Genomic DNA, 72,089 nt, shown 5'->3' with positions numbered 1-72,089 from the left:
TGCAACGACAAAAGGCAGAGCTAAGCACTATCTGTCGGCGAATTAAGGGAGCTATAAAGTTTCATTTAGTTGTACATTTGTTCGCCATTTCAGCCAATAAAGTTTTTGGTCCCTTTTTCTTCGAAGGTGCTACTGTAACTGGACTACAGTATCTGGAGATGTTAGAGAATTGGCTGTTCCCTCAGCTCGAACAACAAGCACAACAATTCATATTTCAGCAGGATGGAGCGCCACCACATTGGCACTTATCTGTCCGTAACTACCTGAACGTCAACTACCCGAGGCGATGGATCGGCCGCCAGGCAGCCCGTGACAGAGCACGTCATCACTGGCCTCCAAGAAGCCCTGATCTTACCCCCTGCGATTTTTTCTTATGGGGATATGTTAAGGATATGGTGTTTCGGCCACCTCTCCCAGCCACCATTGATGATTTGAAACGAGAAATAACAGCAGCTATCCAAACTGTTACGCCTGATATGCTACAGAGAGTGTGGAACGAGTTGGAGTTTCGGGTTGATATTGCTCGTGTGTCTGGATGGGGCCATATTGAACATCTCTGAACTTGTTTTTGAGTGAAAAAAAAAAACCTTTTTAAATACTCTTTGTAATGATGTATAACAGAAGGTTATATTATGTTTCTTTCATTAAATACACATTTTTAAAGTTGTGGTATTCTTTTTGAATCACCCTGTACATTACACAAGAGCCTGTAGTTGGAGAAATGTTATGTGAAGTAGTAAAGTGCATTAAGCCTCTCCAAGAAGCTCCAATCACGACAGCAACATCAGAACGGTCATTTAGCGCCATTAGATGTCTGAATTCTTATCTCCTATCAACAAAATGAGAGAAGAGATTGAACAACTTGGTTGTTCTTCAAACCCACCGAGATTTTTTGGATGAATTTGATATCCGACCAGTCATCGACGACTTCATATTCAGTAATCCAGTCAGACGGTCAACATTTCCACCTTTCTGAAGACACTCTAGCCCTAATAATGGCATTTAGAGCACTATTAAAAATCCTTATAAAATAGAGAATTAAATACATACACAATGTTAAATTTTCAGTTTCGAAATATTAGTGCTAGTTTAGGACTGTATTATTAATAGTAATGTATTAGTTATTTTCAAATAATTAAATATTATTTGGGTGTAAGACCCAATTAATACCCGCTATTTACATAATTTTTGACTGAAAGTATTAGGCACACTGTATTAACTTTATTAACTGTATTAACCTCTCTGGGGGACACCACCTTGACGAAGCACTGTGCGTGCAGGTGGAGAGGCTTGCGTATCCGTGTAAAGCTAAGGGCTATGCCGAAGGTACAGGACCTACTGCCGGAAAGGCCTCAGCCGATGGATCAGCCTAAGAGTGTCCCACAACGTCCCTTCTTCCCAATCCACTCCTAGTCCTACAGAATTCTGTTACCCAACCCTAGGTGTGATGCGATCCGTGCCACAAACGGAGCCTCAGGTATACCGGGCGACCTCCCTGAATAAGTAGTCTTACACTGCGCGAGGTATTCGTGTTGTGGACCTTGTAGATCCCCAAATCTCGTGGGACCAATATGGACACAACTAAAGAAAACATAGAAAAACAAACTGAGGGGCAAATTGAGACTTCAAATATCCAATCGGGGTCAGTAACGATGGAAGGCACTCACACTACTGAATCAGGGTCTAGACCTGAGTCAGAAGTGAGAACTGTAGCCGAGAAGCTAGACCATATTAAGATCAAAGGCCTGTCTGGGGCCCACAAGGGAAAAATACTCAGGGAACAGAGGAAAAAGGAAGGGAATTAATTGCTTCCTAAAGACAAGTGGAGGGAATTAAAGGGACCTAAACCTAAGACCCCCAGGGAGAAACTGTCTCAGATTGAAGGGGATAAGCAGACTGCCAGTTCGTCAAAGACAGGTAGCAAGCGGATTAGGGTGGAATCAAAGACTACCTCCTCTCTGGATAAGCGAGTCCAGAAAAAACCAAGGCAACAAGTAGGGAAACAGACCTATAGTATTTCAGTCTCCGTTTTTAGGATGGCAGTTATCCAGGAAGGCAATCCACTGGTGGCCATCACCTCACAGCAGGAGCAATTGGTACAGATGGCCCTCTTTGAAAAGATTGGAGGGGACGCTGGCCAGGACACCTTCAGGAGGGTCTATCTAGATCGTGGTGCCCTCATTTTTGTCTGTGAGGGGAAGCACATTGTGGAATGGCTCAAGGTCAAGGTGCCCATGGTATCCCCGTGGCAAGATGCGAAGCTGCTGGTTAAGACGGCAGCAGACCTTCTTCAGATCGCAAAGGTATTAATATGGGTATTAAAGATACTTAAGGAAGTCCCTCCTGAGACATTGTTCGGAAAAATAGGGGCCCAGAACTCAAAAGTGTTGACAGAAGATTGGAGAGTGATCACCCAGAAGGTAGCACCAAAAGGACGAACGCTGGTAGTGGAGGGCAGAGAGAAGTCTCTGAAGGGGATGCAGGAGCAAGACCTGAAATTGTTTTCAGGATTCTCGCAGGTCACCGTGAGGGTTCTCAAAGACCTCAAACATGGAAGCAAGACGGGGACAGGAGGTGCTGCAGATTAATCTGCAGCACAGTAAAGGGGCCTCTGCTGCCCGGAGTCGCTGCCAGGGGAGGCAGGAAGTTGACATGGCCACGACACAAGAACTCTACTTAAGCAAAGGGGTGTATCAGGCCTCGGTGGCACTGGGAATAAGCTGATTTATGCTATAAATCTAAGATACTCCAGAACATGCATCTATGTAAGAAATGGAATGTCTTTCATGCCAATGATGGATTTCTGCTCTAGCGACTTGGTGACCATTAAAATGCAGCAATGTGAGGAAGGTATCATGAAGAAAATTTTTTTGGCCTCAGCATACCTTCATTATGAAGACAGCTCTCTTCCTCCCTTGGAGGTGAGGAGACTGATAGAGATTGGCCGTCAGCAAGGTGACCAACTGCTAGTGGGATGCGTCACCAATACCCACAACCTTGTATGGGCAGCAAGGACACCAACAGTAGAGGTGAGTACCTTCTTAAATTCCTTTTAGCTAGCAACTTAGGGGTCCTGAATAGTAGCAATGAACTACATTCAGGAATAGCAGATGGGAAGAAGTAATTGACATAAGCTTTAGTTTCATGATGATGGGCAGCTATGTCAAACATTGGTATGTAGTGTTGGAGTCATCCTCATCAGACCACATGTACATTAAATTCAAGGTTGCAATGGGAATCAGAGAGGCGATGAACTGTATGAATCCCAGGAAAACAGACTGGGAGACATGTAAAACGGACCTTCATTTAGGCTTATCGGAAATTAAAACCTTGATAAGCAATCCAGTAGAATTTGAGGAAGTTGCCATAGTGACCTCATATTAGGACATCTGCACAATCACCAAGACGTGCCCAAATAAGTGTGTGCCTTGGTGGAATAACAACTTATAAATGCGAAGAAAACAGGTACAGGGACTGTTTAATATTACGAGACTGTAAAAGACAATGGGATGAATATCGTGAGGCCCTTCTCAACTACAAACTTACAATCAGACAAGTAAAGAAGGTATCCTGGAAGGCATTCTGGAGGTAGTGGAGGTACGTTGAGGTACGTTGAAGAAGAAGGATGGGCGATGTACAAAGATAGTGCATGAGACGCTGGAACTCTCCTCAAAACTCACTTTCCTCAGTATGCTCTGGCAGACAACAGAGTCCAGAATGGGATGCCAGAGAGACAATGGTTCTCAGGCACTCGAAGAGAGGACTGGGAATCGGCCAAGGAGTGTGTGAACTTTAATAAAATCCAATGGGCGATGGGAACATTCCAACTGTTTAAGTCACTTATCGCAGATGGAATTTTTCCAGATCTCCTGCAACAGGCAGGAGAGAAGCTCGTAAGAGTCCTGTGCAGGCTATTCAGGGTTAGCCTAGCAGTAGGAATCATTCCCAATACTTGGAGAGCAGTGAAGGTTGTCTTCACTCTAAAGCCAGGAAGAATAGGTCATACCAAGGCTAAAGATATGAGACCAATGAGTCTCTAATCCTTCATTCTCAAAACATTCGAAAACTGGTTAATTCACATATCGGGGAGAGGAGGCTAAGGTGGGCCCCTCTACATTCAAACCAACACGTATATCAACCACGTAAATCACGCGAGCCAGCTCGCCACCAACTCGTAGGGATGGTGGAGAAAGCACTTTACTTCCGAGAAATAGCACTCTGCTTCCCTGTTAAAATCAAATAAAATCAAATCAATTTTATTAAGGCATTAACTTTGAGATACTGTTTTTATTTAATCAACCCTGAGCCCTATTCAGAGTAAGCTTCAAATGGCTATTTCACTTATTAATCAAAGTGCTATTACTGTGCAACAGAAATAATTTATCTTTTATTCTTTTAATGATAGATTAGGATTTATTTAAATACATGTTCACTGCTCTGTAATAGTCTATAATCACGATTATTACTGTAAGTTAAATTAGCTTTTTACGAAAATACCACACCTATTTATGTTTTGTTTCTTTTTTGAAAGCTAAAACACGAAAACACGTGTCAGGCTTGCGAGTTTCCCGGAGTGTCGAGATATCGAGAGTCCAGTTTTCGGGATTCTAATGTTTATCATATTACTCTCAAATGCTTGAAAAACCTTTAAAACTCACTATTCTTCATCTAAAATTTAGAAAGAACTCCAGTATGCCCCCCCCTCCCCCTCCCAATATTTTATATAAGTCGGCGCCCCTGTTCAGAAACAATACTAGGACAGGAAATATAAATAACGTTGCACTACGTTACTTCATGTTTAAATGAAATGTACAGTAAGACCTCGCTAATCCGTCTGCTACAGAATCGGGAGCATGGTCGGAACACAAGGAAGTCAGATTATCAGAAGAACACTTTTATTGACCAATAAACATCACAATAGAGTACAGCATAGCATTAACGTTCAGCTGGAAGAACAGTCTGAAACGTTATTCATTCTTAAGACAGTAACAAAGTGAAAAGAAAACATTCACGGACTAAAAAATCTTACACGAAGCTGTAATGTACAGTAGCGCAGTGACTGTGAAATCAGTGTGTATCGTACCGTAATATATTAGTACTTTTAGCGAAGTTTAACCTCAGTGTACAACTTATTACACTAATGCTTTGGTACACAACTAATTTGCACTGAACTGCTTAAAACATGAGAAATCACACAGTTAAAAAAAAAAAAAAAATATTCTGGTCCTAAACAAAGTGAAAAATGTCTAATGTCCTTTTGCTTAGCAGATGACAACTCTGATGTTACCACTATCTCCCGCCATCTACTAATCTGAAATATATCTTTCGGTGTAGACCTAGAGCTTTATTCGATGTATTAAAGGGCTATGTCAAATGCACTTGTAGCAATTCTATGCAATACTCGAGCCGTAGGTTCATTATCTTCGTTGTCATCATCCTTCTCATTCTCATCGATTGTTCAAGTTACAGCATCAGTCGTCAGTTACTTCTACGTCCGTTGTGCAGTCAATATCAGCTGTGCATATCCCCTCACCCAAGTCTCAGGGCTCAACGTTCGTTGGTAAAGCCAGCTTCACATGTTTACGTTCAGTTGGTGCCATAATTTAATTTTACACGCTTTAATACGTACCAGAACATAACACTTCTTAAACAAATTAGGAACAAGTTATTTCACACTGAAAGTGATCGAACTATTGCACCTAGCAACGAACTACTGTCAGTTGATTCGTATCGCAGACAATGAGCCGTCAACCATTCAACACCTGACGGTAGGAGGTATATGTAAACAAACACCCGAAACGGGATGGTCGGCCTAAAAGGGGAATATTGTAATTAAAACTTTAGAAAGCCTTCAATGATTGGAGCACAGGGATTGGTATAAAATGCTGAAAATCAAATAAAAACACTCTCGATCACGTTTTCTGATTTTTTTTTATGTCTTAGAAACCGGTTTCGGCCCTTTCCTCAGATCATATTTAGGATTTTCACCGCCATTGTGGCTCTTTTATTTAATCGTATGACTAGGGCCTCCCGCCAGGAAGATCGTTCGCCAGGTGCCGGTCTTTCAATTTGACGCCACTTCGGCGACCTGCAGTCGATCAGGATGAATGGATGAAGATGAGGAGAGCACAACACCCAGTCCCTGGGCGGAGAAAATTCCCCGACCAAGCCGGGAATCGAACCCGGGCCCAGAGGACGGACAGGGGCAGACATTATGGCTCTGGTGACGGTAGACGGAGCGAGATCCGTAGAACCACGGTTGTCACCGCCATACTTCCACGGATGAATTTCGCACCGTCTGCCGCCACCAACAGCCATAATGACCGCCATCCTAAAGATGATCTGCGGAAAAGGCCCAAACTAGTTTCTAAGAAATAAATAATCCAAAAACGCGATCGAGACTATTTTTATTTGATATTTAGCATATTGTAATTAGTCTAAATTGTACAACAACATCACCTTCAGTATGTCAACACGTTTATTTTACTCACAGCCGTTTAATAGGTCTTTAGGGTCTCGTCTTTTACACTGGCCAGCCCTAGGACGATGTGGGCTGCAAATGGGGAAATTCATTGAGATAAGCGACTCCGACAGAAGGCAGATTACTAATAGGCAGAGCCCGTGAACGGGTATCTCGAGAACGGCGAATGTGGTAGACTAATCACGTGCTACTGTTGCTACTGTCGTGAGCATCTGCGGAAAGATGTAGGACAGTGGAACTACCACTACACGCTAAATGGTTGGACCTCAACGACGCAGCAGAAGTTGGGGTTCGGAGGCTTGTCTGCTCTGTAAAGTAGGATAGATGGTGATCTGTCTCAGTCGAAAGACAATGCAGATGCACGCATAAGTATTTCTCAGCTCATCCTGTTCATCACACATTGTTAAATATGGAGCTCCGCAGCAGACCATCCGTACGTGTTCACACATTGACCCAAAGACATCGTGAAGTACGACAGCAGTGGGCACGAGACCATTGGAATTCGACCGTAGATGGAAACGTGTCAGCTCTTCGGGTGAATTACATTTCTGCTATACTAGGTCGAGGAACGTCTCCACAAACGCCGTCATCGAGGTGAACGGCGACTCGAAACGTGCAGCGCGCCACGGACCGAGGTTGGCAGAAGCCACATCAAGCTGCGGGATCCAACAACCCTACCACAACAAAGGTCAGCATTTAATCACGATTGTGGTGTTGCTCACACTGCTAAATACTGCATTTTCGGGCAACAACAGTCATATTATGTGGCAGGTGTCATTAGAGCACAGTTAATAAAGTAATTTCATGTAATAATCAAAAACTACGCACTCATCTTTTTCTGTTTCCCACGCCGATCTCCTCGTAAAATCATGGCTCAATCGTTGAAAATCTAGGTGGTTATGATTCCAAGCTCGGATGCAAAGAGGCCTAGGTTTTAATCTGCTATATTCAAAAGTTTTGTAGATGCGCTTCTCAAACCATTTTTGGAGATTACACTTTTGCTGGACAATGGTGATGTAAAAAAATAATCAGCACTCGGAAATTAAGTTACACTTCCTTTTAATTACTTTTATTACAATATCACGCGACACACTAAACATCACTTCACAATATAAAACATACTTGAAAACATCTTCCTCACAGTCACTGTTAATGTTCACATTTTATAAGCGGACTAGCAATGATGGAAATAAAAGAAAGGTTCAGGAGTGGAATTAAAATACAAGGTGAAAGGATATCAATGATACGATTCGCTGATGACATTGCTATCCTGAGTGAAAGTGAAGAAGAATTAAATGATCTGCTGAACGGAATGAACAGTCTAATGAGTACACAGTATGGTTTGACAGTAAATCGGAGAAAGACGAAGGTAATGAGAAGCAGTAGAAATGAGAACAGCGAGAAACTTAACATCAGTATTGATGGTCACGAAGTCAATGAAGTTAAGGAATTCTGCTACCTAGGCAGTAAAATAACCAATGACGGACGGAGCAAGGAGGACATCAAAAGCAGACTCGCTATGGCAAAAAAGACATTTCTGGCCAAGAGAAGTCTACTAATATCAAATACCGGCCTTATTTTGAGGAAGAAATTTCTGAGGATGTACGTCTGGAGTACAGCATTGTATGGTAGTGAAACATGGACTGTGGGAAAACCGGAACAGAAGAGAATCGAAGAATTTGAGATGTGGTGCTATAGACAAATGTGGAAAATTAGGTGGACTGATAAGGTAAGGAATGAGGAGGTTCTACGCAGAATCGGAGAGGAAAGGAATATGTGGAGAACACTGATAAGGAGGGGGAACAGGATGATAGGACATCCGCTAAGACATGAGGGAATGACTTCCATGGTACTAGAGGGAGCTGTAGAGGGCAAAAACTGTAGAGGAAGACAGAGATTGGAATACTTCAAGCAAATAATTGAGGACGTAGGTTGCAAGTGCTACTCTGAGATGAAGAGGTTGGCACAGGAAAGAAATTTGTGGCGGGCTGCATCAAACCAGTCAGTAGACTGATGACCAAAAAAAAAAAAAAAAAAAAAAAAAAAAAAGGTTATGCGTCTTTCCAACATGACATCCAACACTTGACCTTCTCAAGGTCCGTCTCTCTAAGAAGTTAACAACTAAATGTAATAATCGCTTACGCGCCCAAATATCAGGGTTACAATTACGTCAATGATCGTAGTGACAAAAGAAAGAATACACATAAGAATAATATCATTGCAATATAAACATATCGATGTATCACAAATGAAATCAAATCTGACTGTTGTTTCAGAAATATGTTCAGTAGTTAACAGAAATACAGTAGAATGTTACTGGTATCGAGAGGTTCAGGTGAGGTACCATAATGGTTACGTAATTCAAGTACCATTACAGGGAGACATTCTCCTGCATCTGCTTAGTAATCGAAAACACGCTGACAGCTGCGAACCACCAGTATCCATCCACGCTTGACGTCTTCCACGACGGCGATGTCATTTTTCAGCAGTATAATCACCCGTGTTTCGGAACCAAAATCGTGCTGCGGGGCTTTGTGGAGCATTATAGTGAATCCACATGGATGTCTCTGCGATCAAATTCACCAGATATAAATCCTATGGAATCCTTCTGTGTCGCTTTCTGACGCCATAATCGCGAATGCAAACTGCGGTCCATTATTTACGCTTATTACGTGACCTGTGCACAGACACCTAATGACACGTATCTCCACAAACCTACCAGAAAACTGTAGGATCCTTGATACGCAGAATCAATGAGGTATTTCGACGGACAAAGAAGCTATAATGCAGGTGGTCGTAATGATTTGGCTCGTCTGTGTATAACAGACAAATATATTTCAAATTAGTTCCATGGATCGTGTTAGTCTTCTTGTAATTAAAAATCTTTTCACTGTATTTAAATCAGGGATGGTTAATGTTGGTTGTGGATGACTCTGTAGTTACCATCCGATTATGTCCCCTATGTGCAACATCTCGACAATCTGTAGTGCATGTTGGATTATATCAGTGGTGTACGGGAGAGCGTTACCCTGTTTGATAACACCATCGGCAGTGCTGTTCATGACGTACAAATTTGTAGTCAGGGTACTTGGGATAACCACAAGTGCTCCTGCTGTCATTTGAAATCGCACCTCAGTTCATAACTGCAGAAGTAGGTTCAGGGTGCCTAGAACGCAGACAGGTTGTTTGCAGGCTTTCAACTGGCCTCTTTCTAACCGACATGCGGACATCACTGGCACGGAGGCAGAACCAGGTTAAGTCAGAAAACACAACAGACCTCCAACCTGCCCTGCAATGATCCGTCGCTTGACACCAACGAATCGCAAATGTCGGTGGTTTTGGATCGGTGGATTGCACGCTACAGGGCGTCTGGCTCGGAGCTGTCCTTCAAGTGATCGATGTTTTCAATTCTTTGTGTGACTGTGGTGTCAACTGTTGTTCAAACTGCTGCTGCAGATGCAGTACGGTGCGAGAAAGCCATACACAGAACACGATAACCGTACACCTCGGAATGGCCGTCCAGACCTCGGTCTTCTCGCCATCGTACATTCCTGTGATCACCACTGCAAGAAATGTCGTAATATGACTCACTCCTCACTCAGTACAACTGGAAATTAAATGTCAATTAATTACGCAGTTTCATGCAGTCAATACCGGATCGTATGTTGTACGCTTTTCTACTTACATCAAGTTCTGGTATTTAAGTCGAATTTTTTGTGTATACATACTCACCAGGGGGATATATTCCATACTTTAAGCATTTTTTGCGCGTTACAGTGCGCTGTTGGTTTGAAATATACTGGAACTTAAAATGTCCGCGTAGTGGCGAATCAAATGGAGGTAAGTGATAAAGCCTTTCGCCTCCGCAGGAGCTGCGCTAAATTGCTGGAAAATCTCAAATAAGTGGCAAATGGTGGGTATTTCCTATTAAATGAATACATGTACGCTCAATGTCGCTTTACAATGTGTTATGAAACATGGCCGTGATAAATTTACCACAATAACAACCAATAACTCCAGATATGAACAATCGCTCTAATATCAATATAAACAAAAGTAGCTCGATATAACATACGAGCAACGAGATCAAAACTAAACGAACAATAAAGATCAATAGAGCAAGATTCTAATTGTGAGTAGCCGTTTATACACTATTTACAATGGTAGCGATTCTTATATGTGTGCTTGCATTTGAATCTCTTTGATTGTCTTTTATATTATTAATATCTGACATAATTACACAAAAAATATCCCCGGATCACAGTTTGTTTATTTTTATACATTTAAGAAAATTGTTTGTTAATTTTGAATGTCGCTTATTCTCTACGTTATGCACGTTTCATTGAATTCACTACCCAAGGGACGCAACATCGCCCTCTCGGATGTTATGTGCGGACATATCATTATTTATCACAATTCGTTAATGTGACACGTTCACTACACGGTTTAGATTGCCATAGCTGTCACACATTGAGATTCCTCAAATCATTTACAGTTAATAGGTTCACTGTAACTGTTTTTGATGCATAAATTTTGATTACAGTTTTTGCAGCTTTAGTTACTCCTTCAGTTCATAGAGAGGGGGTCCAATAACTTCAGTCATTAATCGATAGGTCCATCTATTCGGGGGCGGTACACGGGAAAAAACGGCTCTACAAAAAAGAAAAACTGCGTGGACCGACCCCATCTCCCCTTCGCACTCCATATTGGTAATGCTATAGATAAACACCAAACTCTTAATTTTCGTCCTACTCGGTTTAAAGGAGTATGCATCAGTTCATGTACAACTTGCACTCTAGTAAGACGTCTTTGCATACGACGAAAATGATACAGACTTATTTTTCTAAAATTTCCTATCATTATACGATGCGGAATCAACTAAATGCTTGTAAGGTTTCCGACGCCCAAGTCGAGGCCGAAGTCCGGAACATGGTGCGTTGATTCTCGGCGTGTGTGGTAGAGAGTACGCCCTGCAGGAGCGGTAGTCGAAACCGCGGCTGCGGATGGCTGTTCTCCATACGCCACCGATGGAATTGCCTGGGCTGCACATCTACAGCATGTAAAATCATGAAAACCGCCAATTATTTATGAGGCTTTGTCTAAAGTTGTTGTTTGCTAGGGAAAGAACGCCTAGTACTTAGTCACGAATTTGATCCATGAAGGCTAGTTATGGCTCCGTGGCAATGTGTTTTCCATATCACGTTTAGTTTCTATCAGTTCAGTGTGGCAGGTGTTACTAAGGTCATTAATGTCACATGCACGCACCTTACTCGCAGCCGAAAATCTTCATGTCTGGCAGCTGCCCGCTGGAAGGCGTTCCACAAAATACATTGATATCGCGTCCGTACACTGTTTTTGATAATCTTGCCGACCATTAACGAATATGCTGGATGTTGTCTGCAGACAACTGCCACCATAACTACACACATTCGGTCTACATTCGTTGTACATCAACACTACTTACTCAGATCTGTTCTTAAGCAAAAGGCTTGTACACAAGCAAAACATAAAACAGCGGGGATTTGCTAGTCTTCAGACTGACTGATCTGACATTTTAATAAGCAATCAACACTGTCTTATCTCCATCACAGACTGTTTCAGTTTCAAGCAATATGCTCTCAGTTACAAGTTAGTTCCATAAACGTGGTCTATGATGTAAGTCTTCGATACATGACACACTGTTCTATAACATGACAGCTGGTCACTATGCATTATTAATGCTTTATCAATGTGAACTATTTACATTCGAAAAACATGTAGTACATTGGTCACAGGCCTTTACGTGATCTAATACATACATGTATAGCATCTGCTTCTCATTTGCCAATCCATTAAGTATAGGGTTTCAAGATCCTGACAGCAGATACAGCCTTGACTTTACAATTCGGAATACAGAAATACATTTTTACATTTAAGGATTCTCATTGAACTTATGAACGTCAGTATATGTTCTCTTAACACATAGTTGTCGATCCCGAAACTAAGTTTCAATAACACACCAAATATGAAAAGAAATTTAATACCAAAGTAAGTTTGTTTATGCTGAGGGCATACACCAAACCTACACAATTCCTCGTAGTGGAATGCACACGAAGCTAATCTTAAATTCATTTGCATGAGTCTCAGATATTCGTATCTCTTTGAAAGATGGAAAGTGCAATAAAATTTTTACAGAAACTTTGCATTAGAGCAACAGCCCTTTCCTGTCCATCTCACTGCTAATCTCACTCACTTTAAACTTTACTTCATTCGAGAAATACGACTTTAAAGTCTGTGAATCTTTTGCAAACTTACATACTAAATGCACAAAAGGTTAACATGTGTTTATTTCACAACTTTCATACTAAGTAACAAATTAAGGCAATGTTGGCCTTACAAAAATATAAATCTTACACGCTAAGTAGAAAAATGTAATGATCCTTGACTTTTACACAATGATCTAACTACTATGTAAAAATTTCTTTAAATTTTCGTATGGGTGCAACCGTTTGACTTTGATGGTATTTTCGTCAGCCAGTAAGAAGCTACGACCTTGTATGGACCCTCATACAACAATTGCCATTTCTTGCGGTAATCGTGAAGGAGCATCTGCAATGACATTGTCACTGCCTTCCACGTACGTAATTTTAAACTGATACGATTACATTGTAAATACCCATTGCGATAACCTCTCGTGAAGCAACTTGCAAGTTGGAAGAGACAACAGCAAAAGCCGTATGACGAAGCGTCTGTAGCTATACAAAGACCCTTGTTCATGTCTGGATGGTACAGAATGTTCGCATTTAGCAATGCTTCTTTGATATCATTAAAAGCACTGTTACATTCCTCTATTCATACCAATAGCACGTTCTTCTTGAGTAAGCTTAGCATTGTTTCACAATTCAGTACTTGGCCTGATAGGAACCTATGGAAGATTGACACAAGCCTACATACGCTTTTAACTGTCGTACTGTACAAGGTTGTGGGAGCTCCACAACTGCAGTAGGCTCTTTTGGGTGAGGTACAATACTTGACAGCGAAATGATATGACCTAGAAACTTTGTTTCTCATCTATCAAATCTCGAATTTTCTAAATTTACTGTCACCTTGCTGTGGCAAATCTTTGCAGAACTCTTTAAAGTATTTCTAAGTGTTATTCCCACGTGAATGCAGCAATTAGAAAGTCACCCACATAGACAGTACGTTTGTCGAGTAAATCTGGGCCTAGAACGGTGTAGAGGTGAAATGGGCACTCCGGCAGTTATGTTCAATCCGAAAGGTAATACACGGAACTGATAACTAGATCTGCAAAATATAAAAGCTGCATATTTTCTACATTCCTCTGCTGAGAGTATATGCCAACATGAGGCTTTTAAATACACTCCTGGAAATTGAAATAAGAACACCGTGAATTCATTGTCCCAGGAAGGGGAAACTTTATTGACACAATCCTGGGGTCAGATACATCACATGATCACACTGACAGAACCACAGGCACATAGACACAGGCAACAGAGCATGCACAATGTCGGCACTAGTACAGTGTATATCCACCTTTCGCAGCAATGCAGGCTGCTATTCTCCCATGGAGACGATCGTAGAGATGCTGGATGTAGTCCTGTGGAACGGCTTGCCATGCCATTTCCACCTGGCGCCTCAGTTGGACCAGCGTTCGTGCTGGACGTGCAGACCGCGTGAGACGACGCTTCATCCAATCCCAAACATGCTCAATGGGGGACAGATCCGGAGATCTTGCTGGCCAGGGTAGTTGACTTACACCTTCTAGAGCACGTTGGGTGGCACGGGATACATGCGGACGTGCATTGTCCTGTTGGAACAGCAAGTTCCCTTGCCGGTCTAGGAATGGTAGAACGATGGGTTCGATGACGGTTTGGATGTACCGTGCACTATTCAGTGTCCCCTCGACGATCACCAGTGGTGTACGGCCAGTGTAGGAGATCGCTCCCCACACCATGATGCCGGGTGTTGGCCCTGTGTGCCTCGGTCGTATGCAGTCCTGATTGTGGCGCTCACCTGCACGGCGCCAAACACGCATACGACCATCATTGGCACCAAGGCAGAAGCGACTCTCATCGCTGAAGACGACACGTCTCCATTTGTCCCTCCATTCACGCCTGTCGCGACACCACTGGAGGCGGGCTGCACGATGTTGGGGCGTGAGCGGAAGACGGCCTAACGGTGTGCGGGACCGTAGCCCAGCTTCATGGAGACGGTTGCGAATGGTCCTCGCCGATACCCCAAGAGCAACAGTGTCCCTAATTTGCTGGGAAGTGGCGGTGCGGTCCCCTACGGCACTGCGTAGGATCCTACGGTCTTGGCGTGCATCCGTGCGTCGCTGCGGTCCGGTCCCAGGTCGACGGGCACGTGCACCTTCCGCCGACCACTGGCGACAACATAGATGTACTGTGGAGACCTCACGCCCCACGTGTTGAGCAATTCGGCGGTACGTCCACCCGGCCTCCCGCATGCCCACTATACGCCCTCGCTCAAAGTCCGTCAACTGCACATACGGTTCACGTGCACGCTGTCGCGGCATGCTACCAGTGTTAAAGACTGCGATGGAGCTCCGTATGCCACGGCAAACTGGCTGACACTGACGGCGGCGGTGCACAAATGCTGCGCAGCTAGCGCCATTCGACGGCCAACACCGCGGTTCCTGGTGTGTCCGCTGTGCCGTGCGTGTGATCATTGCTTGTACAGCCCTCTCGCAGTGTCCGGAGCAAGTATGGTGGGTCTGACACACCGGTGTCAATGTGTTCTTTTTTCCATTTCCAGGAGTGTAGATGGTTGTTACAAATTTTACTCCAAAAGACTTTCGGATTAGCTCTTCCAAATTCTCAGGTTTAGTTCATAAACGTATCATTATTTTATTTCTTTTCGAGCATCTAAGACTAGGCGTAATTTGCCAGTCTTAGCTGGTGAAACCAAAGAACTGTTATAAATTGAAAGTGAAGGCTGTATTATACTCCACTCAAGTATTTTCCGTATTTCCTTGCTTACTTCGTCTTTCTTATACCAACGTACAGAAAAATTGGTCTCAGTGTTGTACTCATAGCCTTTGACAATTCCAGGCTTGTCTGAAAGCACCTCAACATAGTCACACATTAAGTGTTTCATCTCATCGTGCTGCTTTGTGGATAAGTACTCCAACTTCCATGTCTTCAATTCTATTCATTCCTCAATACGAGATGCAATGCCCTCCGCATCGTCAGAGTAATAAAGTTCCTTTTCAATGGTATCACAACTGTGCAATGCCTGAGGTCCCTACGCAAAAGTTTTACATTCTGGCAATATGTACCATGTGTTCCCTTTCTCCTCACTAATGTCAAAGCTGCTCGTTTACTTTTATTGATCAAGATGACTTCTCCAGGAGAGAGTTCACTTTGTCCCTCTCTCTGTCTGAGAACCCCACAGCTCCCAATACAAGCAATCGAGAGTCCTCGGGCGACAAGAAAGTCACTTAATATACATAGATTCCATTCAGTCGTCGAACAAGGCCTATATTTGATATTTAACCAATTGGCTGCATTTCTCCGACAATTTTTCACTTTCAAAGTGGGTATTCGTTTCACATGGGTTAGACTCTTGAAAAAATCCACACTAGTCACGTTCGTGGAAGTTCCAGTATCGATTATTACATTCACGAGTATACCGTAGACACTACCTCTCACCCTAGCCTGTACTGTATCTTTCTCTTTACTTCGACAAGACCTAAGTACTACCAATTCCTTTTGCAAGTCACATCTGTCACTCTATCTCCATAATTGTAGTTAACGACTAAGATTGTAGGTTAGCTCTCCTTTCTTTCCACAGCCAACAACGGAGAGCGGATTGCGGCCACGTTTAGTTTTTCGATGCAGAGCTACCTGGTTAATGTAAATCTGCTGCCACTTCGACTATTCTCGTTGTTTGATTGTTATTGCCACTGCACTGTGGAGCCTGAGCATTCAATGCCATGACATTACTTGGGTTATTAAAATTACTAGTCTGAGTATTATTCTGTCCTGGGGCTCAATTGTTATTCCATGGTGCAGAATTTTGTTCAGAATTTTTATTTAGGATTTTTGCAAGCCCTAGAGCTACCTCTGCCGTCATGCCCCTTCTTTCGAACACCTTTTCTTTTACGAGATACGGCAATATTCTTCAATAATCTGATAACATCACGGCTAGAAATTGGTTCGTCCCAATCTTGTTGATGTACTTTTTAAAACACTTTCTTAACGTACCCTGTTTTGGTTTATAAAATTCAGGTTAATAAACCTGTTTTGTAAATCTTTCTTGACTGCGAGTGAAACAAAACTTCGCCAGGAATGCTCCTGCGTTTCGCAAGAGTCAGGGACTTGCGTAGCCCACAAGGCTGGCTCACCTTGGGTATGAGGTAATACAAAGTGAATCTTTCGTCTCTCACTCCACATTCTAGGTAATAAGTTCCTAAAACTACGTATGAAAACAACTGGTTGAACTGACACATCTTCGTAAGTAAAAAGTTGAAACTCTGTGTTTCCTTTATCAAACTCTCGTCCGTGGCCAATCCTGACCTTGTAGATACTGCTCCCATAACTGAGTCGTGTTGCAAAGGACAATGATTACATCCAAGTAAGTTACTCACAGTTTGTGACATAATCTCTTGCGGAGTGTTACATGGGATCTGTTGTCGCAAACCGCGTGGATGATTGTCAACATGTGTGGTTCTATGCTCACAGTGAAACATATTAGCATTTTCCTACCGATCAGCATTGTCTATGTGAACATTGTTACCCTGTCTGTTGCTGTTAACAGAACAGGTATCTGGTTCTACACGATCTGTTACGTGGCTTTGCCACAGTATAGTATTAAATTTGGTTTTTAACACTGTGTCATCGAACACAGCATTTCCTAAATTGCTATATCCAGTAGGTGTTTCGGGATTACGCCCTACTAGATTCTGTATTTCGTTCTTCACCTTCTCCTCTACGTGATAAATGATTTGGCCTTCCTTGGCTTGCAGCCATTGTGTGAAATTTTCACCACGCTTCTTATTTTCTTCCTCATATTTGTACTCTATCTTTTCGTTGGCTTCGACTGCTAAAGTGTCGAATATTTGTGTCAATTCTGACACCTCCCGTTTTATTCGTAGTTTCTCTGTCTGCATGGCAGTTATTTACATGGACAAGTTCTGTACGAGTGGTGGTAGATCCTTTCAACAGAGTAAACTCATCTTTTTTTTTTTTTTTTTTTTTTAATCTTGGCATCATGCTCTGCTTGTACACTTCCGTGTTCTTTAATTTATTTGAGAGCGACCAACACTCGACTATCTTCGCTCTCGATCACGCTCTTGTAATTTGTTGTCTCTCTCTTGGTTACGATCTTGTAACTCGCATAAAAACTCTGCAAATGGGTCAGCAATTGGTGACTCCGTTGCTGTGTTCCGTAAACTATCACCTAAGGTTGTTCAGACAGCCTTTTAGGCGTAATTCGATTATTAGTGCCTTACGTTGTACTGCTAGTGGCAAAAGACGGAGCACCTAGTTCACATATAGTTTCAGTTAGTAATTTACTATTAGTATCAGTCGTTTCCAACAGACTATCGGGTTGGTGCACTGTAGGTGGCACGGTCTCTACTTCCGACAAGCCTTGGGTAGCTTTGTGTACTGCACTTTTCCTTTGCCTATCAATGTTCGTCACACGAGGAACAGCTTTCAGTACACAAACATAAATGAAAACACAATAAAACTCTACGCAAGGACTGACACAGAGAAAAACATACACAAATATAAATTATTTAGTGCTAGATACACACTTCCCTATGCTTACCCTCGTTCTGATGTGTACTGACTGTTCCTTCACGACAGTAAACATCAGTTACTGTCGTTCTTACCTGAATTGTATAAAGTTTATTTAGATTTCTAAAACAAATATGCACTCTTGCATTCCGAACCTACCCCCATGAACCATGGATCTTGCCGTTGGTGGGTAGGCTTGCATGCCTAAACGATACAGATGGCCGTCCCGTAGGTGGAAACACAACGGAGGGGTATCTGTTGAGAGGCCAGACAAACGTGTGGTTCCTGAAGAGGGGCAGCAGCCTTTTCAGTAGTTGCAGGAGCAACAGTCTGGATGATTGACTGATGTGGCCTTGTAACACTAACCAAAACGGCCTTGCTGTGCTGATACTGCGAACGGATGAAAGCAAGGGGAAACTACAGTCGTAATTTTTCCCGAGGGCATGCAGCTTTACTGTATGATTAAATAATGAGGGCGTCCTCTTGGGTAAAATATTCCGGAGGTAAAATAGTCCCCCATTCGGATCTCTGGGCGGGGACTACTCAAGAGGACGGCGTTATCAGGAGAAAGAAAACCGGCGTTCTACGGATCGGAGCGTGGAATGTCAGATCCCTTAATCGGGCATGTAGGTTAGAAAATTTAAAAAGGGAAATGGATTGGTTAAAGTTAGATATAGATGGAATTAGTGAAGTTCGGTGGCAGGAGGAACAAGACTTTTGGTCAGGTGAATACATGGTTATAAATACAAAATCAAATAGGGGTAACACAGCAGTAGGTTTAATAATGAATAAAAATATAGGAGTGCGGATAAGCTACTACAAACAGCATAGTGAACGCATTATTCTGGCCAAGATAGACTTGAAGCCCATGCCTACTACGGTAGTTCAAGTTTGTATGCCAACTGGCTCTGCAGATAATGAAGAAATTGATGAAATGTATGATGAGATAAAAGAAATAATTCAGGTGCTGAAGGGAGACGAAAATTTAATAGTCATGGGTGGCTGGAATTCGAGAGTAGGAAAAGGGAGAGAAAGAAACATAGTGGGTGAATGTGGATTGGGGGAGAGAAATGAAGGAGGAAACCGTCTGGTAGAATTTTGCACAGAGCATATCTTAATCATAGCTAACACTTGGTTCCAGAATCATAAAAGAAGGTTGTATACATGAAAGAATCCTGGAGATACTGGAAGGTATGAGATAGATCATATAATGGTAAGACAGTGATTTAGGAAGCAGGTTTTAAATTGTAAGACATTTCCAGGGGCAGATGTGGACTCTGACCACAATCTATTGGTTATGAACTGTCGATTAAAAGTGAAGAAACAGCAAAAAGGTGGGAATTTAAGGAGGTGGGACCTGGATAAACTGAAAGAACCAGAGGTTGTATAGTGTTTCAGGGAGAGCATAAGGGAACAATTGACAGGAATGGGGGAAAGAAGTACAGTAGAAGAAGAATGGGTAGCTCTGAGGGATGAAGTAGTAAAGGCAGCAGAAGATCAAGTAGGTAAAAAGACAAGGGCTAGTAGAAATCCTTGGGTAACAGAAGAAACATTGAATTTAATTGATGAAAGGATAAAGTATAAAAACGCAGTAAATGAAGCAGGCAAAAAGGAATACAAACGTCTCAAAAATGAGATCGGTAGGAAGCGCAAAACTGCTAAGCAGGGATGGCTAGAGGACAAATGTAAGGATGTAGAGGTTTATCTCACTAGGGGTAAGATAGATACCGCCTACAGGAAAATTAAAGAGGCCTTTGGAGAAAACAGAACCACTTCTACGAATATCAAGAGCTCAGATGGAAACCCAGTTCTAAGCAAAGAAGGGAAAGCAGAAAGGTGGATGTAGTATATAGAGGGTCTATACAAGGGCGATGTACTTGAGGACAATATTATGGAAATGGAAGAGGATGTAGATGAAGATGAAATGGGAGATATGATACTGCGTGAAGAGTTTGACAGAGCACTGAAAATTCTGTGGAAACAAGGCCCCCGGAGTAGACAACATTCCATTAGAACTACTGACGGCCTTGGAAGAGCCAGTCCTGACAAAACTCTACCATCTGGTGTGCAAGTTGTATGAGACAGGCGAAATACCCTCAGACTTCAAGAAGAATATAATAATTCCAATCCCAAAGAAAGCACGTGTTGACAGATATGAAGTATAAGACACAGCTGCAAAATACTAACACGAATTCTTTACAGACGAATGGAAAAACTGATAGAAGCCGACCTCGTGGAAGATCAGTTTGGATTGCGCAGAAGTATTGGAACACGTGAGGAAATACTGACCCTACAGCTTATCTTAGAAGCTAGATTAAGAAAAGGGAAATCTACGTTTCTAGCATTTGTAGACTTAGAGAAAGATTTGACAATGTTGAATGGAATACTCTCTTTCAAATTCTAAATATGGCAGGGGCAAAATACAGGGAGTGAAAGGCTATTTACAATTTGTACAGAAACCTGAAGGCAGTTATAAGAGTCGAGGGACATGAAAGCGAAGCACCGGTTGTGAAGGGAGTGAGACCGGGTTGTAGCCTGTCCCCGATGTTATTCAATCTGTATATTGAGCACACAGTAAAGGAACGAAAGAAAAATTCGGTGTAGGTATTAAAATCCAAGGAGAAGAAATAAAAACGTTGAGTTTCGCCGATGACATTGTAATTCTGTTAGAGACAGAAAAGAACTTGGAAGAGCAGTTGAACGGAATAGACAGTGTCTTGAAAGGAGGATGTAAGATGAACATCAACAAAAGCAAAACGAGAATAATGGAATGTAGTCGAATTAAGTCGGGTGATGCTGAGGGAATTAGATTAGGAAATCAGACACTTAAAGTGGTAAATGAGTTTTGTTATTTGGGGAGTAAAATAACTAATGATGGTCGAAGGATATAAAATGTAGACTGGCAATGGAAAGGAAAGCGTTTCTGAAGAAGAGAAATTTGTTGACATCGAGTATAGATTTAAGTGTCAGGAAGTCGTTTCTGAAAGTATTTGTATGGAGTGTAGCCATAATTTGAAGTGAAATATGGACGATAAATAGTTTGGACAAGAAGAGAACAGAAGCTTTTGAAATGTGGTGCTGCAGAAGAATGCTGAAGATTAGATGGGTAGGTCACATAATTAATGAGGAGGTATCGAATAGGATTGGGGAGAAGAGGAGCATGTGGCACAACTTGACTAGAAGAATGGATCGGTTGGTAGGACATGTTCTGAGGCGTGAAGGGATCACAAATTTAGCATTGGAGGACAGCGTGGATGGTAAAAATCGTAGAGGGAGACCAAGAGATGAATACACTAAGCAGATTCAGAAAGATGTAGGTTGCAGTAAGTACTGGGAGATGAAGAAGCTTGCACAGGATAGAGTAGCATGGAGAGCTGCATCAAACCAGTCTCAGGACTGAAGACAACAACAACAACAACAACAACAATAACATTGCAAGAATGGTCATGTCCACTTCAGCCTTGTTATATATTAGAGGCATTTCAAACACACAAACTCCACGCCTGGGTACAAAATGATAGAAAAGTGAACGTAAGCCAATGAAATCTTTTAGCAATCACATAGTTTTAGGTGCTGTGAAATTCTTTATTGCACTTACTTGGCTACGATCAGGTGTTTCCTGAGGGTGGGGTACTATGACCTAAAAATTTAATTTCTTGTCTACCACACCTTTACATTTGGAGATTGCCTGTCGCTGCAGCCCGTGAAAATTTACACAATGTCCTATCCTGCTGATCGAGATGTTCCTCCTGCGTAGCAATAGCAATTAAGAATTCCTCCAAGTTCGGTGTCAACTTGTCTAGTAGGCTGGGTCCTAGAACTATATGTAGAGCAGAAACGAAGACTCTAGAACTTACATTGATTCCAAGGGCACTGCACGAAAATTGTAGCTTGTACCAGCATGAACAAAGGCATATATTTTATAGATTCTTTGGACAGTAGCACCCAGCAGCATGAAGATCGGGATCAGTGCCAATTAAAATTTGTGCACTATGGAATTTTTGCAAGAATTCATCTAAACTGTCAGGCTATGCATGAACTGTTAGTTGCGAATCAGTCTAGACTGCCATTAGGGTTATCTACAGCTAACAATAGACAGTAGAACAGGGATTGAGATGGTTCAGTGACACACCAACAAAGGATTCATTTTATTTCTCCGGCAACAGCCTCTTATTTTGACCATGTGATGGACTAGGATTCTAGACAAAACATTTATGTTGCAACACATCCATATGGTACACATGCATATTTGTTACATCTTATTTTTCATGATACACATGCAAATACTTAACAAGTATGTTTCTTGACATAAGCTATGTTATATTCATTCTTATTATAGAGTGTAGAAGAATTAGAAAGATTTGTACTCTTTGTTTTCAAGAATTTTGCCTTTGTACCTTTGCAGTATTCGCCCTGTGCTACTGGTGTTAGCATTAAGTGAACTACGTTATCTTTACCTTCACTGAACAAGACACGTCTAATTTTACGTTCTATTTGGGGAAAAACTGCTTGCGATGCAAGCATTCAGCTACGAGATCCTTCAAAATTAGGAGTGTGCGTAATATAACCAGATTTCCTATTACAACATCTACTTCTGTACACCACTAGCCATGTTGTGACTTTGTACCTAAAGCTCCAGTTATGTGGCTGTTTTCAATCGGGGAAGTAAGAACTTTGTTTATCTCCTTAATCTCACTAAATAGATTGATGATATTCCATTCACAGAAGCACGTACGTCACAAGCAAGGAAAGTAGGAATTTTGCCATCTATGGCTTCAACTGAAGATTGGACTAATAAGTGTGGATTATGACATAAGTCTTGATCCATAGTTATTTCATATCTTACATTGGCACCTAAAGGTTGATGTGACTGTATTGTTTTCCCCACCCTGTGAAACGACCACCATTGAAGGACTCAGCGATGTCAGAATTAATTGGCAGAAGTTTCAGTATTGTTTATCAGCTACGGCTCATTGTTCACTTGAGTCATGTTTATCAATGGGCCCTTATTCTGCAGCTATAAATAGGCGGTCTATTGAACACTGGATTATTTGGTGGGTGAGTATTACTTACAATTCCTTGATTTTGATTCGTATTACGTAATTCCTAGTATTTGTTGCCAATATTCCCTTAAAACTGTCCATCCCCATTACATTGGTATCAGCAGTCGTTATGCTAAGTGGCATACCTGGGTGACGTCAGAGGTGATGTCATTTGTGCAGCGTGACTTCATTCAGCTAAGCCGAGCTGTAGCCTTTAGCACACAGATGATTAGACACTGGCGCAGTATGGTGACTGTTGCTGCTATCAGTACTGACCTTTATGTCCTCTAACACCAGGTCCGTTAAGTCTAGTATCGATATAAAATCCTCTAGATGCCCATCAAATGCATATACTAATTTCTCACGAATATCGAATGGCAATTTCACCTTCAGAATCCTACTTTATGTGAAACAGACACGTCCCAATAACGAGTTTTGTTCAAATATGTCTCAAAACATCCATGGAGGCTACCGTGTTTAATACAGAAGGGTTCCAGAAAGGGCTCTGGATTGAATACCTATTTCCTAATGTTTGATGCCATCTTGACCAGTATTTAGATAGAAATACACTTCGAAACTGTTCGTAATTTTGACAAAGTTCTGCTATGTCCATGGCCCAAAAGGTTCAATCACCTTGTATGTATCCAGTTGTGAAACAAATCTTTCGTTCCTCAGTCCAAGATTGGGACAGCGCACCCTTAAAAGCCTTAATGAGCACAGAAGGATATGGGCTAAGCTTATCTGACAGAAAGCTTTGTACTCGCCTGTGCCTAATGACATTTTATTCTAGCGGTACTGAACATAGTTTAAGCGGTACTCCTACTTTGTATACTGTACGGTCTGGCAATAAACCACCGGAATTGTTCCATTACCTTATGTCACGGAATATGCAGCAGTATTGCTCTGACTTCATATTTAGTCATTAGATAATCAGGTTCCCTGAACTATACCTCTAACCGCAGACAATTCCAGTTGCACTGTCGCAGTTTGTGCAGTTACTTGGTTACGCCACTCCAGTAAACCTTTGTTTAAAGTGGTTGTTATTTTCGCCAACTTAGACTATGCCGATTCGCCAGAACTGTCTCGCTCAGACACAGCGGCTGTGACCGTTTCACTTACAACTCGTTCTATCACTGAATTTAACTTCTCATTAATTTCTACGTGTTTCTGCGAAAGCTCTTCTTAAACGTCATCGACAATATGCTTGCACAGTCCATTAAATTACTTTTGTTCTTTAGCACCCTGTTCTTCTAGAAAAGTATCGACTATATTTTCTAACTCCACTACAGTTCCTTTTAATTGTTTTGTTCTTTAGACCAAGTCTATATAGCTTGTGGGAGACTAAGATAAGCCTTCATGAACTATGGAACACCATCTGCTAAAGTGTCGTACTGCACTAACAAATTGTTATAATCGGTATTCACTTTTCCAAAATCCCTTGCTTGTCTCTTTCAGATTATTGGACAGTTGTAGAGTTATTGTATCATCCTGTTCTGTAGGTACATTATTAAAGTTCAGTTGTTTATTTCTAAGACTTTTTATGTTTCCTTACGTTGCTTTAAAACGTAGCGTAGTCAGATTAGTTGGGTGATCACTTATTTGCACGTTCGTTTCACAGGAAGCGTCATCAATTGGAACATTTAATCCCACATCATGCGTCAACATGCTGAGTAGTTACATTAAATAAAAAGCTGTTTAGGTCAGCATCACCTTCACAGAAAACATTATCAGTTAAAACATTTGCATCGCGTTGGGAGCAAGTTAACAGTCGTCTTCTGAACCGTGTAAATTTTCTACTTACGTGTCAGCGAATTCTTTTTGTTCGGTGTTAAGGTCCATGCTACTACTTTCTTCCAGAGCCATTTTGTGTTGTTTGCCATTATGATTCTTTGCTATTGTGACCATAACACAAAATTAAAGCGGTTTGAGTGCTAATGCATAAATTACTATTTGAAAAAGTATCTAATTGCTTAATGAGACTCGATCGGTAAACCGTTTCCAAGACAAGTCAAACTCTGACAGCGTTTGTGAAGAAAATATGGCAGAGTTGCAATGGAATAGTGCCGCTAAGGCATATTCTATGTTTCGGGCCTGGAACGGTGTGTTCTATCTCCTCCATATTAACAAAGTAACACAATAAGGAGTGGTGCATCTGATTCACAATACTAGAGAAACAGCATAACGCATGGAGGGGACGATGCGAAGCGTTGTGTCTCCACTGTTAAGAAACGCTGGTTACTGACAAGTAAACAGCTCTAAACCTCGTATACAAACAGGGACGAGCGCTGTCTGACAGCTCAGGACTGACTCCAACTTTTCTATTGACGCGCCTTGCCTCCCTAACAATTCTAACTACCGATACTATAGAATTGTTCATAATCATTACAAAAGTTTTAAATGAACAGATACACCAACAGTGGCTACACAGACATAAGTAAAATACTATTTATGAACCACTGAATGCCATAATGTATGTTACAATGTGAATGCTTACCAATGTAGTACACGCTGGAGACTGCATATATTTGAAATAAGTATTATTATAAAAATAATAAGTGCAACACAACATCCAGAAGGTGATAAACTGAGAACTAATCTACAACAACATCTACATCTATACTGTCCAAACCACTGTGAAGTGCATGTCAGAAGACATGTTCCATTATGCCAGTTATTAGGATTTCTTCCCTTTCCATTTACGTATGGGGAGAATATCTGAATGCTGTAATTATTCTAACCTTGTCTTCACGATGCCTATGGGAGCAAGATATAGGGTTGTAGTCTACTCCAAGAGCTGTTACTTAAAACCGGTTCTTGAAACTACGTTAGTAGAATTTCTCGGGATACTTTACATCTATTTTCCGGAGCCTGCTAATTCAGTTTCTTCAGCATTTCTGTAAGACTCACCCACGGCTAAGAGAAACCAATGGCCACTCGTGTCACCCTTCTCTGTATGCATTTAGTATCCCGTCAGTCCTATTTCGCACGGCTCTTACACACTTGAGCAATACTCTAGGATGGATTGCAGGAGTGATTTATAAGCCATCTGCTTTGTAGACAGATCACTTTTCCCCCATGTACTACCAATAATCCGAAGTCCTTCATCTGGTTTTCCCATGACGGGATCTACGTGTTCATAGCATTTCATGCCCCTAAAAAGCGCTACAAGGAGGTATTTGTATCAGTTTGCCAATTCCATCCGTGACTTATTGTTATTAGTGTCACAGGATACTACGATTTTTTCGTTTTGTGGAGTATACATTTCACATTTCTGAACGTATAAAGCAAGTCGCCAGTAACTGCACCACTTTGAATTCTTATCGACATCTGACTGAATGCTTATACAGATTTGAGAGAGTATTTCAGTACAGATAACTGCATCATTTGCATGACGTCTGAGGTTACTGTAATATTATCGCCAATGTCGTTAATTAATACATAACAAGAACAGCAGCACAATCAAAGTTACTTCTACATCGATCGAAGACTCTCCGTCAAAGACTACTTACTGCGTCTGACTTGAAAAAAAAAAGCCTCAATATAGTAAAAATTTTCGCTTAGATACATCACAGGATGTTGATTGTAAGCGTGGATGTGATACTGAGTCAAATTGTTTCCCTAAATCAAGAAATACTACGTCTAGCTGACTGTCTTCATCCAGAGCTGTCAGTAGGTCGTTCGAGAAAAGTAGCAGGGTTTCACATAATCGATATTTACGGAATCCATGTTGGGTGGCACGAAGGGGGTCATTATGTTTGAGGTATCGTATTATGTTTGACCCTAAATTATGTTCTAAGATTGTACAACAAATAGACGTCAAAGATATTGGACGATGGTTTTATCAATCGCTTTTACTACCCTTCTTGTAAACTGGTGTGACCCTTTCTCTCTTCCAACAATTGGGCACTGACTTTCGTGTGAGGGGTGTACTATAGATCAGGGCTTCCCAACGTGTGGTCCGCGGACCCATTAGGGGTCCGCCGGCTCTTTCTAGGGGGTCCGCGGTCACCCTTCACCAAATCATGTAAAATAATGAGTAAAATTATTGAGTAAAAATGTGAAAATCAAGTTCATCACTATTTTTTCGTGTGAAAAACATGTGTAATTTTACTTCAAGTCGTATTCCCAAGCAGCCTTTGTGGTTCCTAAGTGAGAACTCATACACAGTTTAGTTCCGGAGAATGCGACTTCTCTGATCGACTGTTTCGCAACGACGCGGGGGTCGTTTGTGCTCCGGCTCACGGCGCTAGATGCGCTGAAACCTTTTATGCGTGCGTGGAGCGAGCTTTGTCGACCAATCACAGCGCTCGATGGCACGTATGCGGCCCCAAGCACCTTTAAATTGGGTTGGGGTTGGGTTGTTTGGGGGAAGAGACCAAACAGCGAGGTCATCGGTCTCATCGGATTAGGGAAGGACGGGGAAGGAAGTCCGCCGTGCCCTTTCAAAGGAACCATCCCGGCATTTGCCTGGAGCGATTTAAGGAAATCACGGAAAACCTAAATCAGGATGGCCGGACGCGGGATTGAACCTTCGTCCTCGCGAATGCTAATCCAGTGTGCTAACCACTGCGCCACCTCGCTCGGTAGCATCATTAAATGTTAAACTTACTTTGTCAGAACACTACCTGTCGCATAAGTCGAGTTTTGACTTGTTTATTACATCTAACATGGATCGGTGGCTAAAGTGAGGATCATTGAAGAAGGGTGCAGTTTCTCTATCGCCTTCACAGGAAGGGAAGTTTCCAGTTGAAATGAATGAGGAGGGAGCACGACCAAAGGAAGAACAATCAGAAGAAGCTCCAAAGCCGGATTTATTATGTGAAAACGCTGCAAGTACTCCATTGGTTGCAATATCCTGTGGAAGTGGAATAACCAAGAAGTACAACGAAAGCTATTTAGAAATTAGCTTTATGGAGACAAAGGAGGGTAAAGCTCATTGTTTAATCTGTACGCGAGTCCTTCCGAACAGTTCAATGGTTCCAGTTAAATTGCGCCGTCATTTTGAAGGTACTTACCCGGATTTCCAAGCTAAAGACACCGATTTTTTCGAAAGGAAGAGTGCTGAACTAGCTGTTTCTCAGCATTGCATAAAAACTCATGCAAAAAGAATTAATGAAATTTCATTAAAAGCTTCTTTCTTGGTTAGTTATCGAGTGGTAAAAACTGGCAAAGCTCATACCATTGCAGAAAATCTCATAAAGCCGTGTGTTAATGATATTGTTTCTTGCATGCTGGACGAAAAGGCAATAAAGCTTGTATCTTCGGTGACATTATCAAAAAATACTGTCAAGAGACGCATTGTTGACAAGTCAAATGATGTGAAAGACCCTCTTGTTTCTCTCATTAACACAATTCACTTTCTCTGCAGATAGATGAATCCACTGATGTTGCAGGATTAGCGATTTTATTGGCTTTTGTCCGTTATGAATATTCGGAGGAGGACCTCTTATTCTGCAGACCACTACCTGCCAACACAACAGGTGCTAAAATATTCCGTCTATTAGATGACTTTTTAATGACTAACGAAGTTTCATGGTCTAATTGCATAGATGTGTGCACAGAAGGTGCAAAAGCTACGACGGTTACTACAGTCGGAGCAATAACGAAAATAAAAGCAAACGCCAAGAATTGCAGCAGTAGTCATTGTGCTCTCCACAGATACCCATTATCTGCGAAGGAAATGCCTGTTTCGTTCAAGAAAGTTTTGGGCGAATCCATTCAAATCATTAACTACATAAAATCAAGGCCGTTGAAGTCAAGACTTTTCACAGTGCTGTGTGAAGATATGGGAAGCCTTCATCGTTCCCTGCTTCTCCACACAGAAGTGAGGTGGCTCTCATGTGGGAATGCACTCTCTCGGCTGTACGAATTAAGATTGCAAGTCTTCGCTTTGCTTTTGGAACATAACACCAAATTACCAGACCTTGTTAATGACGAAAATTGGCAGTGTATACTTGCCTATTTGTCAGATATTTTCTCCAAAATGAACGAAATGAATATTTCACTTCAAGTGCAAAGTGAAACAAAGGTCACTGCTATCGACAAAGTTACAGCATTCAAGAGGAAAATCAAGTTTTGGGCAGAGAGTGTCGAGGAGGGGGAGGTCGAGTGTTGATATTGTTGGAGCATTATTTCCCAACAGCTGAAGATGAGAAACTGCAGAAATACGATTGGGTGGTCAACCCATTCACTGTATCCAAAAAGCCGAACATTCTGTCATCAAATGAATATGAGTTGCTGATAGAAATTGCCATAGACCCTACCTTGAAATCTAGTTTTCACATTGACAGTTACTCACACTTTTGGTTCCGTTTGGATAACAAGAAATACACCCCGTGGTTGAAAAGGCAAAACGTGTACTTCTTCCGCTTGCCACAACATACACGTGTGAATCTGGATTCTCAATCTATGCTGCCCACAACACTAGGTACCAAAGCTGTCTAGATGCGGAACCAGGCATCCGTCTGGTCAAGAACTGGACCTACCTTTTCAAAATTGTATCAGCAGAAGCACACTCAACCATCACATTAGGATTCCATTATTATTCCTACAGACTCATCTATAGTACAGAAGGAAGCATTTTACTTCGTAGATGCTCAGTGAACGTACCTGAATTATAACTCTGTAGGAATTTTGATTCTGTCTTCTGTCATTTACAAAATAATTATTAATTGAATTCTGTTGGCATTGATATTTTTGTTACGAAAATTAAAATGATCTCTAAAACTAATTTCTTTTGTTTATAATATATTCCGTCCTCTCAGTTAAAAATATGGCCTGCCTATACTTAACTTACAATTACTTGTACTCTGACACTATATTGCGGCAACTGGTTGTGAGCGTAAACAAATGAGCACTTTTCACGTGCCACCTTGTAAAAGGCAAACATTCGCTGCCAGAACTGTTTCCTTTGAGAAAAAATGTCTTACGTTCTGTGATATGCTTTCTCTTCTTCTATAGAAATAAGAGAGTCTGTTTGTTTGTTTTTCTAATTGGTTTACGGTCGAGGCTGACTGCCACGATTTAGTGTCCAAGTAGTAGTTGAAGTTGTCATCTGTGGCTAAACTGTTGCCACGCCGCCTGCCAATTGCCAGCTACCTACTGACAGTACACTGTTGCAATGCTGTCTAATAGCTGCCTGCTATGGACTGATAGCTGCCGTTCAGTAGATACGCAGATACGTGAAAATAGCTAGACTTTCGATTATGGAACTGGAAAACGGCTTTATAAAAGCAGATTTCCAGAATCGATTCTGAAGTGTTTACCTGACCAACCAAAAGCGGAACTGGGACATCGCCTTACGCCTTGGAAACTCATGTAAACTGGGTGAATGTATTCCCACACATTGCACAACAGGTGTCACAATAGTCCTTTAAAGGCAATTCCTTGGCCTCTTTTATTTAGTGATGTGCTTGTATCCCGAATCATGGGTCTGCCTCTTTTCTTCATAGCCACGCGGAATGGCCGCGCAGTCTAGGGCGCCATGTCGTCGTGGATTGCACGGCAGCTCCCGCCGGAGGTTCGAGTCCTCCCTCGAGCATATTTGTGTGCGTGTGTGTGTGTGTGTGTGTGTGTGTGTCGTCGTTAGCCGAAGTTAAACTTAGGTAAATAGTATGTAAGACTAGGGGCTAATCAACTCAGCAGTTAAGTCCCATAGACTTTACATACATTTGAACATTTTTCTTCGTATTTCACGAAAAACCACACACACACACACACACACACACACACACACACACACACACACACGACTGTTACGAAATATGCATGCTCCTTACACAACAGTAGCCAAACAGTGGAAGTGAACAGGCCACAAGCGGCAGCATGTCAACAGCGAACAGTATTTTAATCAGGGTATAGGGCGTCAAACAAAGGGAGTAAGTCCACTAGTAAGTGTCTGCATACAGTGGGAATCCAAATTGGATCGTTAATTTCAAGTTGTTTTCATTCATCTCAAAACCAAAGACTATTGACACTTCGGGAGGGGGGGGGGGGGTGAGGGGGGCAGGGAAGGTCATTGGGAACATGACACTTGCATTAAGAAGCTTTCAGTTCCCATGGGTTTCGCTCGGAAATTTGAAGTTACTGTGCTCTTGACTGACTAGGGGTCCGCCATGGATTTTCGACTGAAGAGGGGGTCCGCCAGCTGAAAAGGTTGGGAAGCGCTGCTATAGATAATTGTCAAAGGAGGGGTTAACTCAGCCTCAAATTTATCACAGAATCATAATGACTCCATCGGGCGCTGGGCCTTTGATCATCTCTTTTAACATCAGTCTTTTTTCAACGAAACAGTTATTAACTCGTGTTTTAGTCATCTGATCGGTGGTACGAGGATTAAATTGACTCAGTGACGAGATTTACCGTAAAATATAGAAAAATTCATATCACATTCTTCTTTAAACACCTCTATCGAAATAATCACAACAGACTGACTAAACAAATAATCCTGTGACTTTTGAGAAATTAGCCAACAATACAACAGATAACAGGAATAAGAGAAGCCCTTGGAAGATGCAGTATGAAAGAATCGGAAATTACCAGAAGAAACTTTTCTGAGAATAAAACAACAAAAAAATAAGGTGTATGAAGTGTAATCGCATATATGCCCAAGGAAATGACTACAGTGAAAAATCTGTGCCGGACAGGGATAGTTTTCCTGCTTAACAGGAAAGGTCGCCTTAATCGTTTTGGCTATACGTATACGACTCACAGTTATATCCGAACTTCACATGTCGCCGCTTCTGCGCCGCACATTAGGTAAATCCCGTAAAGCTAAGGATATTGTAATTAGAAGTCACTGCCCGTATCGGCTAGTAAATAGGACACTGCAGCGCCTGTGTTGTTCAGAAATAGGATGCGTGTCGGAAGAAACGCCGAGTCGTTCTTCTTAACAATACCGGCACTGAAATATCGTGTTATATTATCGAAGAAAGGAAGCAGATGGACAGAACAAGCTGAAGACAGCTTGTGGAGGAGACATAGTACTAAAAAATCATCAAATAATAATATGGAGGAGCCAAGTTGTTCCATGATCGCATAAGAACATGATAAAAAAAACACAGAGGAAAACTGCTTACTTCATCATAAATAATTTCATTGAAATGTACAACTGATTGAGACAAACGTCAAGGAAGAGAACGTTTGTAACCTAGTAGGGACACGACAGTGATGTCCCAGTTGCTGAGAACGACCGCCGGCGGGTGTAGAGAGGGGGAGGAGACACTCGACTCCCCGTGGGGACCGGCTGAGTGACGGATCTCATTTGGTGGCCGCTGGACGCAGTCGGCACAGGCAGAGGCGAGGCGCGGATCAGCGGCCCGGTAATTACCAGTGGCGGCGCCACGGACGTGCTCTCCAACTTGAGCGGCGAATTAATTTGACGCTGCAGCGCGGCGTGGGCAGCAGAGCGGCGGCGGTACCTGCTGCTGTGGAAGGCTCTGGACAGCTTTCCGCTTCGTGGGCACTTTATCTGGAGATGATTGTCTAATAGCGTAAAGATGAAGTCAATAAAAGAAAATGGTTCTCATTATTTCTTACGTTTGTAGTCCCCAGCCATCTACCGAATGGTCTTCTGAATATACGGGGTGGATTATAATGGATGGTGAAAACTGTCGTGTCTGAAAGCAAACGATAGTAGAAGCAAAACTGTGCCAGTAACTGTGGGTCCAGCAAACGAACGGTTTTGGCCTATAGTTTGGGAGTAGTTGGACGAAAGGACAAGTCATTCCTCTCTACAAGATGGGAAGCAGACGTGATAAAGAAAGCATCTTATAACACCTAGGTACGTACGTTGTGCCAACACGTTGGGAGGAATCTTGAAGTTTGATTGTGAGTTAATCTGATGGACAGAGGGTATCGAACATGAATTTCGTTACTATGCAATTAGTAGAAAACTGAAAGACTTTAATTTTGTAAGTAATGAAATCGGGAAAATTACTCTTGCAAGTTTTCACATAGTCTAACGTATGCCATTCGTTATGCCTTTTTGTTGGGTCTAAACGTTCTTTGCCCTCCAGTAATTTACTAAAATTACTCTTTCAATAGTGTAATTAGGTGTTTCTCTCATTTTTTGTTCAAGGTCGCACATTTTGCCTTGAATTTGAGAAGTTTTTTGTTCGCACTTCTGTTCACAAGTTGCTACTTGTTTATTCAGCTCTCTTTCGGAGTCAGTCACCGATTGTCTCAACTGAGCAATTTCGGTACACCATATAGTTATTACTTCGGTTCTGAGACCGAAAACTTTTTCGTCCCCTTTAGTTATTACCAGAGGCTATACTTTTTCTTGGATTTTTATTATTTTTGTGTCAAATCTTTCATTAATTTCATCTATTTGCCCCTGCGTAGTTTCAACATTGTTATTAATACTATTCATTTCAATTTTTAAATCCCTAATTTCATTACTCACTTTACCCACTCTTGAATTTACTTCATCAATTTGTTTACTGATCTTAATCCCTTGCATTTCAATCCGCTTACTTATCGTTTTCTCAAGTGTTTTAATTTCGTTATTAATGTCATTAATCTCTACTGCAATCTGTTTGTTAATATTATTTTACTATCGAGTTGAGCCTCTAAGGACTGCGTGGTAACAACCGAATTCAGTTTAGTGTCTAGGTCTTGTTCTTGTTCCAGCTTTGACTTCCTCCCAGTATCTTCCGAGCCCACCAAGAAGTGCCTGTTTATGCTCTTCGGATAATGGTCCTCTCCGTCTTTATGACGTTCATGCCATTTTAAACCTTGGTAGTTGTTCACAAGTCTTCTAAATTTGTTCCTGTGAGCAATTTCTCTTTCTGAGATACGAATCTGCCTAGGATCTTTTCCACATTCTTCGAACCATCTTGGTCTTGGTTTCTTAGACTCAATGAAACTCCATATTCTTTTAGTTAGTCGGCCACCGTCCATCCTCATTACATGACCGTAAAATAACAATCGTCTCTTCTTAATGGATGCTGCAATAGGTTCTGTCTTGCTGTACAAGTCCTCATTTGTTCTCATTCGCCTTTGTCAGTCAACCCATCTATTGCCTAGGATTTTCTTTAATATCCTACACTCTCCCTTTTCCAGCCGCTCAGCTTGAGCTTGTCCATTCGTGGTCAAAGTTTCGGACGCATACAAGACCTCAGGTTTTACAACTGTGTTATAATGTCGGAACTTGGCCCCTATATTCATAGACTTTTTGTTACTGGTATGCTTGGTCTAACTTCCTCATCCTGGCATTAATTTTTTGATATTACTATTCTGAGCTTTAATTTGTCGAGACTGCGCTGCAATTTGTTCATTAATATTGCTACTGTGTGCTGCAATTTGTGCAGACAACATTTTTAATAAATCATTCATGTTCCACGGTCTTTCGTTCTCCTGTTCTAATGTATCTTGGTACTCGGATTCTGTTCCTCGTGTTTCACTAGTTTCACTGTTGACTTTCGATGAATTAAACATGTCCACCGAGTCGTTAATAAAACCACTATCTTTAGTTATATCGTTTTTCCTATCTTGTTTCATTTGCGACAAGCTCATTATTTCCATCTGATTATTTACTTGTGTGTGGTACTGCTGACGTGTCGTGGCATCATCTGTGGTTGCATCTATCGAACTACTGCCGCGTAATGCATTCTGTACTTTCCCGTCCCGCTCGTCCTGGTCTACTTTCGTTTTTGTGTTCATCTTTATTTTGTTACTATTTTATATCTTTATCTTTCAAATTTGAGAAACTTGCTACTAATTATTTTTCCTGATATCTTACAAGTTCGTGCCGCTGGACGTTCGCTACTCATTCTAATGTTGTTTTTCATCCAATATTTACGTTCTAAACTGTCTCAGAAAGTAAAACTAAAGAACTTCCGGTCACGCGGCACCACGTATAGCACCTAATGCACGTACGTTGTGCCAAATATGACGTTAACATACAATAAATGTTACTCTCTGGGTGAAATTTTGAAGTCTGACTGTGAGTTAACCTGCCGGACAGAGGGTATCGAACATGAATTTCGTTACTATGGCAGTTAGTAGAAAACTGAGAAAGTTTAATTTTGTAAGTAATGAAAGTAGTAAAATTCACGTAAATGAAATACTAAACGGTCGCCAGCCTAATTAAACATCATAATTTGAAACATTAAGCTCAAAGAATTTTAATATAATTTAGGAAAAGGAGGTTTCTTTCTTGCTCTCTCGGTAAAGTGCAATGAACACACACAAATACCAGAAAACTGACCCGTGGCAAGCAGTAGTTATCATTTGCATAAATTGGCAATCACAGAAAGATAATTAGTACTTTCTTCCTATTGATAGTAATCACCACCTCAACCACTAACCAATTCAGCACCAAAAGGTTATAAAAGACCCCACGAGACTAAATGAAGTATGACAAGAGTCCTGGTTTAACTAACACACACTGCACTCGCATCTTCTTTCATTTATGGAAATACTTCAGATGTCTTTAGCAAAACAATCTTTAGTATAACTTCCTCATAATAGAAGAGAATATAGTGGGAACCCATAAACAGTCACTTCCTTTATAAGCAAACTATGCACGCATTTTATAAACAATTTGTATCACACTAATACTTGAGAAACAAGTGATTTTATCTAACCTTTAGCACTTTAACATTGGCACATTCAAAGTAGAAACAATTCAAAGCAAAATAAAGTTTTTTATAAGTTCCAAATTATGTGCCTCTCTCTTTACCTGTGAAATAAGTAATGTAACTAGCAACATTTATATACTTTAACACTGAACCTTAGGCACATTCAAATAGAAACAATTTGTGGTTCTTCATAAACAGGATACTCGGTCTTTATCACATTTAGGGAAGGACCCTACTTGGTTTCATGAACAGGACACTTTCAAAGTTCAAACACTAATTTTTATCGTTGAAATTATTATTGAAAAACATTCACACACAAGTGTACTGGTCCATAGTGCGATACATATTTGAATTCCTGCAGGTAGTGGAGCAGTGGCACAATAGTAGTGGCAAGCACATGACGGCTAAGTGGTCCCATGCTCTTGGAGTTGAAAAATCTTTATATATTCTTCTTGCCAACGTATATCCTTCATTTCAGAGCCATTCCATGATAACAAGAGCGCCATACGACAGCCAAAACCACATCTGAGGCAATTTCAACATTAACTGGCTTCCAAATGCCTCACTTGGCACCCGCATTGTCGACAGTGCAGCGTCTAGCCATTGACAGCGTGATGTATTCTCTTTCTTGCCGCCCAGATCGACCGCCAGATCCACCTTTTTCCTCGCGCCAAGCCCCTTCCGTAGCGGAGGGGGTTGCCTACGTATTTTAAGTTGCATCATACATTTCCCTAAGTATGAACCACAACTGAAATTACAAATTCTCTTTTATAAAGGGCATAATTTATGAAATTTCATGATTTTTAAGTATTTTTTAAGTTTTTTTATATTACATATATTACACATATCAACTTTTCTTTCACCACTTAATGAACATAATAAGTAAATATCAACCACTTCATAGTTACATATACATAATTATACTGTATAAACTATTTAAAATCGGTACTGGTATTAGATAATGTCGAATACCCCTTACCTCTATTTACTGTAGGTATTTCGAACGTATTCTGAGCTCAAATATAATGAGGTATCTCGAACAGAACGACCTCCTCCATGGCAATTAGCTTGGATTTCTAAAACATAGATGATGTGGAACCTAACACGACCGTTTCTCGTACGTCATCCTGAAAGGCGTGGATCGAGGTACACAGGTAGATGAAGTGCTTCTCGGTTTCTGGAAGGCATTTGGCTCAGTACCACACCTACGCTTGTTATCAAAAGTACGGTCATATGTACTGAGGATTTCTTGGTAGGGAGGATGAGGCATGTTGTCTTGGTTTGACAGTCATCGACAGATGCGTAAGTAACTTCGGGTGTACCCCAGGGAAGCGTGCCTGATCCATTGCTCTCCTTGTTGTGTATTAATGATCTTGCGGACATACTAATTGTAAACTCAGATTTATCGCAAGTGATGCGCTTATATACAACAACATACAGCCCGAACGGAACTTTACCAATATTCAATTAGTCTCTGATAAGGTTAATAAATAGTGTAATGATTGGCACCTTGTTTTAAACATTGAAAATGTAACATAGTGCAATTCACAAAACGATGAAACAACATATCCTGTGAATATAATATTAATGAGTCACAGATGGAATAATACAATTACTTGGGTGTAACGCGTAGTCGGGACATGAAGATGAACGAACATGTGGATGAAGTAGGTAGCAGACTTCCCGTTATTGGCAGACTACTAAGGAAGTGCGATCAGTCTACAAATGAGATTGCTTAAAGATTAATTCTGCGACCCACCCTGGAATAATGCTCAGTGGTGTGGGACCCACACCGTATAACGACTGTCAGGGTACATTGAACGTACACGGAAATGGGCAAAGCGAATGGTTCCATGTTTGTTCGACTAACGGAAAAGTGTCACTGAGATATTGAAAGAACTGAACCGGCAACCCCTGAAGGTAGATGAAAACTATCCACAACAAACAAAGTTTCAACAACCGGCATTGAATGTTGACTCTAGGAAAAGACTGCAATCCCTACGTATCGCACACATAGGGATCGTGAGGATAAGATTAGATCAATTACAGCACTCACAGACACAATTAAACTATCACTTTTCCTGCGCACCACATGTGACTGGAACGGTAAATGCGTCTAATAACTGATACATGGTACTTACCCTACGTCATGAAAATACCAGTGTTCTCAGAGTATAGATGAAATTATAGAACTAGTACTTGCATGATGAGGTACCACCACATTCTACTGCTAATGTTGAACGACTTCCATCGTGACAATATGATGCAAGGTGGACTGGTCGAGCAGGACGTGTACCTTGGCCCCCAACATCATCTGACCACAATGCACTTGATTTTCCTATTTGGGATCACATGACGTGTACAGTCCTATTGTTGCGCTTGAAGAATTGCGGCAGCTAGTTCCCTAACGATGAAAATTCTTTGTTAAAGCGCATATCTACTTAGGAAAATCCAGTGATCAGATTACAAATTGATTCACCGCATACACAAATTCTTTTGACAAAATAACCATTATATTATTCTAGTTTTAGGCACAACTTACATTATTAGCTGGTACAGCAAGATGAGCTTTGCACTAAACGTCTTCTTAGGTCCAAATCCAAGCAGATAAGATAAGCGAATGACAAAGGAAAGGAAAGTTCATGCATAGAAGCGCAAGAGTCCAATGAAAAACATGTCCATTGTAGTTCTATCTCTTCTTCCTTGGCGTAGCTTGTCGGTGCTTTATAAAATTTATCGTAATATATAGTTTACATTTTTTTAAACCCAAGACCACCCAGGAGAAACGGTACAAGTACTTGGCTCTAAACATCCGTTGAACAGCTGAGGACACTTGGTTTTTTTTTCGAACTCCAACACATGGAAAGCTCGATCCGCACCTGAACTGCCATGTTTGTGACTAGCGCTGACTATCGGCAAATTACAGAACTACGCTGTGGCGGTATACCGGAAAAAAACTTTCAGCCTTACTCATCAAAATGACATACATATGATATCTGTAAAATGTTTGGTCCGTGTGTAGTACGTAATTGAAAGTATACCCTGTATGTTTGAGCAGACTATCCTCAAGTAAAACACAAGAGAGTGATGAAATTGCCACTTCATATGGTACACGACCTAGGGACAGGTTTTCAGCATTTGTGCCGTTACCATATGCAGCATGATTTGCTGCAGTAGTACTGGCATAATAATAACATACTCCACTGACAGTTTGTGGGGTACTTTGAACCATGCACAGGACTGTAGACAATTTGTGTTGGACTGTCGGGATTTGGGTAGTTACGTTGATCTTTGCTTGTAGTCAATTTTACTTGTAATTAACTGAGATTGTCTGATTCGGGTTTTACCGACTTGTCAGCATTGTCTCCGTCGGACACAGCTGCTGTTACCGTTTCATCTACAAGACGTCCCAGTTCTCAATTTAGTTTGCATATACTTCTACATCCTTTTGCGGAAACCATTGAAGAAAATAACACTATTCCTTTAAATGTTTTTGGGCCTTCACGCCTTATTCTTCTACGAAAGTATCGACTTTATTTTCTAACTGCGTAACAGCGCCTTTTAATCGTTTTGGTCTTTAAACGAGGTCTGTACAGCTTTCACTAGACCAGGACAAGCTTTCTTTGACTGTGATACAGCATTTGTTACAGTATCTTACTGTAATCACTATGTGTTGAAACTAGCAGTCATCTCTCTATATTACAATTTTTTTTAAAAAAATCATTAGGTTATTGTTGTAATTCTTGGGATTGGTTTTGTGATTCCTTGAAGTGGATTTGTAATTCTTTGTATTGGTTTTCTAATTCTTTGGACTAGTTCTCGATTTTCGCTGCTATGTCGATCATCGTTACCTTCAAATTTCATAACATATCAATGAGATCATTCGGTTGATCGCTTATTTGTATGTTCCATTCTTGTCAGATATTGCCATTGGAACGTTTGCTTCATGTGAAACATTCTCTTCAGATTGATGAATTACGCTACGTGAAAGGTCACCTACGTAAGCTTGATTTCCACAAAATGAATTATCAGCCAACATTCTGGATGAGTTTCACAGCGTGATTCCAGATCGTATTTTGACACTCTTGCATTTTCAACTTCCATGTTACCTAACTCGTTCTGTTCAACGTTAAGCTCTACACTACTATCTTCCTGTGTAGCCACTTTACTAACCTAACTTATTGTCACATAACTGTAAATTAAAAAACTTTTGCAGAGTTTTTGGAACAACGGTTTGTGAAAAACAAAATCAGCATCTGGGTAACAATATCTAACACAGGAATGCTGGTTTAACAATGTGAAGCAGCACGCGGTGTTACTCATAAAACAATATGGAGTCAGCCATCTTGTGACTCACGTAATCCCATTTAAAATGCAAAACTTTAACGCAGATGATATCTTATTGAATGACTCAGACGAAATTTTCGGTATCACACGTTGTAAGCAGCAGGACAAACAAACTCACGCACTGCAGATTGCCTTTACCGTGAACAGTGATTCACTGACGTCCTTAAAATATTTCCAGAGTTTTATGAATGGAATTCTCAAAGCTTAACTTTTATTTTTCTCCTCTTTTATTATTTTTTCCGTTTTTTAATTAAATTTTCCGTTGAAATGTCGCACATACAACGTAGAAAATCAATGAACGTTTAATTATTATAAGTTCTTTCACAATCTCGCCAATTATAATCGATCTTTTCGTTTAGTAAGTTGTTAATAGTGCCTTAATACATAATGGAAAAGAGATAATGAGGGATTGTAAATTTGGGAGGAAAGACGGAAGTCGGCGAATCCTGTGTTGCAAACCTATCGTTAACACGACGATACGTGTCTGTGTGAAGATGATTAATTAGTTTTTTGAGTGAGAACTACCCTTGCATTAAAATGACGCTCATAAATTGGCATCGTAATTCGTTATCATGCAACTCAATGAAGATATAACTGTTTTCTGGAATTTGCCATGAGCACTTTAGACTGTGAAAATGACGACCAATCCGCTGCGTCATAGTAATAAGACGACCAACAATAGATATTTGCTGAAAAGCATTAAACATCATCAGATGTGGACAAGGAGTAAATTAAATAATATAAATCAGTAAAGTAAATAGTTATATTAAAGTAATTCAGCTTATTTAAAATAACATTATGAGACACCACTTTTGATTCTATCCGTTCGCTAAGACGGCAACGACGAAAGAGAGCAAGAAAGTGCTGAAATTTGTCCTTAAAAACTAATTCGAAACAAAACAAAGGACAGAACATACCTCTTACATCGGGAAGCTGTGTTGATAATAATAACTGTTGGATTACAACCTATGTATCGTTATGCTTTTCTAATTGGATCTTAAATTTCTTAACTCCCTTTTCAATTCAAAAGGTTAGTTTAGAACAGTTCCGTGCTCAGCAAAAGCATTTTTTTCTCCCATTTTCAATATCGAATGGCATATTAAATTTTCTGGTACTTCTCGGGCCTAAATAGCGTTAAATGATACAAACCGTAGTTATTACACAGCTGGAATACACGATACTCGTAGATACTACAATCTCTGTGGCAACTGAAATACATATTTTTTCATAAATAGCTTTATGTTTTACGTACAAAGCGCTTGCTGAAAAGACGTACTGCAAGCCAGTAAGAATTCCATCTATTTTATCGAACAACCAGTTATCAACAACTGAATATTGATGTAGGTCGCTCAAATGCAAACGTAAGTACAGATCTCAAATTGAATCTCGTGTTTTAATCTTCCGCATTGTATACGTTGCACTTTACTCTAACGATCCAGAAAGCTGTATTTGCCCTCATCAGCCCGCCACGCGAAAACTGCTAGGCTGTGAAGCACTCCATGGCGTCCGCAAGCAGACCAGCTACGACATGTTGGTTGGGTATGGTGAAATACTGTGACAGGTTGTCCTGAACGGCGGAAGCGACTTTTCACAAATGTATTGTATGAAACGGTTACCAAACAATCCATATATGTCAATATTTTCAAGAGCGTCACAAAATATTTATATACTAAAGTAGGATGACGTTTCTGCTTCTTTAAGACTGTAAGGGCATAAAAAAAACGGAAATTCCTTTTACTCACAAATTAGGGCCAAGCAGAGTGAATGGCTGTAGAGCGTGATACCTGGTGCATAAATGTTCCACAATATAGGCAGTTTCAAAAACTTGATTCTCACCTGTGGACCTCTCCTCATAAGCGACAGTCAGCCTACGTTACACAACTATAATGTTAATATCTCGTCAGAACACCGTTTCTTTGAACAGGGTGAAACATCGATAAGTGTTTTCGGAGCCGAACCCACTCATTTACCCTTGACGACTGCACGACATAAACATTTACGCCTCGCCTGGGCCCATCAACACCAACATTGGACTGTTGATGACTGGAAACACGTTGCCTGCTCGGACGAATGTCGTTTCATGCTGTATAGAACGGTTGAACGGTTGGACATGTACGCGTATGGAGACAGCCTCATGAATCCATGGAACCTGCATGTGAACAAGGGAGTGTTCAAGCTAATGGAGGGTCTGCAATGGTGTGGGGCGTGTGCAGCTGTAGTGACATGGGACCTCTGACACGTCTAGATACGACTTTTACCGGTGACACGCACGAATGCATCCTGTGTGATCACATGCATCCATTCTTGTTCAGTGTGCATTCCGACAAATTTGGGCAATTCCAGCAGGACAATGAGGCACCCCACACGTCCATAATTGCTAGAGAGTGGCTCCAGGAACACTCTTCTCAGTTTAAACACTTCCGCTGGCCACCAAACTTCCCAGACATGAGCATTATTGAGCATATTTGGGATGCCTTGCCACGTGCTGATCAGAAGAGATCCCACCCACACGTACTCTTGCGGATTTATGGACAGCCCTGAGGATTCATGGTTTCACATAAGTCGAGTCCATACCACGTCGTGTTGCGACTCTACTGCGTGCTCGCGGGGACCCTACATGATATTAGGCAGATGTATCGGTTTCTTTGGGTCTTCGGTGTAAATGTTTCATTGGGCTGGTGGTGCCCTATAAGTTAAGTGGTTGTTGTCTGTTCACATTGTCGGTCCCCATGCGTGGGGCAGAGTACCTCAAAGATCAAATTGCTGATTTCATTACAGCATCTGTGGGTGAAATGCATCGTCCTATCAATCGACGGTCGGCAGACAGACAGCGAAAGTAAATTGCACGTTACCTGAACGCCCACTAATGTTCTTCATTTATGAATTTTATTTCAATGAAAGGTATTGCAAGACAAAATACAAACTTATTTACACATCTCTTAGTTTATTCCTAGCTGAAAGCAGTTCTGAAACACCTCATTTGGCTATGAAGTTTTGGAGAACTTGTCGTAATTGAAAGAATGGCAAAGATTACGTTTCCAGATGACTGGACTCAGAACAGTTTCACAGCATTACATTTCTACCCCTGTAACTGTGCAGTTAATGAAGTAATTGATTTCGCAATTATTTAATTTTTAGTTGAATAAGAGTCCTATTTTACGTCATAAAGATGAAATGCGTTATAATGAATCAAGATAAAAATGATAAAATGAGGACTGATGACCCATTTGTCACCAAATAATATCGCAATCATATTACAAGAAAAATTTCACTTTCTCCTAACGAGCAGTTTGCTATAAATGTAAACTCTTGTTAAATGTGTCTGCCTTGAGTGAGGTGGGGCATGATATGTACAATGGTATGGATCACTATATTTTAATTTAGAACTACAGTAACAGGCTTCCCACACTATTTGGTATTTTCCTTTTAGTTTTTTGGTACTCCGCTTATAGCGATTAGACATAAAAACGCCTGGTTCTCAACAGTCTCGGGAGATGCCATAATGATTGACACTAGCGTCTGCACTGCGACGTAGCTTCAGATCCTCTTCACATATACAGGGTGGAACGCATATATGTAAAGATATTTTTGTTCGTGACTGAGGACAGTGGGCTGAACAATATTAAACTAGTGTTTACCTCATTTGTAAACTAATAATTATAACTGTTAGGCGTAGTATGTTTTTAGATTATTCGATACCTCCAAGTACAGGTAGAAAGAACAAGAGTTTAATGCTTATTTTTCCATGGGAAACAGGTCAGGTGTTGAAGTGTCGACACATGGACGCAAATAGATTAAGTTACTCTGACAGGCGTAGTCCAGTTAATGGTGCAGTTATGACAGTTCAAATCATCAGATCTTAATGTTTGTGACATGTATGCCAGAGACTGTTCGTTGCATAGAAAAAACAATCAACGTGCTGATGTGTGAACATACTAAGGTACCACATACAGAAATATCTGCACACATACCCGTTGCGCCTTGCATAATTCGAGCATGAACTAACTGGTAACCATGCTACAACTGAACTACTATGGTTGTACAATGGTGCATAAGATAAAAATAACTAGATCGTAAAAAAGGTGGATTTCTGTGGACTACGTCATTACACGCCAATAACCGAATTTCGCCGTTTTGTTTGACGCTGTTTGGTTTAGGATTATTCAAGACATTCCCTCAGTATTGTGACAACATTTCATCTTCATCATACAGTGCTTGAATAATTGAAATAAAATTATGACTTTCTGTGATGCAGTCCTCCACCTTCCACAAGCGCTCGACTTACAGAAGGTACACACACACACACACACACACACACACACACACACACACACACACAAAAGAAACAACACAAACATTCCTCACTCGTGACACTACAGTCCTCCATCAAAGGTCGATATTAATCGAAACGGTAGACAGTTTAAATAAATACGTCTGATAATGGAAAGGCCTGTGACAAACTGATAACGTCCAACCACAAACTACAATATTACAGAAATCATATCATGCACTCCTTAACGAATCGTCGATTTTGCACTACAGAGAGCGTAAAATTTTAGAGCAATTCTGTGAATTATTTGAGCTTGGTACGTCAACGATGGGACGAGTCAATATTGAAGTACACAAGTGCTTCACATTTAAAATGGATTCCCAGTCGAAAATTCCGAATGACAAAATATCCTACAACAGCTTAACAGCGTTCTGAGATGTTATCTGTGGCTTGAGCTGCACAAACTAAAGGCAGCGCCAGACGTGTGGAATTTATCGAGTACCAAGCTTAAGGTCGCTTGAATGCCGAATAATGTCCATTTATTGACGTTCTATTGATGAACAGGTGCTTCTTGAGAGCCAATTTTCGCTTCTCGGCCTTTCCCACTGCCTGTCGTTCTTTCGTACCACTACGAAGCCAGTGAATATCCGTACCGAAGAGGTCATAAGGTCTTCCACTTACCATACCCGTTCGCAAGCAATCTCGCGGGAGGAGTCGATCAGCAACACTTATTCGTTGTTTTAATTGTATATGAAACCTTCTTTAAGTGGCGCTCCACAGATTTTCGGAGAGATATTTTTGTATACAACCACCACAAAGCTGTTAAAATCTTTACCATTTTCCAAATTGTTATTACAGTATACCATCACCTATAAGACTTCAATATTTTAAAATAATGTGTATCACAAATCTATAATTTTACATTACGTTGTACGTCTAATTAGTGCTGTTGAACAAAACGAGGGGGCGGACTATCAGAAATCAACATCAAGCCCACTTTCTTGTAGAGCGTTAGATAGACATATACAACATATTTTAAAATTATAGACACCTGATGAACACGATTTAAAAATTTTAGCATCTGCCACACGATGATGTAATGACAATAATAATTGCTGGGCGAAAAGTGATTTACTAAGTTTATGATGATTACATACATAAGTCTTTCTAGTTGTAGTTGAGAAAACGATTGGTATTTTGTACAACAAAAATCTGCGTTACATTTATTTCAAATTGTGTTTCGCTAATTGTTAGTTTCTTAAGTAAAGATTTGCTTTACTTTTGAATAAAAATTTATTTTTTTCTGATTGGATTTACTATTTTGTCAGGTAGCCTATCTGTTTTGACATCTACATGTATTTATTCCAAAACCCACTTTACTGTGCAAGCTTCGTACCTATCTTCTACTGCAAAACCCTGTTTTGTTGGAATCGATTTTCACAATTTTGTATCTCTTTTACCGACAATTGTTTTCAGTTTTGAAAATAAAGAATCTTCTTTCTGTTAGAATGGATTGCAGACTTTTGCCTTCAGCCATCCCTGTAATAGAAGTTTAATATTTGTCCTTATTCCCTTTTGGAACGATAGCATTCATTTTGTGTGTGCTACAGTCTTTATCTGAAATTACAGAAGTTATTCCGGAAAAGAAAGGTTTTTTCCCAAATTTGAAACACTATTCCTAAGTAAAACATAGTCATGTACCAATGAGCAAATATTCTTCAGAAATTTAGAAGCGTTCCAGTCGAGAAAAATCTTGTCACCACTGTATTTAGTCGTTTATCTGTTATGTTGTTGATCTACTACATACCAATAATCTGCAAGTGAAATCACATTCAGCTGATATGTTATCAAAACACTGTTACATGTTAAATAAGTGCATTTTGAAATTGAAACTATTGGAAACTAACACAAATTTCCATTTTAAAGAGACATGACATCGTTATGGCAATAACGAAATAGTTAATTCACAAATATCCCACATTCTACAGTAAGAGACTTCTTCTATTACAAGATACAAAATGGCCCACGACCGATGACTTATGGGTTGTTTGTAACTAGTTTAAAAAATATACAAAATTGTATTCACCACAAAATTCTGTAACAGAAGAATTAACACTGTCCTCAAAATAGCTTAAAATATTACACACCACTGAAATAGTAGAAACAGTAATGCATGCTGCACAAAACACAACCAAATATCTCACAACAAATACAGCAGAAAATTCCGGAAGCCTCTAATGGCGGTCCCTATTGCGAATTCCTTGATGTGATTCTAAGATCGTTGACTAGAGCGAAGTGCCGACCAGGACTTGCCAAGTGTTTGTGAGTACAGCACTCTCCCTGCATACTGCAATAACAGATTTCAGTTAGAAAAATCAGGTTGTTATAGAGAAATACTTGTTGTTCTTGTTGTGATCTTCGACTCAAAGATAATTTGATGCAGCTCCCAACTAATCTACCCAGTGCAAGCTACATCTCAATTACAAATGTAATCCATTTGAAAATGGTTACTGTACCTATGTCTACGTCTTGTCTACAGTTCTAAACACCAGATTTTCCCCATCAGCAAATTGACGGTTTCCTCGTGTCTCAATATATTTCTAAGCAACAAATCCATTCATTTAGTCAAACAGTGCCACAAATTTTATTTTCCTTCAGTTCCATCCAAACATTCAGCATTCTCCTCCAGCACCAGTTGTCAAACAATTCACCTCTCTTCGAGTATGAACTGTTTGTTGTCCATGTTTCTTGTCGGTTGCTAGTCTTCATTCGCCGCCTGTGCACGCCGACATCGTACAATAACCACCCACAAACTACAGGTGGCCGCACTAGCAGTGGAGGATATGTAAAGCGTCCTGGGTGGACGCGGAAAACAATACAGTCATTGTCATAATGCGAAAATGGAATGATTTATCTGGGGTCTAAAAGTGCCTAATGACCGGCTTTCGGACAGCATAGAAGCATTTCCCAAAGGCTAAGTTTGTCAACTACTCCCGTGCCACCGTCATAAAAGAATACCGTTTTCGTCAAAATGGCAGTATCCAAAACAGGTGGCGAGGAAACTGTGGTGCACAACAGGCCATAAATGACAGGGCGACGAATACCTACGGAGATTTTTACAGCAGAATAGACGCGCATCTGTTGATTAGCTGACCACCCAGATTAACCAAGAGACTACCAATAGTGTCTCCACAACAACCGTTGAGGGAAGGTTGGAGCGTCTGGGCCTCTGTATCAGCGTGCAAACCATTGAACGAAGCATCATCGATACGGGCTTTCGGAACAGAAGGCCCACTCGTGTATTCTTGATGCCTGCATGACACATAGAATCCTGGGCCCGTCAACAACGACGTCTGACTGTTGATGACCGGATACACGTCGCCTGTTCGAACGAGTCTCGTTTCAGATTATATCGAGCTGATGGTCGTGTACAGTTACGGAGAAAACCTCTCGAATACATGGACCCTGCATGTTAGCAGCGGCTACTCAAGCTGGAGGAGGCTCTCTAATTGTGTGGGGCGTGTGCATTTGGAATGATATGGAACCCATGATAGGTCTAGAACAACTCTGCAGGTGACATGTACATAAGAATCATCTCTGATCACTTGCCTCCATTTATATCCATTGTGCATTCCGACGGATGAGGGCAATTCCAGCAGGACAATGCGACACCTCACGTATACAGAATTGCTACAGAGTGGCTCCAGGAACACTCTTTCTGAGTTTAAACACTTCCGCTGGCCACCAGACTCCCCAGACATGAACATTATTGAGCATATCTTGGATGCCTCGCAACGTGTTGTTCAGGAGAGATCTCCACGCCCTCGTACTCTTACGGATTTATGGACAGCCCTGCAGCATCCATGGTGTCAGTTCCCTCCATCCCTACTTCAGACATTAGTCGAGTCCACGCCACGTCGTGTTGCGGCACTTCTGCGTGCTCGCGGGGCCCTACGCGATATTACGCAGGTGTACCAGTTTCTTTGGCTGTTAAGTATCTGTTTCTCCATTTTGGCGAAGAGACACCATACATTGCTTCTGAGATTTTACTCCTTTTCTAGTGTACGACTTAACTACTAAACAAGCTACACCTCGTGAGAATTCCAATCGTGCCCATCCTGTAGAAACACTGAATGAAGTATATTTGCTGTACCCAGTCATATGACCATGTCTCGTTCAAATCTCTCGTTGTCTGGCAAGCACACTCATTGAGTGCATCCGTTCCACACTCGCCAAGCACTTCAGGTCTCGCGCCACCTTAGTGGCGTCATTGCTCTTGCTGCTGAAAATTTGTAAGGTAGCCTTATATAAAGTAGACGGCCGTGATTGGGTTAGTCCCCATCAAACGGGGAAGTTTGTACAATGGACCGGTGATGTTTCCCTCATACCCATCACACGGTCTAGTGCTGGCACATACAACCTGCATTTCACATAGTTGCTTGGTCAGCTTCTGTTTTATAGCACTTGTGGATAAACTGATTAAGATTTCACTGTGACATTGCATCCTTTTTGAACACACTTTAGCAGAAATCCACTTAGGGCTATAATGCTGTCTTGTGTTTATAGGTCTTCAACATATCACATGTAAGGTTGATTTGCGAATTCTGACACTATTGTGCTAATTATTCGTAATACGTAAATAAATGTTGATTAAGTAATGATGTTATTTAATTATACAACAATTGCTATTGACGCTTGATTTTTCTCCCCGTGCTAATCTCCAGGAATTTCTGTGTTGATTAGCCGGTATTAAGCAAATTCTGTTCTATGAGCTATTTCGTGTTTTGTCTGATGACCAAACGATTGCGCGTCTTGACACTTTATCCTTAATTATTGCTACACTGAAGTCGTGCCTGCTTCTTTTGGTGGCGATGTCTTTAAGTGTGATTTTGACTTGTTGTCCTAACATTTTTCTTTTGCTACGCACGTCATCATTTATTTCACGCAAGTTAAGATCAGTATGGCAATCAAGACACGTTACGTAAATACTGGTGCACTGGAAGTAAGTATAAAAGTATATGCAAAGGTTTGTCTCTCTAGTAAAAATTAAAGCTTGAAAGTTCTGAGATGGTGTTACGTTAATGGCTATCTCTATAGTACTTCATGTTACTCCATTAACAGACCTGATAATTTATACAATTCGAGCAATTTTTCATAGTTAAATAAAGTTCATTGTGGCGCCCGAGTGGAGACATTTTTCCTTGGGTAGATATATGTATAGCATTTAATGCAATACTATTTCTTGGTATTAGAACAATTGCATTTTTTGTTGTTCATGAACCAATACGCCTAGTCACAAGTAAAAAAAACTAGAAACGAAATAGAAAAAACCGGCGAGACGGTTGAAAGAACTTCTATCGGTGTAGTGGAATGGAAAGGAATCAGTTATGTATCGTTGTTCTGTTACATTTTGTTCAAAGTTCAGCTTGTTCAAACTCACAAATTTCCAGTGCTTAGCTGATCATGTAATCTGTGAGTATATTGTAAACAACATGGCTTATTTAGCGTGCTACGTGTGCTATATGGTCAAGCAACATTAGATTGTTTTTCTAATATGTTGTTCTATTAATGAATTGTTGGCTCTTGACTTACTGTAACTGTTGCAATAGCTTATGTTAAGTGCTGTCTAAAAGTGAAATTATTAATGTAATGGAATTACACCAAAACAAACACGGACTCTGTTGGACACAGCGATATAGAATCGCACTTTGGTGGTGAAGACTCTACCACTCAAGTGGATGAAAATGTAGACCCATTAGCAGATCTAATTAGAACGCTAGAAGGAATGGCTATGAGCATGAAAACCGTATTTGACTGCAAAGGCGAAATGTTGTCCTCACAAATGACATTGACATCGGCGCTCAACGAGCGGTAGTAAAATCAGGACGCCTTTATATCTGAAATTTCGGAACTATCATGCTCTAAGTAGTCACGGAGACACCTATAAACACCTATCCAGCGGAATTGATAATTTGCAAGTCGGACACGACACGAAATTTCATTAGAAATCTGAATTACAGAGCCAAATTATTTCAATCAATTTGTATTTCCAGAAAGGATGACCAAATTAATGAAAATAATTAAATAACAAGCAACCTGAAGAAACTAAGTTGTCCCAGATTATAAATAATTTAGGAAAAAATTTTACGAAATGGCTTATGTGTAATGCATGTTCCGGATTTCACGCAAGCTGCTGCGCTACAGATTTATAGGCTGAGTAGGCCTAATTTGAACCAGGGATCAGTTATATACAGACTTACCTTACGTCGTGGAGGCTGTCTTCTCGGATTTTCTGGAGGAGAGGGTTCTTAATCACAGGCAATTTCAGCTTTTCTCAGCTGATTGCTTTATCGGAGTACCTGGTCCCACCATCAGAAAATAAGGCTACGTTAGTGAATGAGATTTTCACTCTGAAGCGGCAGATTAAAACTGTATACCGGACCGAGACTCGTACTCGGAAACTTTGCTTTTCGCGGGCAAGTGCTCTACCGACTGAGCTATCCAAGCACGAATAACCATCCCTCCTCACAGCTTAAGTTCTGACAGCACCTCGTATCTATCTTCCAAACCTCACAGAAGTTCTTCTGATAACCAGGTTCGCAGAAGCAGAAATCAGCAGAAAAGATCAGTTCATTTGGCACTTATTTCAGATTTCAAACCTTTTCCTGGTTCACGATTTTACACATATACTGACAACTGTGTTGTGGAAACTTCCGAGTTATTCTTTGATTGTAATCTCATGCAATTCTTAGTTAATGAGTAAAACAAATGTGCACTTTTTGGAAAATTTCAAAACCTGTGTAGAAATGAAATGTTGTCTTGGCATCCTTATTCTAATTGATTATAAAAATTTCCTTCCCCACAAGAAGTTATACTGAGATCCAAGTTTGGACACAAGAAATTACTTAGTATGGAATTCCACAAGAAGGAATTGTTCTGAAGAATTTCTCAGATGTCTGCTATATAGCAACAATAACAGATTTGATGAGAAAGAGTAAGAGAGTTGTGTAATAAACTTTTAGTTCAACAGCAACATCTGTATGATAGGGAATCTGTAGTAGTATTTTTAGGAGACCCTCGTGCAACCATTTTCTCAGGGGGAAACAACACAATTTGGATGTAGACAATGCTACTTATCCACCACTTCCGTAGATCTCGTAAATTTTTCCTTTTATCACCGAAAATCTCCGAACTAAAATAAGCATAAGATGAACAGTTTTATAAGGCTTCTAGTATTTCGGGATATTTGTAAACATCCCAACACACCATTTCAAGGCCGTCGTCAAGAGATGCTCGTGAATAAACTGAATAAGGATAAATGCAGTGGGAAAGGTAAACTGTGTGTTTTCATTTATTGTATGCAGTGAATGTGGAGAAGTTGTGGAGCTGGCGAGGACAGGACCAGTAAAAATGGTATGGCGCAGCAAGTGCCTGAACTCGAGAGCCATACAGTAAACGGACGCACCAACAAGGGCATAATGAACAATTGAACAGCGGGAATTGTTTATCGTTCTTTTTTCTCTCTCAGGTCCTACAATATACGTATACGGACGTTTTGAATATACTCAAGAGAGTTATATTACTGTAGCCATTCGCAGTTGTGTTGTAGAAAGTAATACTAAAAGTGTTGTGCGAAATATACCCCTGTTTGTGGGAAGCGTTGCTGTTTCTTCAGTAGAAAAGTAGAGAGAATTGCCGTAGCATTCCAGGAATCTTCACCGCAGTTGGATCGACAGGGAGGTGGCGTGGAAGGATCCGGATCACCAAAATACTACTCTGAGAAGAGAGGATACAGGTAATACTACTTTCAACTGCCGGTGTCATGGGGTCGGTAAAATAGTGCCCTGTTATACAGGCTAGGGACGCTACTTTTCGCTAGTACTGGTATAAGACGTACTACAAGTCTTACAAAAATTTTTCTTTTGTCATCCAGTTATAAGATATTTCTTGTAACCAAAATCAGGAATGTTGCGTGGATGTTGGTGCACCGTACGTACTTAAATAAAATATACGCAAACGTTTTCGAGACAGGCTTCGACATTGTCAATCTCTCTAAAAAAAATTAAAGCTGAAAGTGTTCAGAGGCGTTTATTTATCTCTTCTAGTACATTATTTTGTTCACATTAATCCAATCAAGGTAATTTCTGAACTCAAGAAATTTCCTTTAATTATATCTTTTAAAACGGTACTTCACGTTCTCGTATTTGTAATTAGCACAGGTCTAACACAATCGTTTGACGACTATCTACTGCAGGATCGTCTGGAGTTAGCGGCGAGGAGGCGATCGCCGTATCTGTCATTTGCTCATTGGAGCAGTACCATTGGCGTCGACTCACCTCTATTGATGGCCAATCGCGGCTGATTACTTGGGCTGTCAGTGCCCATAAATGTTCTCCGACCGCTGAAGCTCGCGATCAATTCGAATACGCACTGCGTTACGCTGTCTAGACAAGGCCTCCTGTCTACAGGCGAGACTATCGACGCATTGCTGTGTATTGGCAGTCACCTCTGAAGTGCCCTCATGACTGACCTACACGCTAGCCATGGACAACACACGACCACGCCCTGGATGTGGACTGGATTAACAGCATCACTTAGATCAATTCATTTTTTTCTTTGTGTGTTTATTCGTCACTATTACCGTATGTAAGCGTATTCGGCGATCTAGAACATGATTCTGCTGTGACAATTTACTGTAGCTTACTCATAAAGATATTCAGCCTAGATTCCTTGCTAACACTATGTACAGAAACGTTTGCAAAAGCTGTTACGTCAACAGGTTTGAATACAGTTACGCAATAAGCAAAGAAAAATCGTTTTTGATCACATCACAATGGCACATTACATATTTGATGATCATATCACAATGACACATTACATATCTGATGATCATGTCACAATGACAAATTCATTCGCATCACTTGTCCTCGTGGAATTCAGATAATTCGCTTCATCTATGTCCTTGACAGTTGTTGTTCAGACACATACCTGTTTATTGGTTAGCGCTTTCATACAACATTAGCCTTACAGAGTCCTGAAATGAAAGTCGGCGATATATATAGGTGTTTTAGAGATGTTCTCATTTCCACTAATGATAGATCTGGCCTATGTGACCAGATATGCTTTTTCGACAAAAACGAATTTTATACCAACCTGATGTTTTTTGACATGTAAATATGTTTTTGTACTTGAAAATAGCCTAAGACCGAGATATAGATCACATAACAATAAAATGAAAAAAATTATGGTCAAATGGCAGCAGTATAACTCAAAAAATACCTAAAAAGTCAAGTCTCATAGATAAAAAAGAAACTGAAATACATGTATGAGAAAAAGTGATGCATGAAATATATCATACTCCATGCTTATCAAAATATAAATTAAAATATCCTCAGCCTTTCAATGTGTAATTATGAACCACTTTACAAAAAATTATTGTCTGTTACGAGGAAATTGCTCCCTACTAGACCACTGAAATGTGCAGTCATGAATCTGAATAAACTTGAAGAAACTAGCATCATCACAAAGAGGTTACTGATTATGCTAGACTATCATCGCACCATATACTTCAAAATTCTGCTCTTGCAACAGCACTTTTTGTCTGGCTACGGAAGACAAGCTGCGTAAGTTTACATTCCAGACGGCCCATTAGGAAGTTCGGAGCTAATCTTGCCACAGAGTAGTTTCCAGACACTGAATAAGTTTCCAGTGTTAATAGTGTCACGAGAGTCGACCCATTTTCTGACATGTTTCATACTTGCACTGAATCAGTAGGAATGAAATAAACGAATGTGTTTGTTGGCACGGCATTTCAGAGCACACTGTCTGGGAATGATGTGTTTATGCGGACGCTGCTAGCGCTGGGTTTAGCAAGTCACTCAACATGCAGGTCTTGAAGTGAGTGAACCTGGCAGCCTGTAGATACAAGTCAAGCTTCCTATAAGTAGGCTACAGGCTGAAAGTTGTCACCATCTGGCTCAGCGTGAAGGAGTATTTGGCACCTTGGATCACAGGGCCCACGTCTTTTCGGCCCCTGAGAATCAGGTGAGTAAACCTATCCTGAGGTCACTTTCCTTCAGAATGCATACAGTGAAAGACAGATCACAAGTGTGTTGCGCTATCGTCAAACCGTGCACAGACTGAGTAATGCGCAGAGAGCATCTCCAACAAGACTGGGCTTATTTTTCGAAAATAATTATGGTGTGAAACATGTTTTCCTTCCTCCTTAAAAATGAGGGTTCCTTTATGTTTCGTTAAGGGTGATCTTGTTTGCACAAGACGGGTATCTGTCTTATTCCTAGCAGCTGTGCGATGTCATATATTGGTCAGACTATAAGGACTGTGGAGGATCGGTGTACTGGGCATAAGCACCAGACACGCTTACAACAGCCGAGCAAATTCGTCATTACAGAACACTGCCCTGGCACCGGTCGTCCTACGGAATGTAACACGGAGATTCTGGCATGCACTTCTCGCTTTTGGGACTGTGTGTTTAAGAAAGCTATTGAAATTAAATAAGCAAGTCACCCTCTAAATAGAGATGGAAGTTTTTGCTTAAATTCTGCGTCGAATCCTGCTCTCTCCTCGTCAAAAAACTTAGGGTAAGTGTGTGTTTGTGTGTGTGATCTTTCCGGAATTGCTCTGATAAACGATGTTTAAACTTCACTTTCGACGAGGCTATGGCTGTTTTGGTTGTGTATGAAGTACCTCTGGGCTGTGCTCGTCTGACTTGAGAATGCACCAGGGGATTTCGTGAAGATGTGGGAGTCGGGTAGTATGCGTGTTTTCAGTGTGTAAGCTTGTGTTTCGTGTTTTAGGTGTGTATGTTATTGGACCCTAAAGTGTCGTGTAAGAGTTAATTTTGGCCATTTGCGAAAAGCTTCTGGTAGTTCGTGTCCCACATTTTGAATGAAAAAGTGGGGCGACGTTTGTGTTGTTTCGTAAAATTTTGTGGATTTGTCCTGAATAAGCGTGTAAATGGTGAGTTAGCCTAACGAGTCTCACGTGTGTTGGAGACGTATGTGCCAAAGCCCGAGATGACACGGGCAAATTCACTTGCAGAGCGTTTACTTGTTGCTGTTTAGCCTTGACAACGACAGCGTTATCACCTGTCGAAACATCAGTATTTGTCGACGACGTCAGCCGGCTGCATTCTCATCACTTATTTGAAAATTGAACGCTTCGAGAAACTCATGTCTCAAATTTTCTTGCAGCTTTCACAGAGTAACCGCAGCATCCGGTATTCCAAACATGTTCCCTTCTGAAACCGGTATTATACCGAGGGGATCATACTCCTCAGTGATCTGAAACATACATGAAATCCATTATAATAATTATCTTCGAATTTGCAATAATAATCCTCTACACTGTAAAATAAAGGAGAGCTTTACACAAAGACCCCTTGGTAAAAGTCAATGAAACATTCCGGGCCATGTAATTTGAAAACCAAGCAATGATGCTAGAACAGATATTAAATCATACGGCGCTCACTAGATAAATATTTAATCCTTTATTACGGCTGAAATAATCAAGGTTTTTTACCAATACTGAGGCTAAAATACTTGCCAAATAAACAAGGACTTTCTCAAACTATGATTTCAAAAGCGGCTAGAGTAAACTCAATAACAGGCTAGCCAAAATCTCACTCCAAGTGAAACATGTTACTAATCTTAATAAAGAGCAAACCTATAAGAATATGTCTTTCATTTAAACCAATGTACAATGTTTAAAAGCATTTAGCAAGAGTAAAAGCTCCTGACTCTGCATGATTTTAAAAACACTGCACCAATAACCAGCAAAATGCTCCCAGCCAAAGTTAAACACTGATGAATCGATGAATAGTCTAACAATGTGGTATACCATTCGCTGTACATTGCTTGAATTCAAACTCTCCCAAACACCATGAAAATATTGAACAAAGTTAATCAGTTGCCTTCATTAATAACAGATGTGACAAGTGTTTACATACTAAGCTGTAAAGCTTACCGTTTATTGGTTTTCGCTCTTCCTTCTTTTGGTATTATCAAAATCCACCGGCAATATGGCAGCATCTAGCCAAATTATCAAATGAAACATGCATTACTTGTTTCTCCCCTTATCTTTAGATAATACATACAGCATGCTTAACAGTGCATTAACAGCTCATAATCTCGACGTGAAACTAGGTGGCCCATCAAGCCTAACAGTTCCGCACAAATGTCCGATCGAGATACAAGACATAGCTTGACACTCCTCTATACTTTCAGGTAAAACTGAGAATAAATACAGAGTGATTCAAAAACTGCTTAGAAACTGACATGCCACACAAGCGTACCACAAGGATCAGTAATCACATAAGAACCTGGGGTCGCAAACTCCTGACAGTTACGGAAAGATATAACTGACAGTTGCCTGTTATGACATGCTTTATTACACGATCTACACTTCAGCGATTGACCATTTTCAAGTTTATGAATCTCAAAAATTATTTGTCCTCTATGGAACACAGGTCATCGTTAAAATATGTATCTTCAATTACATAAACCTCATGTTGCAAAAGTAAGGACTTACGTGTCATCAGGTTTATATAAACGAGAATATATATATTTAACGGTGACCTGTTTTCGACACAACTCAGATGATTTTTGACATTTTTAACACACGAAAATGGCCAAAGGCTAATATCAAGATCCTATAATAAAGCGTATCTTATAGTCAAATGACAGTTATATCTTTCAGTAACTCTTATGTGCCTGTGGCTCCACATGAAGGAAAAATCACAAGAGCTAATTTTTAACGTGTTGCGAATTGAAAGGGTAGCCTAATATGAGTTTTTCGGAGTAGTCATATGAGTTTCACGTACTGTGATGTTAAATGCCAAATCGACTGATTAAAATATCCCATTGTGACTCGTACTGGGAATGATAAGTGATCACGAGTGACTCTAAATCCCGGTTGATATGCTCCGCAAAAGAATAGTGGCTAACATACGTTGTTGTAGTAACCCAAAACTATAGAAACTGGTTGTCAAATGTTATATGATAGCAGACGCCATAACTGACCAACTATGAATGAGCTAAACAAATGTAGTAAATGCCTCCACTGAAACAAATATATAGTGAAGCCCATTTTAATATGCGGAAGTGGTTCTACGTAATTAATAAAGACATAATTCCCTAGAATAGCGCAACAGACCTCGAAGCGTATTGGGATTCGGCTTAGCTATGTTAAATAATTCACAGTGACTGATTAAGGGATGGTTTTATTGAAGTCCTTTATGCCACCCCCTGTGTCGTTTTCGTGCAGGTTCCCAGTGATAGTGTCTCTGGAATGTTTTCCTTTCCCACTCATAGTAAAACCGCGTGATTTTAACGCTGGGCGTCGCTGTCCTGACCTCCATTGCAGGGGCTTTAAAAGAAGGAATGCAATGTGGGTAAGAAGGAGTGTAGCGATCTTCTGATTGTGTGACACATGCACATTGGTACTGGGCAGATTTTTTGTGAAATTTAGAGTCAGTTTGATAGCATTAACACGCCTTACACATCACGAGAACGTCTGAGCTGTGTCCTCTTTTTTACAAGAGTCGCCACCTTGCTGTTGGAAGCGTCGTCGTGCCCTGTGGTGGAGTCGCAGAGTATCACGCTTTTGCACCGTTACAGAGGAAAGTTAAAGGCACCTTTGAGCAAAATTTCGAACTTAAGCGTAGCATCAGTCGGGAATTAATTGGTTTGGTAAAAGTGACCCTTTAATATTGTCGTGCAGCAACATTAGGTTAAAAAATAAATGGAACGCAAGAAGCACTCAGAAAACTCGGTTTAAACACTCAAAAAATTATCAAGACATTGCCATTGGAGTGTGTAAGAACAGGTTGTTGCTGAATGTAGAGCCAATGCTACTTGGAAAAGTCTATCTCGCTATCGTTTTGACGAAAGAAACAACACTAATTAGACGTGACGTATAGTACAATAACAAAGCTTAATTAAAACACCCCTTAGTTCACATTAATAAAAACAAACATAAATCACCTTGACTTCTGGAAGACAATCTGATACAGTAATAACTTGGTTTCTCCAAGCGTATCCTGCCACCTATCGTGAACATTTAGAAAGGGAAACATGCGGAGCACAGAAAGCACATGGGGTAAAGTAAGTGGTGCAGTCAGACAAAGGGATTGGTTTACTACCTGAGCTAGAAAATAAATTTATGTCGGATGTACAATGTTTACTACGTACAGACTGAAGAGGTTATCAATATTTCTCACTCTCTGAAACAGTTCAAGGTGTGTTGCTGATAGGCGACATACCCCCATTCGCCACAAATGATGAAATCTGGGATACAGTTGAAGTAGCATGAAATGAGCTGAGCGTGGCTGTTCTTCAACATCAGTTCATCACGTTAGAGACTGCTGCTGCCAGTAGATTGTATTGAATGGAGGGGTTAAAAGAGCCAAATTACGAGGTCCTGGAGGAACAACCCTATTGTAAAATAGAATCAGTAACACCAAGAGATATATGCAGAATTGAGAGAGGTGTGAGAGGGTGAAGGTGGGGCAGTTACTCCGACTAAGAATCAATAGGAGTCCCTCAGGTTGTATTATGTAATAGGAGATGAACCCTCTGCATCTGATAGGTGTTTCAGATGGTTCAAATGGCTCTGAGCACTATGGGACTTAACATCAGAGGTCATCAGTCCGCTACAACTTATAACTACTTAAACCTAACTAACCTAAGGACATCACGCACATCCATGCCCGAGGCAGGATTCGAACCTGCGACTGTAATGGTCACCCGGTTCCAGACTGAAGCGCATAGAGCCGCTCGGCCACTCCGGCCGGCATAGGTGTTTCCTCTCCCCCCATTACCAAATGGAAACAAGTAAGGCAGAGAAGATATACGACGACGATGCTGTAAACCAACGACAGAAGCAAAAGAATAAGAATTAAAAAGGCGGGAAGGGTAGGAGCCAGGTCAGACTCCTGAGAAAGGGCAGTCATGTGACTACTCGGTCGATGCAAGCGATGGGCACCCATCCAATCCCTCAAGCGGTCAACGAGGCCATTGTGCCAGTGTGGTAGAAACCACTTTCTCGAGTAAAATATAAAATCAGATCAGCCACTCTGACGTCTTCCATTAGCAGCACAGGCAATGTGGCAGAAAGTTTAACGTTTCGCCATAATGTGTCCCAATTAGAGCAGTGCAGTAGGATATGGGCCACCATCACACCAACATTGGGGTGGATCCACATGTTGCAGGTAGTAGCCATGGATCAGCTACACACAGCAGTAGATTCCTGGTGGGGAGCGCAAGAGGATGACAGAGACACAAGGTCGTGGTGATTTCTATTGTTAAAAGTTTTTTTTTTATTTTTTTGGAGAAACCATGACAAATCAGTTCACGTTATAAGCCTCCACCAAATAACAGCATAAAGTTGACCAGTTGGTCAGCACGATCATACAATTGGATCTTGAGGTGAAATGGGGTCTCGCAAAAGACTACCGACCATTTAGATTCATGGTGAGCAGAAAGGAGATACTTGATAGTCATAACTAATGAGTGTTGAGGATAGCACTGGTCGATACTCAAAGTCAGTGCCGATTGAGAACATCACGCTGGTGCAAGCAGGAACATGACCCCCAACATTCCGTTGAATAGACTGCATCCATTCGCATGGAGCAATCTTCATTGCACCCTGCCATCTTTTTTGAGTGGTTATTTTTGTGACTGGTTTCATGTGGCCCACCGAGAGTTCCTCTCCTGTGTCAACGTTTTCATCTTAGACTAGCAATTGGAATCTACATTCTCAATTATTTGCCGGATGTATTCCAATCTCTGCTTTTCTGTACAGATTTTACTCCCTACAAGTCACTCAAGTACAGAGGCAATTATTCCCTTTTTCTTGCCACTGTTTACCATACATTCATTTCCTCGGCGATTCTGCAGAGAACCTCCACGTTCCTTATCTTATCAGTCCACGTAATTTTCAACATTCGTCTGTAGCATCACGTCTAAGGCTTCGATTCTCTTCTGTTCCGGTTTTCCACAGTCCATGTTTCACTACTATACAATACTGTGCTCCAAAGATACGCTCTTAGAGATTTGTTCGTCAAATTGAGACCTACGTTTGATACTAGCAGACGTTTCTTGACCGGGAATGCCCTTTTTTGCCGGTGTTATCATGATTTTTACTTTCTTCTTACTCCATCTGTTACGGGTTACGTTACTGCCTAGGTAGCAGAATTCCTCACCCTCATCTGGTTTGTGATCTCCAATTCTGTTTTCTTACTGTTCTCATGTCTGTTACTTCTCATTACCACCGTCTTTCTTCCATTTACTCTTACTCATTAGACTGTTCATTCCATTGAACATATAACTTTTCCTACCCCTCTCTGACAGAAATGACATCAGCGGATATTATCATTGGTATCCTTAAACCGTGAACTTCCGAAACTGGGATTCCATCAGGGATGGGCAGGGGTCAACAGAAAATTTCAGTCAGATATGTCAAGACAAAGATGAGGATGGCGTACACACGATGCAGGGGTACACGATTGCCACTTGCAAGAGGCGCTTGTGGGGAGGTAGTTCAGAGTGGAGACACGGTGTGTGAACTGCGACAGTGACACTACTAACCTGAGGCGCTGTTTTGAGGTGGATAACCCTACTATGGAAACGGAAGTGGTAGTTTGGATTCTTAGTGGCACCGCGAAAGTGTATTGCTTGGTTAGTTAGCAGTTGTTGGCGTCTGATTTGTAGTGGAGAGACCCTAGCCTCTGACACAAGGAAGTTCATGGAGCTGGTCCAATAACAAACTTTTGCAAGTTGGACCCTACATTGGCGTGAGGGGGGGGGGGCAAAATTTGCAATGGTGAACGCAAAGCTGGGCCATATACCAGATTTCTGTAATGAAGATGGGACAGTATCGCAGCACATTCACATAGCAAAGCCACATAAACAAGGCAAAGACCAGTAACAGGAAACGACAATTCTTTACCACATTGAAAATTGGTCTCCTAGGTGGAGTTGTGGTTGTGGATTAACTTTACAGTTATGAAAGAAGTGTGTGATGCCTGTCTTGTTGGCTGGAAATTGTAACCGGCGAAAAGCTGCATAGCAGACAATATGTAGACGGTATTGTCAGCAGTAGAACGATCTTGGTGAAAACCACCATGGGCAGGGTGGCGGGGGGGGGGGGGGGGGGTAAAAGACCCCGAGACCAAGGTACCAATACTGCCAGTGGTTCAACTTTCCTTCAGACAACTTGCAGAGAACTTTAGTGAGACTACATAGGCAATATTTGTCCATATCAAGGGGGTGTTTACTCACATTCAGTACCGGAGCCATCAGATTATCTCGCCATTGCGGTGAGAGCTCACCTTTGTTCCTGATACAGTAGCCGGCCGAAGTGGCTGTGCGGTTAAAGGCACTGCAGTCTGGAACCGCAAGGCCGCTACAGTCGGAGGTTCGAATCCTGCCTCGGGCATGGATGTTTGCGATGTCCTTAGGTTAGTTAGGTTTAACTAGTTCTAAGTTCTAGGGGACTAATGACCTCACCAGTTGAGTCCCATAGTGCTCAGAGCCATTTGAACCATTTGAACCTGATACAGTAGAAAATGGCAACGCCATGACATTGGCCCGCAACCAATGGCTTGAGCATTTGGCTGCAGATGGAGCCGTGTCAGGGCAAGCAGCTTGGGCATTGACGAATTCCCATTCACTGAATGGAGCAGGACTATGTCACGTTTAGTGAAAAGTACGTAAATTAGCTCCACCCAGTGCTTTGGGACACGAAAATACACAGGCAGATAACTCTGAGACGCAGGGGCTCGAACGTAATGCAAAGCAAAATGTTCAGTATCAGCATGTGGGTGAGTGGAGACAACACCATTCAGGAAGAACCAGGTACCCGTATGGGTGACTGGTGCCCATAGAGGTATCAAACCCTCACCAGAACCTGTAAAGAAACGCTACATGGTCCAGTGCAGTAAAATAGCGTTCAAAGCTTTCTTGTTTCTGTAGTTTTACTAGGATTGGACCTGGGCATGGAGGTGTCTGAAGGCAATGCGGTGCTCCATCGATGGATGTCACTTATGACGTTGGAGACCCTACTTGGGACCTGTCGTGGCAGTGGCGATTTCTGAAGTCCACTGAGATACAGTATTCTCACAGGGGAACACCACAGAACATGGAATAGCTAGTGGGAGATGGCTGTGATTTCTATAGTCAACTATGGTACTGTCTTCGAACTGGGGCGGGGATTCTGCGAAATAAGGGGACTGCTAAGCCTATTCCCGACAGAATGGCTCCGGTTGCATCGATACCTTCATGTGATAGCGTGCTAAGGCCGATGACAAAATCTGAGGTATACCAGTCAGCATTTTTGACAGCCTATATTGAGATCTCATACGACTGAATTACCAGACAAATGATGCTGAGGACTGACAGGGCGATCCAAAAATTATCACTGCGACACAGATGACCGTGGAGCCTGCAGTGGATGGTGGGGAGAAGACCAGGGCTGCAAATGTAAAGATCAATGGCCAATAAGATCTGTATGCCAAATTGAAGTGTGTGGGGATGCCTTTACTCAAGAGACAAAGAAATAACTCTGTGAGCAAAGTTTCAATAGCTCTACTGCGGCCGGAGGTCATAGTTCCAAATTACAGAGGGGTGTTGGCCTTGAAGTCACCCACAATGAGGAAGGGTGGAAGAGCTGAGGAATCATTGGAAACAATGTTGTCCGAGACACTTCAAAACTAGGTGGCAGTTAAAAATTTTTTTTTCGGTCATCAGTCTTCTGACTGGTTTGACGCGGCCAGCCAAGAATTCCTCTCCTGTGCCAACCATTTCATCTCAGAGTAGCACATGCAACCTACATTCTCTGTCTTCCTCTACAGTTTTTGCCCTCTACAGTTCCCTCTAGTACCATAGAGGTCATTCCCTCATGTCGTAATAGATGCACTATCATCGTGTCCCTTCTCATTATCAGTGTTTTCTTCATATTCCTTTCCTCTCCGATTCTGCGCAGAACCTCCTCATTCCTTACCTCATCAGTCCACCTAATTTTCAAAAAATTTTCAAATTTGTGTGAAATCTTATGGGACTTAACTGCTAAGGTCATCAGTCCCTAAGCTTGCACACTACTAAACCTAAATTATCCTAAGGACAATCAGACACAACCATGCCCAAAGGGGGACTCGAACCCCCGCCGGGACCAGCCGCACAGTCCGTGACTGCAGCGCCTCAGACCACTCGGCTAATCCCTCGCGGCCCTAACTTTCAACATTCATCTGTTAAGTTTCTTGCTGTTCTCATTTCTACTACTTCTCATTATCTTCGTCTTTCTTCGATTTACTCTCAATCCATACTCTGTACTCATTAGACTGTTCATTCCGTTCAGCAGATGATGTAATTCTTCTTTACTTTCACTCAGGATAGCAATGTCATCAGCGAATTGTATCATTGATGTCCTTGCACCTGGAATTTTAATTCCACTCCTGAACCTTTCTTTTATTTCCATCATCGCTTCTTCGATGTATAGATTGAACAGTAGGGGCGAAATACTACGTCCCGGTCCTACCCCTTTTTAATCCGAGCACTTCGTTGTCGGTCATCCACTCTCATGATTCCGTCTTGGCTCTTGTACATACTGTGTATTACCCGACTCTCCCTATACCTTACTCCCATTTTTCTCAGAATTTCGAACATCTAGCGCCATTTTGCATAGTCGAAGGCTTTTTCCAGGTCGACAAATCTTATTAACGTTTCTTCTTTTTTATTTAGTCTTGCATCAATTATCAGCCGCAGTATCCGAATGGCCTCTCTCGTGCCAGTACCTTTTCTAAGGCCAAACTGATCGTCATCCAGCACGTTCTCAATTTTCTTTTCAATTTTTCTATATATCATTCTTGTTAGTAACTTGGATGAATGAGCTGTTAAGCTAATTGTGTGATAATTTTCGCAGTTGTCCGCTCTTACATCCTTCGGAATTGTGTGGATGATTTTTTTCCGAAAGCCAGATGGTATGTCGCCAGACTCAGACATTTTACACACCAACGTGAATAGTCGATTTGTTTCCACTTCCCCCAATGATTCTAACGGAATGTTATCTCTCCCTTCTGCCTATCCCTTCCGCCTTGTTTGATCTCAAATCCTCCAAAGCTCTTTTAAATTCTGTTTCTAATACTGAATCCCCTATCTCTTCTAAATCGACTCCTGTATCCTCTTCTACCAAACCATACAAATCTTCCCCTGATAGAGGCTTTCAGTGTATTCTTTCCATCTATCCGCTCTCTCCTCTGCATTTAGGAATGGAATTCCCGTTGCATTTTTAATGTCACTACCCTTGCTTTTAATGTCACCGAAGGTTGTTTTGACTTTCCTGTATGCTGAGCCTGTCCTTCCTACAATCATTTCTTTTCCGATTTCTTCACATTTTTCATGCAGCCATTTTGTCTTGGCTTCCCTGCACTTCCTATTTATTTCATTCCTCAGCGACTTGTATTTCTGTATTCCTGAGTATCCCGGAATATTTTTATGCTTTCTCCTTTCATCGATCAACTGAAGTATTTCTTCTGTTACCCATGGTTTCTTCGCAGTTACCCTCTTTGTAAATATGGTTTTATTTGCAATTTCCGTGATTGCCCTTCTTAGAGATGTCCATTCTTCTTCAACTGTGCTGACTACTACGCTATTCCTTATTGCTGTATCTAAAGCCTTAGACAACTTCTAGCGTATCTCGTCATTCCTTAATACTCTGTATCCGACTTCTTTGAGTATTGATTCTTCCTGACTAATGTCTTAAACTTCAGCCTACTCTTTATCAGTACGAGATTGTGATCTGAGTCTATGTCTGCTCCTGGGTAGGCCTTACAACCCAGTATCTGATTCCGGAATCTCTGTCTGACCACAATGTAATCTATCTGAAACCTTACCGTATCACCCGGCCTTTTCCGAGTATACCTTCTCATCCTGTGATTCTTGAACAGAGTATTCGCTGGTATTAACTGAAACTTGTTGCAGAACTCAAGTAGCCTTTTCCCTCTCTCATACCTCGTCCCAAGCCTATGTTCTCCTGTAGCCTTCTCCTTCCCCTACCACTGCATTCCAGTCTCCCATGACTATTAGATTTTCGTCTCCCTTTACGTACTGCATTACCCTTTCAATATCCTCATATAGTTACTCCATCTCTTCATCTTCAGCTTGCGACGTCGGCACATACCTGAACTACAGTTGTCAGTGTTGGTTTGCTGACGATTCTGACAGGAACAACCGTATCACTGAGCTGTTCACTGTATCACACTCTCTGCCCTATCTTCCTATTCGTAATGAATCCTACTCCCGTTATACCATTTTCTGCTGCTGCCGATATTACCCTATACTCATCTGACCGGAAGTCCTTGTCGTAGTTCCATTTCACTTCACTGACCCCTACTATATCTAGATTTAAGCTTTGCATTTCCCTTCTCAGATTTTCTAGTCTCCCTGCCATGTTCAAGCTTCTGACATTCCACTCCCCGATTCGTAGAACGTTATCCTTTCGTTGATTATTCAGTCTTTTTCTTACGGTCATATCTCCCGTGGCACTCCCCTTCCGGAGATCCGAATGGAGGACTATTCCGGAATCTTTTGCCAATGGAGAAATAATAATGACACTTTTCAATTACATGCCATATGTCCTGTGAATACACTTTACGTGTCTTTAATGTAGTGGTTTCCATTGCCTTCTGCATCCTCATGTCGTTGATCACTGCTGATTCTTCCGGCTTTAGGGACAGTTTCCCACCCTTTGGACAAGAGAGTGTCCTGAACCTCTGTCTGCTCCTACGTCCTCTTAGACAAGGCCATTGACAGAACGAGGGTGACATCTTATGCCGGAAGTCTTCAGCAGCCAATGCTGATTATTAATCAAAATTTAATCAGTGGCGGGACTCGAAACCGACACCAAGGACATTTTCATAACTAATTAATGACGTCACCCCTAGACCACGTGATATTTTAGATATGCACTACAGGTGGTAAAATCCAGAGATGCCTCACATGGACTGCCATAGCCTCCAAAGTCATATCAATTGGCATGTGCTCACTGTAAACAGAGTCCAGAACACACACACAAACTCTGACTGGCGCTCTATCATAGCTAGCTCGTTTCATGAAACAGCTCTGATAGTCACCGAGGGTAGGAGTTTGCAATGCTGGGGACTTTTCCTGGAGCGCAATGCAGAAGTACTGGAAAGATATAATAGGTGGTGGAAAGAAACGTTACAGTTCCACTAGACGATCATGCTATCAGTATCCTGTGAAGCGTGAAGGGACCAAGGAGGCAGATCATGCCATTGGTTTTGAAGGCACACACCGGTGCTGAAGTAGGTAGTAGGGAGTGGGTGATGGCAGTGCCACTCTGGACGCCAGATACAGAGTCAGGTCAGTCCATCGGGTACATAGGTAAAACGTATGGCGTCCATTGGCGTGGGGAGTTACTGGAAATCTTTTCTTTATTCCTGTTCTCCTCAAATGATTTATATGTCTATGGGGGCTTGATGACAATAGTTTCTGAGGCAGAAGAAGAATGCTGAGCTTTATGGCCAGCAATTCCTTCAGCCACTGCCTGGTATCCAGTCGCAGATCAGCAGAGTCCTTAGAAGGAAGCATCCTGAGGGAACCCTCTCTGGTGACAGACGCCGGTGGAGGATGCCCCCATTGGGTGAAAAGCCAATGGTCATAAAATTTATGTGGGCAGGGGGCGGAACAGTAGGAGGAGAAACCCCAACCACAAGGTGAGGGTGTCTAGTCGAATAAACCCCACAAGGAGCTGACGTAAAAGGCATGCTAGAAAGGATGTACCAAATGGTATTGCCACATGTTCAGGATTCAAATCATCATATTTCATCTAGGCGTCCTGATATGTGAGTCAGTCAAGAATCTTGCACTCTTGTGTTTTTATTTGTCTTTGGAATATGGTGCAGTCCATTGAACAGGGAAATGGTGCTCCAAACAGTTGACACATATGGCGGGAGGGATACAAGGAGTGTTCATATGCGACAGACGTCCTTAATCACTACAGACATAGTTGGTGCTGCAACGTGATGGCATGAATTTGAGACAATGTGATGAAGAGAGAAGATACGGTTTCACGTCTAATTGGTACATCGTCTTTATATTTGAGGGCCAAAGTGAAGCCTCCAGTATGAACCCTATTTTCTTCCGGTACCCACTGGAGAGGAAGGACAAAATGAAAACCTTATCACTCAAAATTGGCAAGTAAGTCATCATCGGTCTGTGAAAGGAAGTCGCAGTGGAAGATGATACATTGCACCATAAGAAGACTGTTATGGCGGTGATAGTTACAGGAATACTACCCGGTGTTTCATAGGTGAGCGGTGCCCATGAGTAGTGCGGGTATGGCAGTTTAATGAGATCTGAACCACTTTTGATTTTATAAGTAGCTGCTACTTACCCTAAACCTGAGCTCAAGGTGTCTAATAAATAACAGTGGCTTTGTGCTTAGAAAGGCATCCCTGTCGGTTCTAGTACAAACTATTGTGAGGAGTACTCCTTTCCTTGCCTCTTAGTCCTAGTTCCTCCCACTAAGTAGCTCGAAAAGAAAACATTGTGGGGGCAGACCTGTCTGGACTGTATGGCCAACAGCATAAGAATGTTTAAGCCACTTAATTTGCAAGGCATCCGTATTCTGCCACCCACTCCAAACAGCAGCTCTCACCACGAACGCCATCCAGCCATAGCAATGGCAAGCTGTTCAGTTGGCCATTAGCTGGAGTTCCCAAGCACAACCGTGGTCAGGGGACTACCATTGCACAGGTATTTATTGATCGCCCCTCTCTCCCTCCTCCCCCCCCCCCCTCCGCCCCCCCCCCCCTCCGCCTCACCCCGAAGTGGGATATGTACCCTTTTGGGTTTTGGTTGTACTGTTTTTGCCTGAAAGGAAGAGTGCAAAAACAAACAAGCGCAAACAGTGAAGTGTACACCGTTTTGGGCGAGTTTCCTGTACGGTCTGCACTTCTGTCAACTTTGGAAGAAGAACGGTGGTAAAATCCAACAATTGAGACGATGCAGTGTAGAATGAAAAGTGGTATAAAGTGCTGGAAGTTAGAAAAAAAACTAATGTCCGAAATCAACGAAAACCAAGCATGATCGGCACCAAGAAGTCCAAGGGGAAAAAGAATATTAGAAAGATAGAGTTGCACCACTGCCCCGGAATGACTGGGGCTCCGTGGTGGCCAAACTTGTTCTCACAAAAGAAATGTGAGCTGCTTGGTGGAGGGACAGGGGGTCCTGCCAGGGGCCGTAGATCTATACATTACATTTTGGATGAACAAATATTCTCATGTATTGTTCTCATAATATTGTACTCACAGAAGCTACATGTCATTGTTTGCTACGATTCTTGACGTTCAAAACTCAATGGCGAGCAGTGTACAACATCACATGTGCTGTGGTTAAGAAATCTGGTAGTAATGCAGATAGTATAAGTCACTTTGATCGTGCACCCTTTTGTCCGCTACCAGACATGTTAATAGGAGCACAGTCTCCGCATTTCTCCGCTTACCTGTACCACAGGGACGTGCTCTCTGAGGATTCAATGGCTCAGGAAAGCGGACTTCATGCCTCGGTTGCCGGCGGGTGACGTCGTCAGAATGCGTGCACCGCGGCGGCACTCTGCGTCGTTTGTTCCGGCAGAGGGGCCGCCGCTGCGGAGCGGAAACCTGGCTTCCTCGCAGGACGAATTTGCCCGCGGCACTGCTTCCCGCTACGTATGCACAAGGGACCTCAGGAACGCCTCCCATCTCTCTCTCCCTTCGAGTAGCGCAGTAGTCCCATTACAAACACACACACACACACACACACACACACACACACATCACACATAAGTCTTACACGTCTCTTGCAAATGCAGCGACGTGCCACAGACACAGAGCTATGGAGAGCCTATTCTTCTTGAAGCTCATTAATAACGAAGTGCCACCGCAGGCCTCGTTGCGGAGGAAGCCATTCCTCAAACAGCAGGTCCTATTGTGTTATGAAAGTGATCATGGTACGTTCTTCCCACGAACTGCACTGTGGCTTTCACCGTGAGCAGCTCGTCGAGTTCTCGACATTGTTATACATAACTTCTCAGTGTCGTTTGCTTCCCAGCGAGAACTATTAGCAGCATTATCTATAGATATTACGTCCACATCTGACAATTAAAATCCATGTAAAGTTTTGAATATGTCTGCTTGGTTCAATGAGCGTTTATAAATTCAAATTGAAACAAATGAGCCCTCGGTCACAATTTTTTAGCCTTATTTACCAGGTTTAAACACTTCTAAGAGTGCCTTCATCAGAATTTAGACATTTAAAGTGGTCTATAACATAATTACAAATTTGTGGCAATAAAAATTTTTTATATAAAAACGTTTAAGTACTGACTAACGTTAGAAACAGACAGTACTTACATGTAACGTATAAAATAAATAACAGGCCAGAAGGGATTTAGTCACAAAATATTTAAAAGCAATGTGTGAAGCCGAGCCTCTAAATGCTGCTCATACCTGTACAGCCTTAGGTTGCAGCCCCTATGCAATTAGAATCGATCATTAAATTTATGCAAGAAGTAGAGAAGAGACAACAGCAGGAAGGAATGGGAAGAAACTGCAGGAAGAAGACAAAAGACAGGGCATGCTTATTAAATAAATCAGGGAAATTCTGAAGCTACAAGGTGGAAAACGTACAGGACGAAGTCAAGAATGAATTACGGAAATTCAAAGAAAGGCTGATGAGTATGTCGAAGCCGTAAATCAGTTCAGGGGTGAAATAAAGGCTATAAAGCAGAGGTTGAAGACATTAGGAACACGTCAGATGAGACGCGACAAGTAGCGATAAAGTCCTAACGTGAGTCTAGCACAGCTAGATTAGTAGCAAGAGGGGCTCGAAAAAATGCCCAAATTGCGTGAGATTAGACAGCACTGGGAGCGGCCGAAGTGAGCGCAGCCAGAAAACTATTTCTGCTCTCAGAAATCAGGGAAAGAGAGTAGCTGAAAAGACCCATGCGAGATGTTAGAAATCAAAGACGAGCAAACACGTCTCATTACCCAGCAGGACGAGCTGGCGGATGAGATGAGAGACAAATATGCGAACGGGTCCCTCGCGTAGAAATTCACACAGAAGCAACACCACGTCACCGCGAGTTCGTTAGTCACCATAAATGTGAAAGGAAAAATTTTGCAAATCAACCCAAACGACCCTTGAGAAGGGTGCACTAGGAAACATAAAATACGTTTGTTCCTTTTTATTATTTATTGCGAAATTCTTCTATAACAAGGTTCTTCTCCAACGTAACAAATACCCCGAAATTACTACATTTTTACATAAGATGTTACTCTATCTCTTCAGGATGTCCCTCCAGGTGTATCGATCTTGTATACCGCCTTCCTCTGTGCCAAGTCTTCTCATTGTTAATCGTACATTTAGAAGCCAGGTGGTCATACGGCGTCCTCTTCTCTTCTTTCCCTCTGGTTCCCATTCCAGGATCATTCCCGACATTCTGTCTTCGTCCATACTTCTTACATTCCCGTACTATTGTAACTTCCTTCTATCCATCACACCATGTATTCTTTCTCTTTCTTCCGTTCCCTTTATTATTTCGTCGTTTCTTGCTTTCGCTTTTCTAGAAGTTCTTGCTGATTTTCTTCAGAAATGTTCGCATTTTTCTTAGTACTTTTTGTATGCGTTGCTCTATTTATTTTATTCGGTTTCATGTAATTTTTTAACTTTTATTTCTTACTCTGGTTGTCATCAGGGACAATACCGTTTCTAGATGTGTACTACAGCACAAGGTCACTCTCTTCTAAAGTCTATGATTGACAAATGATCACATGCAACAAATACACTAATATTCGAAACACTTTTTGAAACTGACTTATGTCTTAATTTGGTCTTTGTCATTTGTGTAAAGTCTTACTATGTTGCTCGTGTCATTTAAATGTTATTTATTTCGTGTTAACACCATTTACTCAATTGTAATAAAAGAACTGGACCTGCTGAATGGTTGGAAAGAATTTGTCACGTTATTGTCTCTATAGAATCACTACAAATGCTTTGACAGAGGTAACGAAATCTGAGGTACAGAGTGCTCAGTGCTCAAAGATACTGCGTTGTGGTTAAAACCAATCATCTCCGGCTTCAGTGTGAATAGGTTAGTTAAATCTCTGTATTACCTTTTAACTGTACAATCATAGTATCTATAGTCAGGGGTGTACGTCGAAGACCTGAAGTCCCACAGGAACAATTCTGACCATCAGAAAATCACAAAATTTAAACCAGCATGCAACAATGAGACTGTGTATGAAACCTAATTGAAAGAGGTTAAGACAGGGTGTGGTATTTCTCGGTTTTTGGTTGGTAAAGCTGCTACGGTCCTGCATCTCATTCTCAAAGATCCAGTTAAAATATCATAATTTCTAATGCTCTGTGTCACACTAAACTCTTTATTCATGTGTGATACTCACCTTGCAGAAGTTACTGAATAACTCTAGATATTGACAGGTGGCATGCCACTTCCTCAGTTTAACAACATTGTCAGATTAACGTTCATATTTTCGGTCATTATCTCAGTGTTCCTTAGTACTGC

Source organism: Schistocerca americana, chromosome 5 (assembly GCF_021461395.2).
Source record: "Schistocerca americana isolate TAMUIC-IGC-003095 chromosome 5, iqSchAmer2.1, whole genome shotgun sequence".
NCBI classification, from domain to species: domain Eukaryota; kingdom Metazoa; phylum Arthropoda; class Insecta; order Orthoptera; family Acrididae; genus Schistocerca; species Schistocerca americana.
The sequence above is the reverse complement of the archived record's forward strand: the minus strand, read 5'-3'. Positions refer to the sequence as shown.